General features: G+C 37.6%; 2 protein-coding genes and 4 pseudogenes across 5 annotated transcripts; 4 read left to right on the top strand and 2 right to left on the bottom strand.

The window, feature by feature from the left end:
• Positions 1-16,123: 16,123 nt before the first annotated feature.
• LOC143545721 (receptor protein-tyrosine kinase CEPR1 pseudogene) lies at positions 16,124-18,867 on the top strand (annotated as a pseudogene). Its single transcript, XR_013137482.1, has 3 exons — positions 16,124-16,421; positions 16,484-18,001; positions 18,506-18,867. The product of XR_013137482.1 is annotated as a receptor protein-tyrosine kinase CEPR1 pseudogene (transcript).
• A 10,510-nt stretch (positions 18,868-29,377) lies between these two features.
• On the top strand, positions 29,378-31,373 carry LOC143545737 (UPF0481 protein At3g47200 pseudogene; annotated as a pseudogene).
• Positions 31,374-41,637: 10,264 nt separating this feature from the next.
• LOC143545736 (phenylalanine--tRNA ligase alpha subunit, cytoplasmic-like) lies at positions 41,638-45,724 on the top strand. Its single transcript, XM_077037563.1, has 18 exons — positions 41,638-41,963; positions 42,767-42,889; positions 42,982-43,074; positions 43,173-43,229; positions 43,316-43,371; positions 43,502-43,594; positions 43,680-43,770; positions 43,884-43,921; positions 44,021-44,059; positions 44,143-44,219; positions 44,298-44,382; positions 44,467-44,563; positions 44,640-44,736; positions 44,843-44,914; positions 45,022-45,088; positions 45,163-45,288; positions 45,393-45,447; positions 45,526-45,724. Exons 1-18 carry the CDS (start codon positions 41,817-41,819, stop codon positions 45,574-45,576), a joined length of 1,464 nt encoding a protein of 487 aa, XP_076893678.1. The 5' UTR covers positions 41,638-41,816; the 3' UTR covers positions 45,577-45,724.
• Positions 45,725-49,857: 4,133 nt separating this feature from the next.
• On the top strand, positions 49,858-54,751 carry LOC143545756 (mitochondrial Rho GTPase 1-like; annotated as a pseudogene). The gene is made up of 14 exons (XR_013137487.1): positions 49,858-50,219; positions 51,159-51,291; positions 51,461-51,610; positions 51,702-51,877; positions 51,955-52,206; positions 52,272-52,344; positions 52,684-52,735; positions 52,811-52,892; positions 52,966-53,177; positions 53,345-53,414; positions 53,671-53,783; positions 53,860-54,010; positions 54,084-54,254; positions 54,342-54,751. The product of XR_013137487.1 is annotated as a mitochondrial Rho GTPase 1-like (transcript).
• A 157-nt stretch (positions 54,752-54,908) lies between these two features.
• LOC143545735 (putative serine/threonine-protein kinase PBL7) lies at positions 54,909-57,734 on the bottom strand (annotated as a pseudogene). The gene is made up of 6 exons (XR_013137485.1): positions 57,390-57,734; positions 56,595-56,848; positions 56,102-56,487; positions 55,682-55,814; positions 55,359-55,448; positions 54,909-55,067 (listed from the first exon to the last, which is right to left on the bottom strand). The product of XR_013137485.1 is annotated as a putative serine/threonine-protein kinase PBL7 (transcript).
• A 6,431-nt stretch (positions 57,735-64,165) lies between these two features.
• LOC143545755 (protein NRT1/ PTR FAMILY 3.1-like) lies at positions 64,166-68,280 on the bottom strand. Its single transcript, XM_077037581.1, has 4 exons — positions 68,102-68,280; positions 67,105-67,322; positions 65,635-66,200; positions 64,166-65,253 (listed from the first exon to the last, which is right to left on the bottom strand). The coding sequence occupies exons 1-4, from the start codon at positions 68,199-68,201 to the stop codon at positions 64,359-64,361; spliced, it is 1,779 nt and encodes a 592-aa protein (XP_076893696.1). The 5' UTR covers positions 68,202-68,280; the 3' UTR covers positions 64,166-64,358.
• Positions 68,281-72,089: the final 3,809 nt, after the last annotated feature.

Below are 72,089 nucleotides of genomic sequence, written 5' to 3'. Positions count from 1 at the left end.
GTCAGTCTTCGCGTGGCAACATTCTGATATGACTGGGGTTCCGCGAGACTTGGCGCAGCACTCTCTCAACACATTCAAGTCTGTAGAGCCAATTGCTCAAAAGAAAAGAGTCATGGGAGACGAGAAGGCAAAGGCCATGAATGAGCAAGTAGAAGATCTATTGCGCGCGAATATCATTCGCCCAATACGATACCAAACATGGGTAGCCAATCCTGTGATGGTAAAGAAGAGCAATGGGTCATGGAGAATGTGCATTGATTTCAAGGACCTCAACAAAGCGTGTCCAAAAGATTGTTACCCCCTCCCAAACATTGACGCGAAGGTGGACTCTGTGGCGCCATTTAAGCTCAAATGCTTCCTGGATGCCTATAAGGTCTATCACCAAATTCAAATGGCACCACAGGATGAAGACAAGACTGCTTTCAGAACTGACAAGGGTGTTTTCTGTTACACAAAAATGCCCTTTGGTTTGAAGAATGCAGGAGCCACTTACCAGAGACTCATGGACGCAGTTTTCAACGAGCAAATTGGAAAAAACTTAGAAGTCTACGTGGATGATTTGGTGATTAAAAGCAGGGAGGAAAAACAAATGCTCAGAGACATCGAAGAAACCCTTCGGCGCCTAAAGGAAGTAAACATGAAGCTCAACCCGAGCAAATGCACATTCGGCGTGGAAGAAGGGAAATTTCTCGGCGTAATGGTCACCAAGGATGGTTTCAAGGTGAACCCAGAAAAGGTGGAGGCTATCCTCGGCATGCCCTCACCATCCACCATGAAGGAAGTTCAAAAGTTGAATGGTAGATTGGTATTAATTAACAGGTTTCTAGCAAACCATGCAAGCAAATCTACCCCATTCATTAACACATTGAGAAATTACTTAAAGAAAAGCCAATTCAAGTGGACGCCTGAGGCCGAGCAAGCTTTCAATGAGATAAAGGAATGTCTGATAAATCTGCCTGCGCTCACAGCTCCACTACCTGGTGAAACTTTAACGTTGTACCTGTCAGCAGCAGAGCGCGCCATAGGCGCAGTATTATTGGTGGATCGCAAGGGAATCCAAACACCAATTTATTACGTAAGTCGGGTGCTGACAGATCCTGAGACGCGCTACACCATCATAGAAAAGTTAGTTTTATCACTAACGCATGCGTCGCGCAAGCTTCACAGATATTTCAATGGTCATCCTATTGAAGTCCTGACTGGTTACAACATCCAGCAAGTCTTGCGATGTCCCGCGCTCTCAGGAAGGCTGACAAAATGGGCGCTGGAATTAGGGGAGCACACGATCACCTATAAGCCTCGTCCAGCAATCAAGGGACAAGTCTTAGCTGATTTCATCGCAGAAATCCCTGAAGGAAAAGTCGAAGAGGCTCAGCGCGAAGTAGACCCTCCGCCAGCCAATAATGAAGAAAACGTTTGGAGATTATTCACTGATGGAGCTTCAAACAACGAAGGGTCCGGCGCAGGCCTCAAACTGGTGGATCCAGAAAATCAAAAGTATACTTACGCAATCAGGTTGGATTTCAAGAGCACCAACAATGAAGCTGAGTATGAAGCCCTGCTGGCTGGTTTGCGCATCGCGCGCAAGTTCGGAGTTAAAAAGCTAGAGGCTCATGTAGATTCATACCTGGTAGCAGCACAACTCAATGGCCTTTATGATGCCAAGGAAAACACCATGCCTCTGTATCTAGAGCAGGAGAAAAAACTCACCGAACAATTTGACTCTTTCAGAATCATACACATTCCGCGCAGTGAAAATAAGTCTGCCGACGCGCTGAGCAAGATGGCATCAACCAGCTTCGATCATTTTGGCAAAGATGTCAGGGTGGAAGTAATGAGCAACCCGTCGGTGGGAGCGAAGTCTGTCCTTGTAATTCATACAACACCTTCATCATGGATAACTCCAATAATGGAATTCTTAAGGGAGGGAAAGGTACCAGACGATCGCGCACAGGCGAGGAAGATAAGGCACAAGTCGCATAACTACGAACTGCTTGATGGTACGTTATATCGACGCTCTTATCTTGGACCGCTCATGAAATGCCTAGACGCTGAGGAAGCAAGCTATGTGATCAGAGATACACGAAGGAATCTGTGGAATACATGCTGGCCCGCGCATGGTGGTTGCCAAGGCAATGAACGCAAGTTACTATTGGCCAGGCATGTACTTGGACGCGTTAAAAGAGATCCAAAAATGCAAAGCGTGTCAGAGCTATGCGCCAAACACCATGCGGCCAAAGAACAACTTGATTCCGGTGACCTCTGCATGGCCTTTCCACAAATGGGCAATCGATATTGTGGGTCCCTTACCACAAGCGCCGGGGCGAGTAAAGTTTTTGGTAGTGGCAGTAGACTATTTCACAAAATGGGTTGAAGCCAAGCCACTAGCAAAAATCACAGCCGAGGCAATGAAACAATTTATTTGGAGCCACATCATATGCCGTTTTGGCCTGCCCATGGAAATTGTGAGCGACAATGGCAAGCAATTCACTGACAGAAAGATATCCAGTTGGCTCAAGGAATTGCGCATCAACCAAGTCTTCACTTCAGTATACCACCCTCAAGGGAATGGCCAAGTGGAACGCGCGAACCAAAGCTTGCTGAATGGGCTGAAGAAAAGGTTGGAGGGAGAATCCCATGCATGGGTCGAGGAGTTACCTAATGTCCTGTGGGCGCACAGGACATTAAGCAAAACCAGCAATGGCGAGTCCCCGTTCAGCCTAACCTATGGAACGGAGGCTATGATTCCAGCAGAGATTGGATGCCCATCCTATAGAGTGCTCATGATAAGTAAGACAGATAACGAGCAAGAAAGGAGGTTGGATCTCAACTTACTTGAAGGGCGCAGAGAGGCGGCTATCATCAGTGAAGCCAAATACAAGAAAAAACTAAAAAAATATTACAATCAGCGCGTGAAAGAATGCCACTTCAAGAAGAATGATTTTGTCCTTCGGAACAATGAAGCTAGTCGCGCAATACCCCCGGGAAAGATGTCTCCCAACTGGGAGGGACCTTATCAAGTCTCGGAAGAATTGGGAAAATGCGCATACGCTTTAAAAGATTTAAATGGAAAGAAGATCCCGCACACATGGAACGCAGCACAACTTAGAAAATGTTTCATGTAAAAGTTGTCAAGATTGTAATCAAGGCTTTTTAAGCCATTATGAATAATGATATGCGCTATTTTCTCTTAATATGCTTTCTATTACCTTTTGCATACATGTTTCACACTTCCCTTTATTAATTTTGAGCAATATGACAACATTGTATTGACATCAAACTAAAAATAAAACGAAGTAAAACATACATGCGCGAGCTTCAAGCTCAGACGCGTTAACGAGTTTTAACTCAAACGTCAGGGCCTTAGCCCAATAATATGAGCCTTAGCTCAGGGCCTTAGCCCAATAATATGAGCCTTAGCTCAAATTACTCACAACATCCATCCTATATGCTGCGCAGCTGGACCATAAAAGTACCTAAGCACAACTAAGGCAAAGCACATGCCAAAGCATAGTTGTTAAGGTCTCAGGTCGGGGCCGCGCATGGGATTATAATGGATATCAGAGTAACACATACTGACACGTAAAGGCTAAAAAACTCATTCATAATTCCCTATAATAAATGCGCGATAACGTCGCGCAAAAGAGGAATAATGAAATGCCAAGGCACGTGTCAGCATATTCAAAATATCGCAAAATAACTTGAAATATGACAACTGTTAAGGATTAAGTAAAAATAATTTCCTTACAACCTTGTTCAAGTTTCAATGTGTAAGCATACGTTATATTCAACAAGCACACGCATACAATATAAAGAGATGAATTGGGAATGCGCAAGATGCGAATAAGGGAAAAACAAAATTTTCATTCCAAAACATAGAAGTTTACAAATTTACAAATGATGAGGTAAAAACTACAAACACAAAAAAAAAAAAAACAAGAAGGGCTTTTCAAATCTCTATATCAATATCAACCTCTTCATCGTCCTCATCATTACTTCCTCCCTCAGCATCTGGCGCAGCCCGCTCCTCGTCATCTCCAAACTTTCCATAATCAAGATGTTCGTCTTGAATGGAGTCGTCTTCTATCACGATAGTGTCAGGAGTAAGTCTTTTGGCCACGCCAGAGCCGCTGGCAAAGGTAGCATTGCCCGCGCCATCATCACTGCCACCAGTCCCTTCGCATTCATCAAGTAATTTCTTTAACGCGCCAAGATCGGGATGGTCGGCAAGCGCGGCTATCTGCAAGTCACAAGGAACAATATGAGTACAAAAGATTATAAAAATAAGTCAAGTAAACTCATTAAAGTTAAAATACCTGCTCAACGATGGGAATTAGAGTATTCAAGTACTTCTCCCCCACCTCAGCCATGTCAGCGCAGACAGCGTCGAGCTGCTAAGGGTAGTCGGATGGATTCTTCTTTAGCATGCCATATTCATAACCATCCTTAAACCCTTCAGCCCGACCCACCAAGTGCGACGTTGCATTACAATCCATCACAAGGGTCTGAAACTCGTCTGAGTATTTCATCGGATAAGCGCAACGGGTCACACCCTGTGAAATTAGCCATTGACGGTCCTGCGCGAGGGAAGAAACAGACGTCTCAAGAGAAGGAATCTGAGAGTTTAACAACTCAACAGTTTCCTTGGCTTGTTTTAGCTCTTCTTTGTCAGACGCTGCTGCCGCCAAGGCTTCATTCTTTTCCGCTCGCGCAGCATCGAGCTCTTTCTTCAGGCGCGCAACCTCACTCTCCAATAAAGATTTGTCAGTATTAGCCTGCGCAATAGTTCGGTCACGCGCCTCTGCTTCCAACTCCAAATCACGCGCTCGACGCGCGTACTTGGCCGCATCTGCCTCTGCTGCTTGCAGCTTCTCCCGCGCAGCTTGCAGCTCAAGACCGCGCTTCACAAAAGCAGCGTTGGCACTTGCCCGGTTCTCGCTAAGTTCTGCTTGGAGTTTCTCAGCCCTCTCTCGGGCATCAGAAAGATTTCAAGCAGAAACCTTAGCCTCTTGCTTGGCCTCCACAAGGGCATCACGCACTTTTATATAATCATTGCGAAGCTCTTGGGAGGCAGCAAAGAACGCAGACCCAGCAAAAAGGTGGTCATTAAGCAAGTCCACGCGAGCGCGGTCCTCTTGAAACCTCCTTTCAGCTGGAGGAACAGAATGAGCCCAGAAGTCTTCACATACGTCCATGGATTGGAATGAGCTCTCTTCAGTGATATTTCAGCTCGGGCGGTATATGTGATCGGCTTCCTGCAAACACAAAGCAACACAAAGAAACGTTTTAGTTATCTACACTAATTTGGAAGTCTACACAGCGGAGCAAAACAAACTTATACCTGAGGAGAATCGGCGGAAAGATTAGCGCCAGCTGATGAGCTCCTGCCTGCCCCACGAGAAGAAGGCTGCGCCACGAAATCTCGTGGCGCTATAGGGCTTGCGCGGCCACCATTAGAACCTTCAGAATTAACCTCCTCATCATCCTCTAGAACATGTCTCTTCTCCTGCGACTTGGAAGAATCAAAAATAGTCTCACGAGGAGGGCTGCGCGCAGGAGGAGGTGATGGAGATCTTGACGCTGTTAGAGTAGCGCGAAAAATAGTCTCCTGCTCCTTAGTGATCCCAATGAGGGAAGATTCAGTACTTGTGGGAGCAGGAGCAGAACTAGCGGCGCCAGCGCTAGTGGTACCACCAGCAGCTTGTGTGCCAGCTATAATGCCTATGAAAAAACCAACAAGGAGAAATGATTCATGACTTGAACCAAAGAAAAAAAATCAGACAAATAAAGCGCAATAAATACCTTGGCGCACTGCAGTCCACGAATTAAACATCGCCATGAAGTCCATTTTCCCCCTTTTCGAGGGTAAAACAGGGGACTTCAAAACAACCTTCGGTGTAGCCTCGGCACCTTGCCGCGCCTGAGGTTGAGCCACCAACGTTGCCGGCTCTACAAACATTTGAGTGAACAAAGCTTCATTAATAACTCTATCGGAATCACGCTCATAAAATCACAAAATATAAACAAAGTATACCTGTTGGAGAAGACGGAACAGCAGGCGCAGCGCCGCTTCCCTCGTCCGCCGCGCGAAGAGATGAGGTGGCAGCACCATACCTCGTGTGGACTGGAGGATTGCCCACACCTCGAGGCAAGGAAGACGAGGAAAACTTGGATGTAAAACCCTTGGTTTTCTCAAGTCCCTACGCTTGAGTAGGAGGAAGATTCTGGGCAACAGAGGCATCATCTTTTTTCTGTTTTTTACTGGCCCCTGCGCCAGTTTTGCCATTAGCCTTGCGCTTGAGTTGTGGCGCTTCAGCTTCTTCCTCCTCCACTTCCTCTTCCACAAGCTCCAACTCATAATTAGCGAGCGCATCTACAATACGCGCAACAGAAATGTTAAAACCAAATTTGGTATTCTAAGGACCTAAGCACAAATACAAAGGCTTACCAGGCGCATCGCCGTCAAAACAAAATTCTAAATCGAAAGGGATGAACATATCATCGAAGCGATCAGGGAAGGCAACTTCCCAGCGCTCAGCGCGACAGAGCCACCTTCTGTATGCTCATCATAGGCGGCGTGGATGTATTCCTTGCTTACTGCATAAAACAAGACACGTGATATCAACTAAGTGAATTATACTCACGCAGAATTAATGCAATGAACAAACAACCCACCTAGGCCATCAACTTGGATGACAGGCTCAGTCGCGCTGTCAGTCCACCTCTTGCTCATACCAACCCCCACCAGCGCTTCCTCGCAAATTTTCCTGGCGGGGGGATGGTTCAGCAGATAACTTCTTAACCCATGCGCCCGTTGGGTTCCTAAGGACATTGTCATCCGCGGGCGCAGAAGTGATCGCGCGCATAGTCATGCGAATTGGGATAACACCAACCTTGATATAAAAGAATTTTTCAGCCCAGTCATGAAGGCTTTTGAAAGAAACAGTGCAGCACTTAACCTTTTGACTGCGCGGTGTGAATGAGAACCAAGAATCTTGAATTTTCGGCTTATAAAAATATTGAAAGCGCCGAGGGGTGGGCTCTTCGCGCTCAGCTTTGCACATGAACTCAAAATGAGTCATGCGCACCAATCCACAGGGATGAACTTGGGATATGTGAATCCCATAAAACTGAAGGAGCGCACCTATAAACCTTGTCATCGGAAGACGAAGGTTACAGTGAGTAAAAAAATGAGAATATAGAGAGATATAGCCGGCAGCAGGATCCGCCGCCGTCTACCCGGCTGCCGGGAGCAGACAACCATACTCAGGGAGAAAACCCTGAGAAGCAATGAGACTATCAAGATCAGGTTGTTTCAACTTGCAAGGAATCTCATCCCATCTCTTCACCGTTTTGTTCTTCCCTCCTTCCTCCGACGAGGCCTCGGCAACCCTAGTACCCTTGCCGGTCTTCTTTAAAGTAGACATAACCACAGATTTTACACGGCGTTTACTAGGGGAAATTGTGGTGTCTGGGTTATCAGCCATACAATTGCAAATCGAACAATATGGTCACTGTGAGGACGGAAATCTGGAAGCAAAGATAAAGGCTCTTAATCGGAATGTAAATTGAAGAAGCAAAAGCTCTGAAAATGACAATGGAGATGAAGAAAAAACCGTTCAAAGGGTTTGGTTTTATAGGCCCAGGGAAGAGAAAGAGAAGCAAGTAATAATCAGATCTACGCTCACGCGCCCCCACGCGCAGGCGTAGGACAACATAAGCGCGACACGTGTTCCTGACACTGTATGAGGAGACGTGAAAGGCAACTGTAGCACCTTGAGCACACGAAAGGTCTGACACATAACGTCTCCATCTCTGATGCACCTCGAGCACGCGAAAGGTCTGACACGTAACGTCTCCATCAATGATGCATGTCAGCACCAACCAACCACGTGCATTGACGATTTGTTCTAACCTAAGGGATAGAATTTCGCGCAACGCACATATGAGAAATGAAAAAGAAAAGACAAACCCTATTAAAAAAACAAACTATTAAGTCTAATATCTATCTTACCTCGCTCGCGCGAGACAAGACACACATTAGACTGGGGGGGCTTGAAGGGGTATGCACCCGCCTTAACATCGAGCGGGGCGGGTCAACCCACAAGATATAGACGAGGTTTGAAATCAGGATGTCATGAAGACACAAAGCCAAAACCTATGCGCGTGACGCATATCAAATATGCTCACGCATCACACATGCTCGCGCATCACACATTCTCGCGCATCACTCATGCTCGCGCATCACATATGCTCACGCATATCACATCTGCGCATGGCGCATATCACATATGCTCACGCATATTACATATGCTTACGCATACCACATGCTCATGCATATCACATCTGCGCATGAAACATCTGCGCGTGAGAATAAAGAGAAGACCTTGCGCATTCCCGGGATAGGCGCATAAAGGACAACACAACAAATGAGACAATAGTCTAATCCAAATCAGGATAAGGACAACCATGATTGTACTCATCAGACAACCTTCCAGAAGGTATCTTTTAAGGAATAAAGAATGTGCTGATGTTGACAGCTGCCAATGAAGGGTGGACAACTCAGCAAAACCCATGTGCCACCACGTGATGGCACATGGGTCAGGTAAAATACCTTGGTCAGAGATTAATCAATGAAAAAGCACCAGGTGTCCTAAGTACACGTGGCGCGAAGCAATAGGAGGAGGCCAAAAAGGCCCTAATTGGGTCTAAGCCCAATCATTGGAAACCCTAATACTATAAATACTACACCACCTCCACAGTTGAGGTCAAGCAAGAAAATACATTCTAAGTCCTTATTCATTTTCACATTCTTATCATCTTATCCTGCAATATCTTATTCTCACACCGGAGGGTTACCCCAAAGAGGACCCCTCTGTCCCTTTCTGAGGGGTAAGCTCACGGTGCTGTTCGTTTTGTAGGTGGAAAAACTCGTATCTCGGAAAATCATCGGTGATATAGCACACTTATACCCGAGGAACGTAGATCGAATACAAGTAAGTCGATTCACGCTTCTTCAGTTACGTTAGAGTCCACGTCTTTGATGGGAAGGACGTTGAGATGTGTGGGTCGAAAGATGATAACGTGGAACATTTTATTCTCGGTGACGTTGTTTTCGTTTGGCAACCACTCTTTTTATGATGTGTTTTGGTAATGTCAATAGATTTTGAGATTTTCTTAATGGTGGTTTTGCATAGTTTCACGAAAAAGGCCTTATTCAATAAAAATAAAAGAAAAAAAACAAAATTTTGTCGTTGGTTAATAATGGTTTTCAGAGTTTTTAACAGTTTTCATTTGAACCCATATACTAACAAACTATATATATGTGAAACGAACGCGTCCTTAGTTTCAACAAATACATACAATAATGACCCTTCAACTTTAATAGTTATACATTTACCCATTCATTTAAACCAACTACCCTCACGAATTTTTAACGACCATAACTTTTTTGCACATTAATATATTTTTAAAAATATACATACCATAAAAACAAACATTTATTCTCTTTAATTTTAGTATAGTATTGCTATACTTTTTTTTTGAAAGGCGTCCGATATATATAAAAAGAAAACAAAACCACGACTAGCAAAAAACTAGACGTGGGAAACAAGGAAAGCGTTACACATACATAAGAGGGTTTAAGATTTAAAATGTTAACATATTACGTGATTAAGGCGGGCTCGGGTCATGTGTCAGCCTGGATTAGGGTCGGAACGAGTCGATACAAAAAAGAATTAATTTGGTTTAGGCCGGGTCGGTACAGGTTCGGGTTGATAGGGGCCGGGTTAGAACGGATGTTAGGTCGGAACATGATTTGGGTGAAAACAGGTTGGTTTAAAAAATGATTTAATTGAGATTTTTGTATATTGCAATTTTGCTTAATTGTTGCTAGTGGTTACGCGCATTCAGGCATAAATTAGGCGGATGACGTTGCTTACACGTACTAGGGAGGGACGATAAACACGGGTCACGCAACCGGTTACACGTTCAGGTGCGTAACAAAAACAAATGGACCCCTAAATGTTTTGGGCCAAAACCTATTTTGTTATATTTCTCTGTTGGTGGATTTCCCTCCTTCCTTCCTTCCTTCCTGTTTCATCTTCACCTTCCTCCCTCCCTCTTTCTTCTTCACTAGAAATAATTGTGTCTATACCACAGGATTATATTATATTATATTATATTCTATCATCCTATCAACTGAAATCAAATATTTTAAAATGGTGTTTCACTTGACATGTTTCTCCACCTCAGTTGGACAAGAGATCCAATTGAAACCTCCATTGACACCTTCTACACTGCTTGTTCAGACCCCTCACATTTCCAAACTTTAGCAGAAAAACCAAACAATTTGAGGGTGTTTACAGTCTCCGAGCTCAAATAACTTCTGTACGTCTTAAAAGTTAAAACCCAACCGAAAACCAAAACTTCAGTTTTTAGAGTATTTGAAACCGTTCGTTTTTTTCAGTTTCGGTTTTCATTTTGGTTTCGTTTTTTTTTTTTTTTTTGCAATTTGATCTTGAAAATTTTAGGTCAAAAGAAAGTTTTCAAGAAAAAATTAATTTAGGTATAAATAGTTATAAAATAATAGACTATTAAACATTTTACCAACGATATTTAAGTTGCATGTTTATTAAATTCTTATAAATTACTTAATATAAAATATTTTATAAAATAACAAATAGTTAGGCATTTGGTTCGGTTTTTATTATATGCAAAACCAAAACCGAACCGTCGGTTTTTGTTTCGGTTGGTTTGGTTTATTCGGTTTGTTGCTATAAACTAGAATCTCTATCCAGACGTATGGATCATTGGACTACATGTTACTCGCTTACACTTGGATACAAACATTAAAGAATAAAATGTTATGATTAATTCTTTCAACATTTGCAGGTTGCAGGAACATATGGGTACGGGGATCCCGAGTATGCGCGGACGGGGCATTTAAGAACGGACTGTGACGTATGGAGTTACGGGATGTTTCTGTACGTGCTAATAACAGGCAAACCCCCTATTAATCTGGATCTCCCCAGAAACGAGCAGCATCTTTTGGAATGGGTGAGACCGCTCCTACGACGTGGCAAGTTCGAGCTGATTGTTGACCCCAGAATCATTGGTGAATTTCCTCTGCACACTGTTAAGGAGCTTGCGACTATAGCTGAGACTTGCTTGCTAACAGAGAGAAATAAGAGACCAAACATGAACGATGTTCTGAATGAGCTTAACGAGCTTATAAAGAACTCGTCTTTAGAAGCAAGTCCGCCATCTGTATCAGCTGTTGATCGTGAGCGACTTAGCGGTGGATGGAAAGTCTGCCATGAGGGACAAAGTCAGATGATGAAAGTGAAGGTCAAACGTAAGAGAATGTCCATACGTCTACTTCGTTTAGGCACTTCCAAACAATAAGAGTTGACTTTGTCTAGGAGTAAATAAAGACTTGTACAGAGATAGATAGTATTTAACAAAATATAATGACTATTTAGATTTTAGATACAAAAGATTTTGGTGCCATTTGGTGTATATAGTACCAGTTGATGTCTTTGCCAAAGTTTCTTATTTGTGTGAAGTCAACATGTTTGACATAAGCAACTCTCATCCAACTTACAGAATGATGCATCAATACCTGTGTTAATTTTAATACAGTTGCAAACCATCATCAATCAGCCACCAGTGGGCAAAACAATCATTGGTGAAGATTCAAAGTAATTGGAGTAATTTAACAAGAGCAACTCTCAGTATTTTGTATACAATTATTATAATCATTCTATTGTTTGGATTTTTTGTACTTTGTAATTGTTGATATGAGTGGCTATTGGATTTAATTAAGAAAGCAAGTAGAAATTGACAAATATTCATTGCTTAGTACGTACGTATATGAGGTTTGCTAAAGTAGCCTGTGCAACTTGGTAAATGCTCGGTTCGTTATGATCATCGTTGCGTTTTTGGCGTAACGAGCGGGCTCTCCTAGTCTCCCACTAGTGTTAATGATGCATGGTATACAGCCAACCGATGGTGAGTGCATTTATTTTATAAAATCGGTTATAAAACATATTACCAAACACTTTGAATATTTTATAAAACTAACGACCAAGTATACATGTCAACATGAATCCGGTTCATATACACCTAGAGGTGCCTAAAAAACTCTGAACCCGGAACTGGACTCTGATAAAAAAAAGAAAAAACGAAACCGGGTTTTTCCAATACCTAAAACCGAGTTTTTAAAATTACGCGAAATTATCCAAGAAATACCTGAAAAAAACCCGAATAGTACCCAAAAATTTTAGGGTTTTTTACAATACCCGAAAATAAGGTATTCAAATATCCCGGTTTTTGAACATCCCAGTTTCCACCAAATATGGATACAAGCTACCAATTTCTCTCTCCAATTTTCCGGCCATCTCTTAATTAGCACCTACACTGGTACGTTAAGCTCTGTTAATTTCTAAACCTAGCACAAGTGACGTCAATTGTACTTTGATCTGCTTATCGTTTATATGTTGCGTAATTGATTAAATCTTCAACAATTTAGATTTTCTGGTCTAGGAATTAAATTCTAACGAATAAAAATTAGTGCCATCTTGGTAGTGTCTTTGACTTCGGTTTTGTGCAAATGTATCATCTATATTGAGCATCAGGAGGAAGGTAACAACCATTGGTGTTGGTGTATCATAGACAAATTCATAGCTGCTACAATTTTGCAACTATTTCACTACCACCAAGTGTTGCATGTTTAATTGTTAAATATTTTGCGGACTAACGAAACAATTGGCGAAAATGGTTTTACAGTTATCACACTTACCTGTTTGAGCCCGTTACTCGCATTTTCTCTTGGAAATTATTTATATTCAGTAAACGTTGTTCCATACGTGTTAGGAAGGATGCTACCTGTTAGCGTCCGTGCATTTGGACGAGCGATCATTATTTTCTTGGAGGTTGGATTACTGGCGGCTACCTGTGTCAAGCGGTTAGCCAAGGTTAGACATGTGGTCACGATTGCTTGCTTGGATTCTTAATTTTATTATTTTACTTTTAATAATCATTTTCGGTTGCAGGATGCCATGAAAGACATTGAATAAGGCATACGGCTACTGTTTTTTATTTTCGGTTGTAGGATGGCTCGTTTCAGGCTCCTTTTCTAAAGCTCAGCCTCCGCTCGTGAGCTCTTTTTTCAACCTCGCGCTTGGCTCGTTTGTTAGCATCTGGGTATGCACGTTACTATCAGCAATCCTATTTCAAGACAGGGATATATAGCGGAACAACAAAAGCTATCCCAGCCCTTGCTAGTTTATTGAGGTCAGAGGGTCCCGCCAACAGATATTTTGCTGCACAAGCTATAGCTAGTCTAGTAAGCAATGGAAGTAGAGGAACTCTTCTATCTGTTGCCAACTCAGGGGCTGCAGCTGGGCGTATATCCATGCTCGGGTGTGCTGACGTGGACACACTTGATCTGTTACAGCCGCCAGAAGAGTTTTCTTTGGTTCATTACCCAGATCAAGTTGATCTTGAGAGATTATTCAGGGTTGATGACGTCAGAGTTGGTGCCACTTCTAGAAAGTCAATCCCAGCTCTAGTTGACTTGCTGAAACCAATCCCGGACCGTTTCTTGCACTTGGACTTCTAATTCAGCTTACAGGAGATAGCCCTTCAAATAAGATTGCCATGGTTGAGTCCGGTGCTTTAGAAGCTTTGACTAAATATCTTTCACTTGGCCCCCAAGATGCCACTGAGGAAGCTGCTACTTGGCATCCTATTCAGCACTGCTGAAATAAGAAAACACGACTCAGCATTTGGTGCGGTGAGTCAGCTTGTAGCCGTCTTGCGTATGGGTGGAAGGCGTGCACGTTATAGTGCTGCAAAGGCCCTGGAGAATCTGTTTTCTGCCGATCACATAAAAAATGCAGAATCTTCAAGACAGGCTGTTCAACCATTGGTGGAAATTTTGAACACTGGTTTGGATAAAGAACAACATGCTGCTATTGGTGCACTAGTTAGACTACTCACCGGAAATCCTATTATTGAAACATAATTTTTAGTTTTACTTATAAGAATGAAATCTTATTATACACTCTTAGTTTTACTTGGTAAATTTTAACAAATTATGATTGTTGATTTTATTACAGCATTTGTTTGTTAGTGGTGATTTGAGATCTGTTTTATACCGGTTAAAGCAAAATTACTATTTTACCTTTTTAAGAACATTTGATTTCATTGTACAACCCATATGAACCTTTTTTTAAATGGTAAAAATAAATCATCTAAACTATGGTTAGAAATTAATAACCAAATGCACTTCCACTAATAGTCATATGGTTAGAAATTTAATATGAACCTTTTCGTATTAAATTTGAAGCTAACAACAGGCATGTTTGACTTAAATGGTCAAACAACGTATACTTTTCCTATTGGTTTATTTGTTGAATTTTAAGTTAAGGTAAAGTATGATAGGTTGAAGTTGTAACACCCAAAATGATAATTGTAATAAAATCTTATGAACTTTTGACATAGTCAGAGAATTGTTACTATTGGACCTTTAACTTTTAAGGTCAAGTCTTTGATAATCTGGCCTTGAACAATTATAACGGTAGTTTTGGTTGTAAAATCGATGCTAATTTATCTCGGTTATGAACAACTTTATTCTGCATAATTGAGTTAATTATGAGTGTAGTTTTGCTGATTGTTTGTATGACTGAAGTGGACTTTCTAATGTAATTCGTGTATATCTGTAATGAAACCTTCAACTTCATACCGACTAAATCATAATACAGTTGACATAGGAGCACAACAATGGATGGAGTTAATGTACTATACATACATGCCATACGAACTACTAAGACAATTTTTGGATGAACTGAATAAAATGTTTAAAACGAGAAATGGGTTGACTGGTAAATACACAAAAAACTAAATTCAACACCAGTTGGCATTCAAACAAAATGGTTAAGTTTTTTATTAATCGCTACTAGATGTTGATAATTGTCGTAGTGATCACCGTTTTTATGAATCTAAAATCAGTCCGCAATTATTGCAAACTTACGAGTGTACTCCTTTGAAGATGCAAAGATGATTTAAAAGTCATGTAGTGTAAGTTGATGACATGTGACATCTTTTGAACACTATACTTACTATTTTTTATGCAGGGTAAGTCACGAAAGTTTATCCATTATACAAGAATAATTTTGATTCTATAAAAGAATACCAATACTCTTTCCCTGTATTTCTCAAGTTACTACGACATTTATAATTTTTTAATGACGATTTGCACTTGATGAATAAATAAAGGTCGAAGGTTGAATGGATATATAGGAAAAGGAATATTAGTATTCTTCTTGTATAATGGAAAAAGAATATTAGTATTCTTTTGTAAATCAAAATTTTGTTTGTTGTATGTTGTGACCAGGTAGCCGAGTACGGATAAAAAGGTGACGTAAACATGTGGATTCAATTATTTAGCATTTAACCAACTTCAACTATTTAACCAACCAAAGCATTCCATTTCATTTATTTAAACACACCACCCCTGGTTTACCCTTTCTTCTTCATCTACACAATTTTTTTTTTAATAAAACCAACTATAATATACAGAAACATAGATATTACATCAATATAGCAGGTAGGCGGGCAACAAGCTGAGCCGCCACCCCTTTCTGAATTGCAAACCCTAACCTGCTAAAGACATACCCCTGCCCCTTTGGAGTCGACACATTGCTATGCACAACCTGTTGGACCCTGGTTAGGAAACGGATAGCTTCCGGTGCCAATGAGCCAAATGTATCAAAAGCCAGAGGGACAAAAACATGTTGGTTCTCTTCGCAGGCTTTAGCATGTTTCTCCACCTTCTTCGTTTCAGCCCTTTTCATTGGTTGCCCAGCTACAAACCCATTATCCCTCAAACCAGCTAAGGGAGATACCCCTGTGAGGTCAACACAAGCGTGTTTTCCCCCGGCCCAACCAAAGACGAGCAAATCTGCCGGTCGTAGAGTGGATCTCCCTTCCGAGGGGTCTGTAAGGAAGTTTACGGGGGCTTCATTTTTAGCTGATATCCCAGCTCGCCTTAAAATGTCCCAAAGACCTTTACCAATTTCCTCCTAATTTCTTCTTCATCTTAGAAATCTAATCTACCATGGGTTCTCACCATCTTTTCATCTTCTGTCTTACTCTTCTCGTATCACTTTCAGTTAGCACTGATGAAACCACCACCGCGGTTAATGATCAAGCCAAGTTCTTCAGACTCATCAAGAGTTCACTTTCAGGCGACTTTCAAAGTGTCTGGAATGGCTCAGACACCTGCAACTACACCGGTGTAACCTGTGATGATGAAGGGTACGTCATCAAGGTCAACATTTCATCACAGAATTTATCCGGCGTGTTCCCGGGGAACATGTGCTCCTACCTTCCTCATTTGAAATCCCTGAATACAAGTTTCAACAATATCAGTGGTGAACTCTCAAGCATCATCGCCAACTGTTCATCACTTGAGGAGCTGAGCGCAAAGTACAAATCCCACGAGTGCTCGGGGAGTCAAATAGTTTAACACGTTTATCACTTTATCAAAACTATCTCTCTGGTGAAGTGCCCCGACATTTAGGGAGATGGTCAACGTTGACGCATCTTGAGATATCGAGAAACAATCTGACCGGAGAGTTGCCACCGGCGTTATGCAATGGAGGTAAGTTGGTTTCACTACTAGCACTTGACAGCATGTTTACCAGTGTCGTGCCTGATAGTTATTCCAACTGTACGTCTGTTATTCGTTTTCGGCTTAATGCCAATCGTTTGTCCGGAAACACACCCAAAGGGATTTTCAGTCTCCCGGCGGTGTTTATTCTTGATCTGAGTGACAATTCTCTCACCGGATCAATACCTAAATCTATTAGGAATGCTAGAAACTTATCCGAATTCCTCTTACGAGATAATCGAATATCCGGGGTCATCCCGTCTGAAATCTCACAGCCTTCTAATCTTGTCAAGATTGATCTCAGCAATAATATGATATCCGGGTCAATCCCTTCAGAAATTGGTGATTTAAAAAGGCTCAATCTTTTGTTATTGCAAGGAAACAAGCTGACTGGCAACATCCCAGGATCCCTTTGTGTTTTGATGCTAAGTTCCATGAACTTTCCCAACAATCAACTTTCAGGGCCAATACCTAATCCCTTCATCGAAGGAGGAGAGTTGACAAGCTTTTTAGGTAACCCTAATCTTTGTGTTCCTGAGTATCTGAATCCACCAGATCAAAACTTCTCCTTATGTGCCCATGCTCAATCTTACAATAGGAAGAAAGATAAACACATCTGGGTCATTGTAGTGTTGGCTGGGACTATTATTATCCTTGCGGGTATTATTTTGTTTGTAATTATATGCTTTAGTCAAGAAAGAGATGTTGTGAAGCATGACGTGCCTTCTCACTCTTCTTATAATGTGATTTGCTTCCATCCAATAAGTTTTGATCAGGATGAGATACTTGAAGCCATTGTTGACGAGAATGTTGTGGGTCATGGTGGGTCTGGAACTGTTTACAAGATTGATCTCAGTAATGGTGAAGTGGTTGCGGTTAAGCGGCTTCGGAGTCAAAAAGCGAATGACGATGAACAGCAGATCATGAAACGAGAGTTGAAAGCTGAAGTGGAGACACTAGGGAACATAAGACACAGGAATATTGTTAAATTGTACGGTTATCTTTCAGGTTTTGATTGCGACTTGCTGGTATACGAATACATGCAAAGTGGTAATCTTTGGGATGCACTTCATAGAGGCAATTGTCTTTTGGATTGACCGACTAGGCACCGTATTGCACTTGGTGTGGCACAGGGTTTAGCTTATTTACACCATGATTTAAGGTCACCCATTATTCATAGAGACATAAAGTCCGCAAATATCCTGTTGGATACAGACTTTAACCCAAAAGTGGCAGATTTTGGAATAGCAAAAGTTCTAAGTGCTATAGGCAGAGACTCCACCGCCACTATTGTTGCCGGCACCTATGGTTACATAGCACCAGGTACAAGTATAAACTAACTTTAATTTACAATACTACATGAACTGTTGGCAAGTATTATTTAGACGTGACTCAGGCAATGGAGTCATAAAAGTTACAATGCAGAATAGTGTAATGTCACAAAGAGTGTGACATAGAGTTTATTATTACATGACAAATTAATGCTTTTGAAATGGGGTAAGACCCAAAATTAAAGCCTTTTACCCACTGTTTGAAACAGTTTGTTGATAAAACAAAAGGTCATTTTATTGCTCTTTAGAAAGGGTCACCAAAAGTTAACACATGGTTGACACTTCTCCTAATCATTGGCATGGCCGGGGTTGGTATGACAAAAACACGTTTATTTAAACAGTTAATACATCAGTTTTGATAAAGAAATATACCATCAATAATAATATATTTTTGAGAAATTATCTACAATGTATACAAGGATTTTGCCTTAGAATTAGTATAGTTTTGCCTTTATCTAATTGACGTTTCTTTTCCTAATTAATGTTTGTAATACAGAGTACGCTTATTCTGGTAAGGCAACAACAAAGTGTGACGTCTACAGTTTTGGTGTTGTACTAATGGAGTTGGTAATCGGTAAGAAGCCCATGGAGGAAGAGTTTGGAGAAGGCAAGAACATAGTAGATTGGATTTCAGCAAAGGTGGAGACAACAGAAGGAGCAATTGAGGTTTTGGACAAGACACTTTTGGGTAATTACAACAATGAGATAATTAAGGTTCTTTGCATAGCCATCCGTTGTACAGACAGTACAGCAACCCGGCGTCCTACCATGAACAACGTCGTTCAGTTCCTAATTGAGACAAACCCTCACAGCTTCGGCCATAGTCAAACCGAAGATATTATTAATATTAATGAGTAGCTAGTTCAAATTAAAAAAGTGATAAACTTTAAAAGAAAGGAGGCGATCATTGAAGATCTGCATGAGATGACGGGCCAGGCTCTTCATTATTACAAAGGAGACCTGCTGGATGAACTGCCGGGCCTTGTTGACTTTTCAGTCTTTTTGAAACGCACCCCGAACCAAAAACGAGAGGTTTCAGAGTTAAAGAACATATCCCAAAACAACCAGTTTAAAGAAAGCTGTGATGGGAGATCAATCTATGTGCTCAAATCTATGTCAAAGAACACGGTCTAAAGATGATCAGATTGATGATGAGCTGTTAGAGAAAGTAGACGGGATTGAAGGCGTGAAAGCTAAGTTTTTTATAAACATGCTTCTCCCGTGTGAGTTTGCAGGTGAAAAGCTTTTAGTGTTCAGTCAGTATTTGAATAGTGTTTATGATAATTAGTCATTATGTATGATTGATTGTATATATGCAGGAATGAGTAAAGTGATGTGCATGCCACATAACTGCAAAAGTCACTAAGCAGTCCACTTTCATATATATTTTGTTAAGTAACAATATGACATAAACAGCTTTTGTAAAGTTCAGTATATATAGCTTGATGAAACCAACGGTACAGTTTGTGTATGACTAAACACCAACGTATGTACCATCTCTATAATGAAATATATGGTTAGCTACGATAGTACAGCCAACAAAAATGACAACGCTATGTCTTCTTCCGTCCTCTTTTATCTTCACATAATTTGCTAGCCGACTGGAATATACGGACCCATCTTTCTTCCCGGTGGTCGAATTTAACCAAAACAAAAAATGAAACATATCTTAGAAAAAAAAAGGGCAAGCAATTGACAAGACGATTTCCTGGAATCCTAATAAATCCTTGGAGTTTAATTTCACAAAAATGGGTGTACTTTTTGCGGTCTATGTTGGCAACTTCCTTGGCTTTGTGTGTTAACTGTTAAGGCTGTCTCTAACCTCTTTCTAGTTGCAAGTTTTGCAAATGTTTAGAGTTGCAATGAGATGCTAATAATAGGCTTGTTGCATGTGAAAAAAATAAATAAAGAAAAAAAGAAAACAAATACTGTGTTTGTTTCACCTTTAGTACTTAAATGTTGTTGTTTCAAATAAATCCTTGTATATGTCTTTTAGGTGTTGTGTGCCTTCTAATTTCAAAGCTTTTTGATAATGTAATCTTGTTGGTAATTCTAGAAAACTCCACTATCAATTTCTTACTAATACAAGAAAAGAACAGGTGTATTTCTAACACTTATTTTGGAAAAACTAATAAAACCTAGTTATAAATAATAAAACATGAATTATGTTCATCACACTTGTTCAATTATTCAAAAATCTAATAAAAATGAATGCTCAGATGGCAATAATAGTAAGAGCAACTAATTAGAGTCCTTTTTAAAAGTGCATAAATTCTGAAGCAAAGTTGACAATTAGGTCACAAATAAATTATAAATGCATTCAAACTTTGAGGCTAAAAGCCGGTGTTGGTGTATGTAGGGGTGAGCATCTCACGGGTCGTACCCGCCAAACCCGTCTAACAGACCTGGATTAAAAACCGTGTCCGGGTTTGAAAATCATGACTAAATGGGTTACGGTCCGGGTCGGTTCTGTACCCGCCGGACATGTTATACCCGGCAACCCGCGAAGTTTAAAAGGCAGCCACCTTTTACCACTCCGATTTACACGCACATGTTCTTGTTTGGATAGTTTACATGCATGTTTGTTTTAATTTGCAAATTGCTAGCTTAGATCATGTATAATGCATTTATTGGATGAATGTTTTCTCTTCAAATAAGCCAAAATTAGTGCTCATGTGTTTCCAATTTAAATGGATCATCTGCAATCCGGTTCTCATGAACTCATTTAAACCCCTTTTAAAACCGCTTTAAACCCGTACCGGACCATATATAAACAGTCCGGTTCCGGGTTTGAAAATCTTGTCTAAACGGTTTCGGTCCGGGTCGTGCCCGTTGCACAACCCTAGGTGTATGCATGAGTTGTTTTGGTGTATGCATTATTTGTTTATGGGATTGACATACAACCGAGATTCTATAGTCCACACAACAGAGAGGTAATTAATTTATGAATGGGCTTTGAGATATTGTCAAGAAACGAGATGGGATGCTTTCTTTATTCTTTCTTGTACAAAATATATGGGTGAACGAAAAGGACATGTAAATCCGTAAGGTTTTTCACTTGGTCATGGCTCATCCTATCCCGAACCCAAATTTTTAGGTGGATCCAGACCTGTACTGCTATAAAAGTTAAAACCTGATAAATGTTAAAGTTTGCTTTTTGTAAAACACCATAGAATTCTTTATGCACACACAATGGTTGATTTTAGTAAATGTTTCTTTCTTTTCCTTTATGATGATTAGATGATTGGTGCTAGCGCGCTGCTAGTTAAGATCTCACTCTCCTTTTTGTTAGTGTGTGCATAATGGGGGCGAGTAATGGGACGACTCGGGCTACAAAATGGAGGAACATCCTCCCCCCCCCCCCTGACGACGATAACAGGGGGCGATAGGGGTGTACGTGGGTGGGGGGGTTATTTGTAGCCGGCAAACATTTGATGAATATCTATATCTATATCTATATTACATATAAAACATTTTAGATGTACATAATTGTAATTTGACCTAATTAAGACGCCACTAAAAGACGCCGGTAAAATTAATTTTGGGTACCGGATGAGTTACAAACAATTCATCTCAGGCGAGTCGTTACAATCATCTCCTGTTAACATTCAGTTGCAATCAACGCGGAATTAATCGATTTGAAGCGTTATGTAATCAATTGAATAATAAACTTTATTAGTCATTCCTTTCTCTTTCAATTTACGTTTTTTATTCCTGAACTTTAATTAGGGGGTGTTTGGCCTAGCTTTTATTTTTTGGTTTATGCTTATACGCTTACACAAATAAACTTATTCACATAAGTTAAAAACCATCTTCAAATAAGTTTCTTCAAATTAGCTTATATAAGCTAATGATGCGTGCGTGCGTGTGGTATGAAATATAGAAGGATTGGATATTTGCTTTTGCACAAGATCGTGTTTTAAATTTATAAAAGTGATTTCTACAAAGACTAAACACACACAAAATAGGCAAGTGTACCTATCGTATATGTATAATAGTATTGGTAAGAACCAAGTATCGATCCGTGGACACAAAGGTTTCTAATAATAAATCGTAGCTTTACTTTAATCGGAGGTTTTAATCATTTGGGGTTTAATTTTTTTTGAACTTTTATAAAATATAAATACTTATATATAATATATAGGTGACCAAGAAAAGAGATTCTAAACGAGTTTTTCAATTATGCGAAGGTTACCATCTAAGATCAAGAATCCACTCCATTTTAGCATTGATAATTAATATGTAGACATGTGATAAACTTACCGTAACAATATATGATAGATAACTCCTTAACCCAAAGTGAGCATCTTTGTCACTAAGGAGATGATATGCGTGTTTTAAAGTTCACCCTTTCCTAATGTCATACCATCTCAATGATGTCAATTTAAGTTGGCAAGTAGTTTCGTTAAGTAGAAAGATTAGGATTGACTTCAATTTCTCGAATACCAATTCTAACAACTTCGGGTGGTTGTAGTTCATCACACAACCTCCCCTTGGTTGATTTAAGTAGGTTATGATTACACATTCCGTTAACATATGGTTTCTTTAGCTAATTTGATATCCTACGCAAAGCCATTTTCGGATTACCAAGGTTTAGAAAAATACACCATAACTTATATCTCATCATTTCTAAGTACAATATAAGGATCCATGTTTCGATAATGTATCAAAGTATTTCTATCTTTCAAGAACATGAATCGATCATGAACGATTTCCAATGAGATTTGACAACCACCAACTTTGAATTAGTGATTTAAGATGGTGAAACATTTCTCATCAAAAGATAATTGTAACATAACCATGTACTTAACTAGACTACATCACATGTCTTGATTAATTATCAAGTAAAACAAAGCTTCTTCATAGATTTTAAATGGTAAAAGGAGTTTAGCTCATAATGAGCATTATGATAAACATTAAGATGATTGATAATAACAAATACATGATTAAACTTGGAACAATCTAACCAAATGTAGATAAATCCTTCTTCTTAATGATAGTTGATGATAGTTAATGATGATGATTAGTGGTGATGACCTCCAAACCTTCAAACACTTCACTAGATCTTCAAAGTGAGTGTTAGTGTGTGTTTTTATAAGAGAGAATCGGATAGAAATCTTTTCAAGGCACACTTGATGAATGCAACATGAGCCACTATTTATAGGCAATCTGGATGGTGATGCACAGCCCCGTGCAAGATGAGCACGGTCCCGTGTATTTTTATGACATGTGCCAGATTTGCTTTGTCTTTTGTGTGACGTGGCAACGGCCCCGTGATTGGTAGGCACGGCCCCGTGCTTTTTAGTGACATGTGCTCAATTTTTCTTTGTCTTTTCTGCGTTCCCGTCCACGGCCCCGTGCATGCTGAGCACGGCCCCGTGCCTTTGTTCTCAGATTTTGTCTTTTCTTGTGTCAGAGGCATGGGGGCGTGTTTATTGAGGCATGGGGGCGTGTTTCTTTGTTTTCCAGTGTTTTCTTCTGCTTTTCTTTGTCTTTTTTGCTTGTTTCTTCGTTTGGGGTTTGGTTTCACCTGAAATTATGTTTTATTATGATAAGTAGTCTTTATTGCTATGTTATTAGATTGAAATTGCGGTTTTTAGAGATTCTTTGATGCCGAAAAGATGTATATTTCTATGTACATCAGCTAATAAGCATAAGCTTAAAAAGCTAAACCAAGCACCAACTTAAGCTTATTTTGTAAAAACAAAAAACTAAAAAAGCTATAAGCTTTATTAAAAATGCTAGGCCAAACACCCCTTATTTATCATATGACCCGTAACTATAATAATTATTACTTTTAAATGGTTTACATTTCTATCCATAAACTTTAATAGAGTTATATTTTTCTTTATATTTATTATTCATTTAATTTAAATGGTTATAATTAAAGGTAAACTTTTAAGACTAAAGGTAGTGGGGCGTGGATGACATCACTACCCATGTTGTGTGGACATGGGCGCGGATTGGTCCGCGGGGCTCAAAAGAGCCGTTGGGCATTGGTACTTCCTGATCTCCCTCAACGCCACTGTTCCTGGCCGGAATCTGTGCGGCTTCTTCACGCCGCCGGTCACCGGAGCTGATTTCCGGGCGGCTTTGGTTGCCAGTTGCTTCCTTGGAACCTTGCCGCCGGCGGATTTGCGAGAAGTTTGTGTGTGTGTGTGTGTGCGTGTGTGCGACAGAGAGAGAGAGGCGTTGGCAGGAAGGAGGTTTGGAGAGGGAGGAAGTAGAGTTGGGTGGTTTGGAGAGTAGGAAGGAGATGTTTTTATTTTATATTAGGTGCTGTTTGTATTTTAAGACAAAAATTGTCTGCAATCTGATTTCATCTGATTTAATGTCTGTAACTGAAGATGTGGTCTGAAGGTCTGCAATCTTAAAATATAATGTTGTTTGTTTTATAAACTAGATATCGTCTGTATAAGCTGAAAATTAGTTACCTATCATATATATTACAGTAGATAAAAGTCATTTAACGTTTGTAGACTTCTAAATTAATTGGTAGTGGTGTATGAACTATGGAAGTGGGTGGTGGTAGACGATTGTGGTAGGCGGTAAACGGTGGGTGGTGGTGATGGACGGTTGTGGTGGTGGTGGATGGTGGTGGCGGCAGACGGTGGGTGGTGGTGGCGGATGGTGGTGGTAGTGGACGGTGGTTGTGGCCGACGGGGTGGTGGTGGTGGTGATGGATGGTGGTGGTGAGTGGTTGACGGTGGTGGTGGCGGCGGATGATAGTGGCAACGGACGGTGGGTGGTGGCAACGAATGGTGGGTGGTGGTGGTGGTGGATGGTGGTGGTAGTGGACGGTGGTTGTGGCCGACGGGGGTGGTGGTGGGTGGTTAATGGTGGTGGTGGTGAGTGGTTGACGGTGGTGGTGGCGGCGGATGGTGGTGGCAACAGACGGTGTATGTTGGCAACGGACGGTGGGTGGTGGTGGTGGATGGTAGTGGTAGTGGACGGTGGTTGTGGCCGACGGGAGTGGTGGTGGGTGGTTAATGGTGGTGGTGGTGAGAGGTTGACGGTGGTGGTGGCAACGGACGGTGGGTGGTGGCAACGGACGGCGGGTGGTGGTGGTGGATGGTGGTGGTAGTGGACGATGGTTGTGGCCGACGGGGGTGGTGGTGGTGGTGGGTGGTTAACGGTGGTGGTGGTGAGTGGTTGACGGTGGTGGTGGCGGCAGACGATGGGTAGTGGCGGCAAACGGTGGGTGGTTGCGGCAGACGGTAGGTGGTGGTGGTGGCGGCGGACGGTGGTGGTGGGTGGCCGGGGACGGTGGATGGTGGTGGTGGCGGACGGTGGGTGGTGGTAGTGTTGGACATTGGGTGTTGGTACTTGGTATAATGTTAAGAAGTGTGAAGATGTTGAAAAAAACTTATTTTTTATGACAATAAAAGCAGTTTTCATATATATATATATATATTTTAAAACAAACAGTCTTCAGGAGTTTATGTCTGCGTCCCCGCAAACATAGGCTCCTTGCAGACCTTATAAGCAAAAACAAACACAACTTTAGTATTTTTGTGTTTAACAAAAAAAATCAATTAAGCCTCGGATCACCTGGACACTACACCCTCTAAGGCTTGATAATGGGGCTTGATCATGTGCCACATAAGCGCCTACATGCCGTAAATATGTTGGATCAATTTGGATGGATCAAGCCCCACTACACTTAGCCTAACTACTTAATTTTTAACCCTATACATATTTAGTGTAAAGTTTTTCTTTCCTTTTTACGCATTTTTTTCTTTTATGCTTTTTATACTTATAATTCCATTTCTAAATCTCTTATTTTGTTTGACTTATTGTTCAAATTTTATTAGAATTCGTCGTGTTGCTCACCGCAACCCCTGGTATAATACAAGCTCACAACAATAAAGGAATAATGAAACCCTGAATTGTTTTAATAATCATAAGGCAAGAGAAAAGAAGTTACTAGTAAAACATTACAAATATATAGTTATAACTACGCAAAATAATCCCTAACCTGATACACATAGTCTTAACTTTATTAAGAAAAAATACCGAAGTACATGACGGATGTTGTCTTTGTTGATGGTTATTTTCCTAATTCCCTGCTTAAGTATTTAACTGTCAACAAAATACAAAATAAGTTATGTAATCATTCTTTGTTCCTTATAATACACAATTTCTAATGGTGGAGGTGGAGGGCTGGCAGTACCCGGGCAAAGCGATACCATATTTCCAATTCCGGGTGCAGCTACCCTCTCACGTCAATCATTATTTCAAATTCAATAAACTGGTTAGTGTATTGAAAGGAGTGAGATCTCCCCTTAAGGTAGTCATGTTAGTTTCCCATAAAACCGAGATGACAACGTAGGATTTGCCATATTTTAGAAATTTTTAGGGTTACACCCCCTCCACATAACATTTTGTGAAGTTAGTTGTAACTTGAAGTGTATACATCTATTCCTTTCTTTGTATCAAATAATTGTAATGAGATACACAAACGCTTTTTTTTTTATTTAATTGTCACAAGATTGTTAGATACAAAGATAACAAATAAAAACTAATATCAAATATTATATAACACAATAAATAATTTTCATGTATAGAAAGGACAGAGTGCTAGCGGGGGAGTGGTTTCTCATGGCCGGCCCCCCGGACGTGAATATCATCCCTAAGATACAGTGACTTTTCTTTTTGTACCTTTCTTCTGAAAATTGGGTCGAAACCTGGATGGAGTGGGACGACTCTAACCTCTCTTAGTTCAGTCATGCATCATTGTGACTTTGAACTCAAGAAACAAACCACTAAACATCCTTCCTAACTTCTATTCGACTGTTTTTTTTAATATGATATTAATCTGAACATCACGTGACATGATCAAACTAAGATTGAATGCATGTGAATTATTACTTTCACATGTAGTTTAAGACGTGTGGTCCATGCTATGATTGCTATCTAGCGCAACATGCCCCTCTTCCATAACTTCTAGGGACCATTTTTGTCAAACTCTTTTAGGTGGAAAGGCAATGTACCATGCCACGACTTTATCTATGTATTTTCTTTTTAAAATCATTGCAATTACCTTTTTTTATAATACTTAATGATTCTTTTATAATTTGATAAGGCGTGAAGGAGTATTTCAATTTCAAATCATAAATAGATACGAATCAAGTCTGTTTAAATGTCAAAACTGAACCCAAGATAACATTTTACCAAATCATATTTAAAGGGATGTGACCCTCGTACATCACCCTCACATGTTTATACGGCTCGTATAGGCCTATACGGCCTTATATGGTACGAATGATTGACAAGGGGGCAAAAAAAACATCTTTTACAGCCTATACGACCGTATAGACCTATACGCTCCATATAGGCATTAAATGACCCGTATTGCTCCATGACAAACCATAAAACCTATACGGCCGTATAGGGCTATACGCCCGTATAGAAAACATTTGCAGAAAAATTCAGACTGCCTTTTGACCATTGTTAATCGTTGTCGGAAAACGACTATCGAGCCGTATAGTGCTTTACGACCACATTTGAAACTTGATGTATTTTAGGGTGAACTAATTGCTTTTATGTATGTGGACCATGATTTTGGGATGCACTTTTATTTTAATGTATGTGGACTATATGTTAATCAATATGTTTTGGCTAAATGTTTTCTTGTTTGCTTAATAATTGATTGATTATTGTGTATGAATTATTATAAAGTGTAACATAATATATTCTTAAATTAATAAAGATCTTTTCTTACACATATAAACACAAACCGAGCTACATGTGAATAATGGGTAAGCGAGCAACAAGCTGGATAGACGAATGTTCTTGGGGTACAACTACGAATTACTTAGCTAAACGTGTTATGCAAATATTAAAAGACAATTTATTATATTATAAAATATTATATCATTCAAATTTTCAATATAAAACATAATTCTATATAGGTGAAACAAGACCGAAGAAGGTCGAAAATAAGAACGTTTAAAATTGCTAAAAAATTAAGGAAAATCCTCAATATGTCTATTTCCATGATAGTCAAGCTTTTGTCCACTTATTTATTTCAACCCCAAAATGTCCATCACTACAACGTCGGAGGCGATTTTCTTTGCTGCCAGACGACCTTTTTTAAAGCCAACTACTGATCGCCACGTCACTGTCGGCCTCTCATATATATTCCGGCGGGCTTTTGTATTTTCCGTCGACCTCTCGGAAAATTAAACAACTCTGGCGTCGACAATGTTATATATAGTCGGATGTCCCATCAAACATGACGGTCTGCAGAGATGTCCCTGTCGGGCGACCTTTGTTTATATATGAGTGAATAATGGCGGCCGACATCACCTACCCGACTGTTGCGTTACCGGAGAGTTGCGATATTTAGCCATGGAGGAGCGGAGACTGTGAGGTCTTTGGGCCGGCATCAGGAATGAACACGGCGGTGATATTCACCGGAGAACGTTCGATAGTTTGAAATTTTGAGTTCTTTTGTTTCCGGGTGTTCTTTTGTTAGCAGCTTTAATTACCCTTCTTTTTGTTTGATAATCAAATAACAAACTAGCAATACAGAACTGCTAAGCAAAGATTGAAACACAAAATTAAAATAACTTAAATAATAATACACTAAACAGATTCTTCTTTCCCGGTTCACCGGAAAAAAAAAGCAAATTAAAGAAATAAAGAAGATGATATTATCTAGGTAAGAAAGAGAAAACACTATAGGTGACATTATTTTAAGTACAAAAGCTTTGTTTTGTTGTACAACTAGGATGTAAAGTCTGATAGTAGTGCCAAGTGGGATCCTTTAAATAGCTGAAAAAAAACTCGGTTTTAAATATATCACATATGAGTTAATTTCCAAAATAAATATGTAATTACAATCTGTATCCATATCAGTTTGAACTAAATCAAGAGGATTAAAAATGTAAGGATATAACTCAGAAATTGCATTTGTGATAAATTGGTTGTGGCTTAATGGTAGAGCACTCACTTTATTAGTGAGATATAGGGGGTTCAAACCTCACTACCACCAATTTATATGGGAGATATGAGGGATGACCCTGGCTTGCTAGGGTTCGAGTCCTGATCGCACCCGGTTTTACCGGCTCCTCGCTGTCGTGCCGTTTGGCGGGCGTGGGGTCGGGTTTTATCCGGTGAATCCCTCAATAGGTGGAACGCTAGGGGCTCCGTCCGTCCGGACTAGTGGCCGGCTCGGGTTACCTTTAACCAATAGGGGCCGCGTACAGAGTACCAGTGGCCTTTAAAAAAAAGAAATTGCATTTATGAATTGTTATTATGCAGTCGGACCCCACACGAAAAGTCATATTTAATTATTTATATTATTTTACTCTTCCAGTTGTCCTTCATAAAGACTTGAAGAAACCATGAATCAAATCAAATAAGCTTCTCACACTTGATTGCTCTTTTTATTCACTTCTAAACACCAAATCAAGAATCCAAACCATAAATGCCCAATAACATGGATCAAGACCATGTCATCACAATAGATCGAGTGCAAATCATGAAGACACAAATGAAAAAACCAGCAAAACTACTTAACAAATTCGCCGGCAAAAGTTCTTGTTGCATATTTAGAGTGCCACAAAGTCTAGTTGAAATCAACAAAGAAGCCTATCAACCTCGAATTGTCTCAATCGGCCCATACCATTATGGAAACAAGGCTCTTGAGATGATCCAAGAACATAAATGGAGGTTCCTAGATGACATGCTTACAAGAACCGGTGAGTCGCTTGATGATTTAATGAATATTATACTTTTAAAAGAGAATGAAATTCGAGAAAGCTACTCGGAGTCTCTTGATCTCTCTAGCTACAATGATGGTGTTTTCATGATTGAATTGTTTAGAAAAGTTGGGAAGGTGGTTAACACTCATCAGGATGATCCCATCTTTAAAATGGGTTGGATTTCACCATTTTTTATGAGAGATCTTTTGAGAATAGAGAATCAAATACCGTTTTTCGTTCTAAAAACGTTGTTTGAAAAGTCTAGAACCGGAGACCATACGCTTCAATCTTTAATCCTCGAGTTTTTCAATTACATGGTTGATAGGCCAGAAGAAGCTTTACAGAAATATAAGAATCTTGATGGAAAACATTTACTTGATTTTTTTCCGAAAGAGTTTTATTAATACTAATAGAAGTTCGGTTGATTCTGAAGCAACTGATCAACCCAACCCTTCCCTTAAAGTCATACAACCTGCAACGGAACTTTTAAACGCCGGGGTCAAGTTCAAGGCTAATCCTCAAGCCGATAGCTTCTTAGATGTCAAGTTCAAAAACGGTGTGCTATCAATTCCTCAAATCAATATGGATGATTTTCATAGTTCTTTTTTACTAAATTGTATGGCTTCGAGCAATGTTATTTTCATTGTTCAAAAGACATTACAGCGTGTGTTGTCTTCATGGGTTGTCTCATGAACACCTCGGCGGACGTGCGTTTGCTTTCCCAAAATAAAATTATTGAGAATTATTTTGGTACGGATAAGGAGATTGCAAAATTCTTTAAGGAGGGTGGCAAAGATGTAGCTTTTGACATCAAGAGTAATTGCTTAACAGACTTGTTTGTGAAGTTAAACGAGTATTCTAAGAACGGTTTGCATGTAACTTGGGCCGGGTTTAAGCATACCTATTTTGAGAGTCCATGGGCTTCAATTTCGGCATTTGCGGCTTTTACGTTGCTTTCTCTTGCGGCTCTCCAAACATTTTACACTGTTTTTCCGTATTACCGTAGTGGAGATTGAGATAAGCGAATTCAAAGTGATGACTAGTGGTTGTTGCAGCGGCACTCTGGTGACGATGTGTAAATTCTAGGTTTATCGAATTCTTCCTGTGGATTCCACCTTGTAACTATTTGGTTTTGTTGCAAGTTATTAATAAATTTTGTTTAATAAATTTTGTTTTGTCGTATGGGTCTTTCTAGCTATCTCAAATTTAATAAACATTAATTAAACATAGTATAGTTTGGTTCATTAGTCTCTTACCGCTTTATATTTTTAAACTTAATTAAAAATATAATCACTGCTAAGAATCGTAGATGCTATATTATGGTATTCTTCATTCAAACACCCATTTTGTTTCTTTCTTAAAGGTGCTAGGTGTAACGTTTATTTAAACTTCTGTACTTGCCTCTCAACTTATATAAACTTCAAAATGACCACAATGTTTTCTATCGCTTAGATTTTTGAGAAAATTAATGTTTGCATCCTAATGGTCTGAGGACGGAGTCATGAAATACAATGAAGTTTAAAACGGATGGCATGAAATACATGTATTTCACAAAGATAAAACGTATTAACATTCGTTGTTAAGAACAGAAAGATCAAACGGATGACATGAAATACATGTAGAGACAGATACGGTTAAGTTACATACAAAACTATAAATGTTATATAAGTAGAAATATTTAGAGATTTAAGAATATAAAGATATATATACATATATGTATGCATATATGTATATACACACACACACCATATCGTTTAATATGTAATTATTATACTGTAAACTGCATATTTATATAAACAATTTAACACGTTATTTGTGTTTTACCTTGTGTCGTCGTTGAAATTTATTTATCCTAACCCGTGTTACACACGGGATCTTAACCTAGTTTCCCATAAACAAAACTGAAAGCAAATTACAAAGGTTTAATCAATACAAAACTATATAGACAAATAATTAACGTTACATGTATACAAGCTTTTAAAAACACTTACATGATACGCATAGTCGCATACCAACTTTAAAAGAGACCGGATTGGAATTATAATTTCTTACATGCGGTACACAAAAGTACTAGTATACTAAAGGCTAAAAACTATGCCATTTTCTTATACACCACCTTGTATTTTCTCATCTACGTATACTGGTCTATCGTTCTAACCAATAAACCGTATTCATGACCTATACATTTTGTCATATACTCGTAATCACCAACATTTGGTGATGATACCAATTACCCGTCTTCATTATTTTACGTTTGACGGTTTTTGACTTTTTTAGATATCATCGATCCAATCGCTGATATCGGTTTCATAAAACATCCCATCAACGACTTGGTCAATAAGAGAATCAATAAAGGTATTGCAACGAACCGAAAAGACTCCCCCGACTCTAGTACGGGCACTTGAGAACCAAGCAAAAGCTGCAGCAAAACCTATGGCAGCCAAACATGCCCCTGCACCCTCCTTAATTCCTTGTAAATCCGTCTTTCGAAACAGGGAGTTACCGGTCACAATTTCCATTGTCATTGTCCCTGCAAATACAATCTATGGCAATAATCATAGTTAGGAATGTTATAAATCTTTATTGGGCTAATTGCACTATATGTAATGAATTTATTTTCTTATCAATTATCAATATATATATATACATTTTCTAATTACCCCTTTATGCACTTAGAGAAGTTAGTTTTAAGTTGCATCATGGATTTGTTACTACTAGGAGGTCATATATAGTATGATCTATTCATATATGTGATCATTACACACCATTAGGTTTGTAGCCTAAAGCCTAAAGGCTAAAGGTACTGATTTGTTTATATAAGTGGCTTTTCTTTTCAAATGGTTGATAATTCTAGTTTCATGATGAACAAACATGTATATATAAAAATATAATAAATGGGTTTGTGAGTTAGCCTGTTCAAAAAAATATGTGATCATTAAATTGTCTATAAATACAAAAAAAGAAAAGTTAATATTAGACCACACAAAACATATTACATGATATTAAGTTTTACGGTTTTTTTTTAATGAAATCTTATATTTTATTAAAAAAACAGTGTTTACATCGATACAGAAGACAACAGACAACAAGTTGCGCCGATAGTCCTTTTTGAATAGCAAAATTAAATCGTTTACAAGTTTAAATGAGCTTATAATTATGTATATAAAAATTTATTGTATTAAGTATATAATTTTATAATAAACATTATCTATAAAACTTTGATAAAAATAATTAAATATTATATACCATGTTATATGTATATAAAAACTATTATAAATATATACAAATTAATTACAGGTATATATGTATAATAACTAAATTGGAGCTCAAGTTTGAAACTAAATTTACTCGCAAGCCAAGTAAACTTAAATTTACTCGCAAGCCAAGTAATCACAGATATTATAAGGGTCTGGTCCCTGACATCACAGATATTATAAGGGTCTGGTCCCTGACATCACAGATATTATAAGGGTCTGGTCCCTAACATCACAGATATTATTAGGGTCTGGTCTCTCTTCGTTACCATACAGCCATGCCTTTCCTTCGTTTGTTAACTTTATCGCATTCATACATATAAACAAATACATCATACTTACCTTATACGTAACACTACAACCTGACAGTACGTGCAATATCCGAAGATCGTTCACGTACTAACAAGCAATCATTCATACATTTCACATCATTCATATAAGGCATACACTTATCACTTAGGATAAGTGTATTAACAAACATATCGAGTATGCACACAGCCCCGAAAACATAACACAAAAGTGGGGCTAGAAACTCACCTGAATCCTGTTACGCTATCCGTTAATCGTTATTCCCTTCTTGAGCTGTGCACGGCTAACTGTATAATATTTACATGTATCAATTAACTACTACTACTCATGTTGTATTTCTATCTTTATATAACCCACAACGAACGGGGGTCCGGGGGCAGCGCCCCTGGCAGCGGGGTCTAGGGGCGGCAGCCCCTAGCAGGGTCCAAGGGGCAGAGCCCCTGGCTGGGGTCGAGCTGCCAGGTCAGCTTGGAAAAATTTTATTTCCATTAACTGTCTTAACACATTTTTCATTAGGTTTTTAATTTATCTTCCAATTTGCTAACTCCAGCGAACTTATCATTAAGCGAACTTAACAATAAGCGAACTTAACATTAAGCGAACTTACTGTAAGCGAACTTAGTGTTAAGCGAACTTGACATCAAGCGAACTTAACATTAAGCGAACTTACTGTAGGCGAACTTAGTGTTAAGCGAACTTAACATTAAACGAACTTATCACCAGACGAAGTTAATTGCAGGCGAAGTTAGACATCAGCGAACTTGGGGTCCAGCGAAGTTAATCATAGTTGAACTTGTCAACAAGCGAAGTTATCAGTTAGGCGAACTTGCTTGCAAGCGAAGTTAAGCTTGCAGGCGAAGTTATGGCTGGGCGAACTTAGCTTGCAGGTGAAGTTAAGCTTGCAGGCGAAGTTGCCCAGCTGCGCCTCTGTTCAATCTTAATCCCCCAAAATCATCATCATTTTACTGAGAAATCCATGGGTATGGTATTTGACTAACCCGTGATTATTCGTATGGTCGTTTTTGGATAAGATTTGACCCGAAAACACGTAAAGTTTGGACCTTTAATTTCATGAACGTTCAATACAAGATCTACGGTTTATCTTAAGCGAACCGTACATGTTTATGGGTTTACTAGGTTCGTCCTAGAATCAAGTTCGCTACTTCACGTTTCGTTTAGACCCGATCTATCACCGTTTCAAGCTTCAAGGCTAAACGTTCAATAAAACGTAAACTTTAAAGGTCAAAAACATACCTTTCGTGCTCGTTCGATCTTGGTTAGCTTGTTTAGGAACTCTAGATCTCGTATATATCTTGAATCGCGTGTGCTTGCTCGGACCTCACCTCTCTTTCTCTCGGCCGAAATATGGTGGTGTGTGTTTTTGAGTGTGTAGAGGTTTGGATGGATATAAATGAGGGTTTAGTGTTTTAGGTTGGTTTAAGAGGGTATTTATACCCCTTGAAGCCCATGGACCTAAAGCCCATTACCACTTAGTCCACCTTAATTAATCTAAGTCCATGATCCGTTCTTAACTCGATATTAATTAATTAATAACGCGAAATCACTAAACGTAACTTTCTTTATTCAATATTATAAAATTTAGGATGTTACAACGTATAAGGACCCTAAAGTAAAGACTATACTAGGTCGTTACGTCTAACCACCTATCTTATAGTCTTGTGGCTCTGATACCAATCTGTCACACCCCGACCAAAGGCGGCGAAACATGCCGGGGTGCAACCGATTGCCCAAAAACACAAGACACTATTTAAAGTGACAATATTTATTCAACTCGTTATATTTCAACAAATCAGTAATCAACACATCTCGTTCACACGAACAAATTGAATACAAGTAACAATTATATTATTCGTTTTACTAATACCCTAATAGTCTTGGTAACGTTTTCATCAAGTCCTCAAGTCAACAAAAGGCAAACTTGTAACATTTCATAAAATAAGGTTTATAACAATATTTTTATTAATAATACTAATATTAATAGTTATAGAATAGCAATCTTGTATTAATTATAATGTTGTTGATAAAAATGTTAATAATAATAAATAACATTGATAGTAAATAATAATACTATTCTTGATGTCGGTTCGAGTCTAAACGAGTTCACAAAATAAATATAATAATATTATTGCTAATAATAAATGATAAGAAATATAATTTTAATAAGTAATAATAATATGATCTTTAATAATAATATTAACAACTTTAATATTTATAAGAAAATGATAATAATAATCATAATAGTATTAATGATAAATAAATATAATAGTAAGTTATATGTTCTAATACTAATAATAACATATCATTATGAAAATAATTATAATAATAATAGTTTTATTAAAAGATAATAATAACAATAATAATACTAATAATCTTGTTAATAATAATAATGATAATATTTATAATAAATATCTTCTTGTTAATAAAAGTAGAAATATTAACTTGAGTAATTTGTTAACGAAACAAACCAAAGTTGGTCACGGTGAGAAATCAAACCCGTGACCTCAAGCTTAAACACGCGCACCAACTAACCGCTCTAAACGACCGTGTAATTAGGATTTAGGAAAAAAATAGTCTTAACCCTTGCACTTAACATCATCATTTCCAAAATAACTTTAAACCCAGATCCGATTAGCTCGATAAATTACCAGTTAAACTGAAAGTCACAACCACATTTCAATACCTGAACTCGAAGCCGGAGAGGAGGAACACAAGGGCTCGCCGAAGCCGATTCCGGCCACCTGAGGTGCGCCGGAAAACGAAGCAGCGAGAAAGAGAAGAGAGACGGGGAGATATGACAAGAAAGAGAGAGAGAGCCTAAGAGAGAGTTGGACGGAACAGGGAGAGAGGGTGGGTTGTCGGGCCACCGGAGACGACTCACCAGAAAAACGAGGGTGGCACGTGAGGGGGCTAGGGGCTGCCGAAAAACCGAGAGGAAAGGAGGGTAGTGGTGTGCGGTGAGAGGTGGTGCGAGAAAAAGAGGATGGTGGCCGGCGGCTTCTCGCCGGAAATGGAGGTTCGCCGGAATTCGGGGCCGGAGCAGAAGAGGTGAAGATGAGGGGCGGCTGAATAAAAATGTTAGGGTTAGGGTTATGGTATAATATATATGCATTATATATTTACATAAAATGCCCTCCAAGTTCTAAGTGTTTTACGAAAGGGTATAAAACTAAATAAATGTTAATATAGGTTCGAAAATGGCAATGATTACCCTTTACGATTTATAAACTAATTTTTATGTTAAATGACCAACGATTAGTACACGCCTACTTGACGGGTTCGAAGTATAACTTATTAAAACAAAGCGCGAAAAAGAAACCAAAAACCCGAATTTGACGAATGTCACAAATTTGGTATATGTACTAATTTGATACCTGTCACATACCTGTGAAAGTACCGATACCCGAACTAATTCGGGTTGTTTGTTACTCGTACCGGTACCGGTTTCAAGATCGTCGAAGATTTGGAAATAAAAAAGCAAAGTGGTACAAAAACGAGTACTGTACTACCCGTACCCGTACCCATACCATACCGAAAAATTTGGTACGAGTATTGGTACGTGTTTTTATTGATTTTTGGTACGAGTACAATCGGGTACAGGTACAAGTATAGATACGGGTACTGTCTCACGCTCATCCCTACCGCTAAATGTCTACTAGGCCACTTGGTGGCACTGTTTTAGTCCTTGAATTTGTTTTTTTTTTATTTATTTCTGGTACCGTAACGAACATAACAGATTCCGAATGAATTCGCGTAGACTCACAGTTTCAATGACGGGGATTGACAACGCTTGTGTTTTACCAACGCCTGATTTTACCAACCAACGATGCCACATTGGTCCATCTCATTTCTTAAATTTTTTTTCATTTTTTTACCTCTGGTACCATAAAGAAAGTAACTAAAACCGACCAAACTCATTTTTAATAATTTTAAACCATCTCCAATCAAGGGTAGCTGGGAGCGATGCCACTCGCCAATGACTACTCTCCATGTCGGCCTGAACGGCTTCTCCCTACCTTCCTTCACAGATCTCTCTCTCTCTCTCTCTCTCTCTCTCTCTCTCTCTCTCGTGCGTTTTACATTCTTCGCTCAACCCTATCTGTAACTCCGCAAATACCGTCTCTACCACCTATGTGTCACTCTCTCTTGCACAAAGAAGTCTATGGGCTAAAGTAAGGAAGCATGCTGATTTTGGTGAACAGTTTTGGCATTTTAAATTGACAGTAATGTCGTAACACATAATAGGATACATATGAAGTTAAACAATACGTATGATTATTAGATACCACGTAAATGTCATATAATGCGGGTCATATAAAATAAACTTTTACATCATTTATATTGTATAGATTATTTCACAATAGACATTGCTCACACCATTCAATTGCAATAAAGTTATACAAACGGTGTATAACAACTCCGATGACACTTTTACAGATCTATATATACATTCTCATCATATTAAACAACATGTACTTGATTGCACAACCCGTATGTCTGCGTATGATATGATGAAGTTATTGTTTTCTAAGCGACAATTGCATATTTTCCCTTTTAGACCCTCCTTCATTGCATATTTATCCAAGTATCCAACCTAAAAATTCAACGACATATTTTCTCCTCATAACTTTCTTAATTCACACTTACCTAGTAAAAAAAAGTTACTTGCATATTTCCCTATCTATTATTAAAAGTTTTACAAGCTTACCCATTTCAATTAAATAAGGTTCAAATAATGACTATTTTACAATTACTTTTTCCTAAAACTTAAAAAATTCATATTTGCCCATTTTAACTAGTTTTTGGTGTGTTTTACTTGCTTCTCGTGTTTTTGTTAAGATGCGTGTTCTTTTGCGTTTAGCTAATTAGTTTTTGTTTTTTGTCTGAATTTTTGCGCTTTTACTAAGATAAATACATATTTGTGTTTTTCATAATTTTTTTTTGTCTATCACGAGTTTGAAGAGTAGCAACAATCATAAAGAATACAAGTGACAGTATGATTCCTAGGGGTGAAGCTTATGATTGTTGTTACTCTAAAAGCTCGTGATAGACGAAGAAAAACAATGAAAAGCCCTGAAAAAAGTATATTAGTAAAAACGCCAAAAATGAAGAGAAAAAACTAATTAGCAAAATGCAAACAAAGTTATTTTAGAAAAAAAAAACGAGTAAAAACACACGAAAAACTTAATACAAATAAATACATAATGTTTAAAGTGTTAGAAAAAAGAAGGTGTAAAATAAATCAAAATTGATAAATATCTAAATGTTAGTAAAGGACTGAGAAATATGCAGTTGAATTTGTCATTAAGAAGATTTAAAGAGTGATGTGCTAAAAGTAGTTTAATTATTATCAACTAAATTACGTTAATCTAGACACTAAGTAATACTCTAGACTCTTAAAACTCGACTAAACTACTAACCGGCAAGTGAACCGATCGACTCTAGTAAAGCTAAGTAAGTCCGGATATCGAACCCACGAGACTCTTTAAATTACGTAAATTAACTAATTAGACTCGACAAACTGACACGACTATTTATTTATATATTAAGGGGGTTTATTATAATACTATTAATTAAACTAATATTAAAATCTAATTAATAAAAGACAAGAAAAAACGAAAAGAATATTTTTTATGAGTTTAAATCAGATGACGATGAAAAACCACCTAGGCTAGAATCCCCAAAGTTTCAGTTATCAAACAGTTGGAAAATAATAGTTATGGAACTGGGATCGTAAAATAGACACTTAAAAGAAAACCCGAACAGGACCCTTGACACTTCAAGAAGATGCCTATGGATTTCTAACAAGTTTTAAGACTCACCAGTTTTATGAATTAAACTTCCTTACGATTATTTAATAATTTATGTCTAAGTATCTTTATGACGAAAACCTACCTTGCAGCGCGAAATTCAAAGATAGCAAAGCAGACTCAATTAACTTAATAGACTAAGCTGACAATCAAACCTAGACGGACTCCTTACGAAGAACTAAATCTAGCAATCCTGACCAACAAAGATCTATCAATAGCCTATCACCTTATAGCTTTCTAGGCTGGCAGTTCACTTTTATCTATTTAATTAGTTTTATTGTTTCTATGATCTTAATTGATATCAATCATAAACTAGTCAAGAACACACAGTAAATGACCTAACAAAACCCTATCCTATGAAACAATCAACAAGGGTAATGTGAAACAATAAATCTAAATAAATAAAACCAAGTAATCATACGCATCAATTTTATCAAACTCGACGATTTACTTAAAACATAAAATCCATAACGAAAATAATCCCAATCAAAATCAAACCAAACAAAGGTTCATCACAAGCCTAGGCAGTCTAATAAGTTTAGCCTACCATATTAAAATCAAAGAAACTAAAATAATTAAGTGCAACAACCAAGCTCATGATTAAAATATTAAATTCAAACCGAATAGTAATAATGCTTGGTTGAGTAGATGTTGAACCCGAACGATCTCCACTTAAACCAAAGGCTTTCTTCTTTATTTTATTCTTCTTGTGTCACCTTGAAGCCTCCAATGATTGCCTTCCTCTGATGTCTTGCTGCTGTCCGTCCAACTCCTCAATTCGTAACAGGGGCTGGTCCCCTTTTTATTTGAAGTCTCCAACTCAGCCGATAATTTCCTTCTTCCCCCCTCCTCGTTTCCTATTTTCTTTTTTTTAACATACAACTCTTCTTTGTGTGCAAGTAATGGAACCGACTTAAGCCCAAGACATAATTGTTAAGATGGGCTTTCACATAATTAATCAATTTGATTCACAGCCCAATCACCAATAATAAAAATATTGTGACAATATCACACTCTTTTAAAAATCCATTTGATTGGCACCTAGCCCACTTGATTTGTAGCATCTTTTATTACATGTAATGGAATTTCACAAAAATACAAACAATCATTTTAATGCAACCTACTAACATCAGTTTATGTTTCAAGTTGCTTTATGGCTTTTAATTCTCATTTATAACTTTTCAAATGCATTAAACGTTAGTTTAAAGAAAAAGTTTACAAACACCTCTTATAATATTCTTTACATAATAGTAAACTCCTTTTTTATTATAATCACCATTTATTTGTTTTGACTCGTTATAATAATTAGGAGAATCGATTTACTCGTCATCTCAAATGTAATAAAATCCTCCGTTTTAGCTCATAGTCTGCTTAAAACTTTGAAATCTTACATATGAACCAATAGAAAATAAAATTCAATAAAAACATGGCTAAAAAATATTTAAAAATGTAAGAAATATTTATATAATAATATGTATATTTTAGACCACATCAAAGAGTGAAATATGTCATTTAATTTTTAATAGCTAAATATACAATTAATACAAAATTCTTTTTTGGATTGATTGTTGGGTAGGTGAAAATACTTTAAAAGAGTTTTTTCCTTCACTATTTGCTATGGTGAAACGTATAGAGGTATTTGTCATGGAGCGTTATGGTGAAACACTTCATACAGGTTGTCCACTATGGAGGGGGCTTTAAAGCCCTTCCACAACATATCATCACCATGCAAGTTTGTTGTCCCTCTCCATAACGCCCTTCCAATAGCGCCCCATGCGGTGTTCTCCTCCCAAAACCGCCCAAACCCCACCCATAACGAACAATCTTATTGGCTCAAGTAGATTCCTCTTAAGATCCATTGTTTTATTTGGAGATTAGTAGTTGATTGTGTTGCTACTAAGGGTGCTTTAGCCTTAAGATTTATAATGATTGATGACTTGTGTGTGTTTTGTGGACGTGGTACCGAATTATAACAAGCTAAAATATAAGCAAAGATAAAATAGAGAAATAAGAAGGTGACTTTGTCTCACGTTGGTGAAAGAAGAAAATAAAGTTATCCCACATGGATATAAATAAGAAAATAGAACTTGTCCCACATCGCTAGAAAGAAAAACTTGTATGCTCTTTATAACGAAGAGGGCTCACATGAAAATATTTTTGTATCACTTAATGGTCTTAGCGAGGGGGGCAAAACATCTGATGTGCACGGGCAACATACGATGGAAGCAATGTGACGCTTTGATGACACTCTTTACACCTCGCACGCTTACATCGTTTAAGAGCCATCTTAGTATTTTTGATGGCCGTGCAACAATAGACAAATATACCGTTTATGTCAATTTTTTAATGATAAAAAGTGAAATTTAATAAATATTAATTCTTTCAAAAATATATTTTTTTGTTTTAACAAACATTATCAATCTTCAACTTTCACCAAAAATACCCTTTTGCCTACACTAAACGCCGCCGCCGCCGCCGCCGCCGATCGATTAACCAGGTCAGCTCTGACTTACATAACTTACCTAGTCTAACTCATTCTCTAATATACTTCAGCTCATCAATAAAACTAAGTTGAAACCTAGCTTATTTAATTTCTTATCCTGCTAATTCTATTCATACATTCAAACTCTAAGCTCGTTAGTATCGACTTCTTTTAACCCTAGGTTACTTACTAATCTACTTGTAGTTGTTTTTAATTTACAGTCATGGCGGAGGAAGCAGTGTTAGGGTTCCTGCAGAAGAATGATGAGATAAAAGACTCAGGCGTGTTCGCCGCGGAGAAAGGTTTCGGTCACGATGAGATATTCAATGTCATTAAGAGCCTCAATGGCTTTGAATTTGTTGTTGCTCAGGTTATTAACACCATTCTCATTATTATTGTTATTGTTATTAAGTTTATACATATCCTTTTAGCTATAGAAATGAATTTCTTATGCCACATTTGATGACATTATAGAAGCTTGTTTTATTAACGCGCACTCTTTTTGGAGCATTTTGTCAATAGAATTTGCTATTGGATAAGTGAATAAGTTACTGTATCATTAACTTATACTAGCCAGCCATTGTTATGCATTGGTCTTTGAAGCATAACTAACAATGGTTACTATAAATTAATGGTATTCTACTCTAGTATAACAATTTAGTATGTATTAGGGATCCAATAACAATTTATATTTTCTAAAAAGAAGATGCAGGAATAAAACAAGCTTTGTCTAATGTTACTGAATGTGTTGCTTTGCCTGAGTGCATATTTAACATAAAAATCTTAAATTGTAGCCTAGATTTGCGTAGGTTTCTTTGCAGTTCATTTCTATAGCTAAGATTTGCGTAGGCTTCTTTCCACAAATTAAGCAAATGGAAAAACTAGATTGCAGTAAAATGAGGCGTAACAGATAATAAAATGATGATTAATGTCAAGTATTTTGATTAATATGGGAGAAAAACGATATACCTGACTAACTAAAATGATTATGTAAATACAGGATTGTTGTCGATAATACTATTGTTAGATGTAATTTTGTAAAAACATGTGACATTTTCTTTTTGGCCCAGTAGTACTAAAATATTTGATAGGTTTAGAATTTAGGGATGCTTGTAGTTTTCTATATGGAAACACTTGCAATCGTTTCAATTTTTGTTTGTGTTCTGCATATAGGATATTAAAAAGGAGAGATGGCAACTAACTGATGAAGGCAAAACTTATGCTGCTAATGGATCACCAGAATTCCAACTATTCATGGCGGTCCCACCAGAGGGTATCTCACGTGAAGCACTGCAGGTAGATAAAAACCCAATCTTGTAAACACATGATGGATTATTGAAACTCGGTTTATTTTCATAACTGTAATTTATGTGATCTTTCAAATGCAGAAAAAGTTGGGAGACTCGGTTTTTAAAATAGGTTGCCAGCAAGCGATAAAAAGTAAATGGGTGGAGATGGGGAAGTCACAAGTCTCTAGAAAGGTAAAGTGGAGTATGATTTTTACATTTGAAGTTATTTATTTATTTATTTTTATCAATATCATTCAAACAAATCTTTTCTTATTTATGATTTGATGTAGGTTCCACATGTTAATGACAATGTGAAAGATTTGCTTGTAAAGATAAATAATGGAGAGGTGATGAATTTACCAAGCTCTTCACTTTATTTTGACTCTACTTATTATACTTACATATACTTGACCATTGTGATACATTATTTTAGGCTCTCAACCAAGAGGATATTAATGCTTTGAAGCGAAGAAAACTTATTTCTTCTCAGTAATATTTCTTCTTGACATATTTTTTTATGCTTTTGGTTATACAATGAAGATAAGTTTTGTACAATTGTTCATGATTTTTATTTTATATGCTTTTTGTTCGTGATTTTATGCTTATATTCTTTTTACAGAGTATGGACGGGCTACTCTGTTAAAAAGGGTCCCAAATATGCCCCGACGAGAAAGAAGCCTGCAACTGATTTAACCCGAGAAAATCTGCAAAGGTATTAATATGCCTAATATTACTGGATGCTCTTATCATTATGCTTGAAAACTTATACCTGCATTTTTTTTGTTTTGATTATCAAGTGGCGAGTGGAAGGAATTGGAGTTCAAAGGGTATAATTTTTCTGCAAAAGGTTTCCCCACTGAAGGCGGTTATCTCCATCCCTTACTTAAGGCAAGAACACAATCAAACCCTAATGCTAATAATATGATATGCATTTAACACTATGATTAAGATATGTTGTCTTTCAAAAAGATTGCATAGATGATGCTATTACGTTATTTCAGGTTAGGCGACAAATGCAGATGATTTTTCTTCAAATGGGGTAATGCCAAATTGTCAACTAAAACATTTCGTATGGCATTGGTTTAAATGTTTAATGGACGATAGCTTGTATAATGTATACCTGTTTCTTCGATTGTAGATTTGAGGAGATGCCTACAAATAATTATGTTGAAAGCAGGTGACTGTTATTATATATATTTTTTAATAGTTATTGTTTTATTTGCAACTAATATGAAAAAAAATTGTATATTTTTAATACAGCTTTTGGAATTTCGATGCACTTTTCCAACCACAACAGCACCCTGCCCGTGATTCACACGACACATTTTTTTTAAGAGGTAAACCCAAATTTTATTTTTTTTTGTCTTGTTTTATAAATTTACAATAATGGGTAACATGGTAACAATATCATGTAGAACCTTCTACTACAAGGATGCTTCCAGAAGATTATGTTGAGAGAGTGAAGCAGATTCATGAGTCTGGAGGTCACGGGTCAAGAGGGTATGCCATCATAAGAATGATTTAATATTACACTTTCACTTTTTTTACATCTTTTGTAACAATTATACAACATTTACTTGTTAGGTATGGATATGACTGGAAAAGAGAGGAAGCAAATAAAAACTTATTAAGAACTCATACAACTGCGGTTTCTTCAAGGATGCTATATGCTCTTGCAAAGGTTTTATTATCCATTAACCTTTCATGTGTTTTTGTAATGTTAATCAAATCAAATACTAATCTACTAAAATTTGCAGAAACCTTTTGAAGCCAAAAAGTACTACAGTATTGATCGGGTTTTTAGAAATGAGGCTGTTGACCGGACCCACCTGGCTGAATTTCATCAAATAGAGGGTATCTTTGTTTTGGGTTTTTTTATATATCTGCTACTAATGAAAAATCCATATTTTTTGTTAATACAAGTAAACACATCTATTTTTTATTCTATTTATGGGTTCAGGGTTAATTTGTGACCGTGGATTAAGTCTCGGGGACTTGCAAGGCGTGCTGCATGATTTCTTCTCTCGTTTGGGTAAGTATTAACCTTCTTTTGTTAAGGACAACACTGTAATTTTGCTACAAGTAATTTGAATAAAAACTACAACAAGTATATTTGTCTAATGCAATATTTTGTTCCAGGAATGTCCAATTTGCGTTTCAAGCCTGCTTACAATCCGTACACTGAGCCGAGCATGGAAATATTCGGGTACAATTTCATTATTCTAATTAACAACCGTAATATGTATACAATAAATGTAATGCTTAAATCTGATGTGGCAGTTATCACGAAGGCTTAAAGAAATGGGTTGAGGTAGGAAATTCTGGCATGTTTAGACCTGAAATGTTACTTCCTATGGGACTGCCCGAGGATGTTTCTGTTATTGCTTGGGGTCTTTCTCTTGAACGGTACATGCAACAAAACAATATGTTTTATGGTTTAACAATCACAAACACTTTATTATTACTATAACAATCTGAGATTTTGTATATATTTATTTGGTATATACCAGGCCAACTATGATACTTTATGGCTACAATAACATCAGAGATCTCTTTGGTCACAAGGTATTCGTGATTGCATTAATCCGCTCTAAATCATGCAAAAACACTTCACAAAGTTTTAAACCATTTTTATTTTTGCAGGTGGACCTCGGCCTCATTAAGAAGAACCCGATATGTCGTATTGGTTTATAACACTTAAGGTCGGGATGAATGTTTTGGTTAATATATGTTCTTGTGGACTCTTGATTTTTGTTGGCATAGAATACATGACCAAATTAGTTGTTGAAGACAGTGCTGGATTCACAGTCTAGATTTCTCTAATTACAAGTTGAGTTCTGATCTATTATTCTCTTAATAATTACATAAAGCTAGACCTTTCCGTCCTTTCAATCATAGTCCGCTGTCTTATTCAAGATTTGTAGATTAAAGTAATCCAAAGGTTGAGATATTCTTGTTATGCATTCGTGAATCCTATTGGCAAGAATAACATAGGGGCATGTGTGGTACAAGGTATGTCGTATGTGCGTACTAACTTTTAAGAAAATCAGATTATCAACACGTTATAAATCTTTAAAAAAAGATTCCTAGATGTTTTTTATGTGTTTTGTGCAAATGGATATCAATTTCCTTGGGTGCGGGTTTTTAGAACACCATCTTTCTCACCAGAACCGTGATTAATCATGACTAAGAAAGCGGTAATTAAAATCCATTATTGCACTAAAACCAGCCAACCGTACAAGTGAAGAACTTGATCATGTATGTCATGGTTATTAAATAAGAGCAAAATTTTTATCACCTCTTTTAATATCAAGCCAGTGAGCATGGCATTCAACATTTTTAAACATGTTCATCCAGTGAAATAGCACTAATTTTGACGTTATTTTACTAATCGTGAAAATAACGTTAAAGGTGGCGTTGATAGCAGAAAGACAAGGTATATGCACCACTCGATGGTTGAGTGTTATGTGCCTCATGTCTCACCTCATGTCCGGGTTATCTACATCTTACCCTCCTTAGACCATACCATAACTTTATGTTGGTGGGATATACTGAGTACGATGATGATGATAACGATGATGTTCACCTAGCATAAATATAAAAGATCATTAAAGAATAGAGCATTGTTTAAGTGATACATTTTTAAGTGAGAATAAAGCAGTGTGTTAAAAGTTTTTGCAAAATTAGATGAGAATGAATGTGAGGTAGTAACTTAGAAAGATGGAAACCTTGTGAATGAAACACATAAAGGATAAACTCCCATTACATGCTCGGCATGAAAATTGTAAATACATTGTTCAAAAGATGTCACATACCATCAACTTACACTAAATGACTTTCAAATCATCTTGCATCTTCAAAGGAGTACACTTTTGAGTTTGCAATAGCTGAAAGTATAGAATTCAATCCGTCTATCTCATATGGCGAAGTTCATCTTACGTTGCCGTGTGGCGGAACAAAATAAGGGAATAAGCTTGGATCCAACATTTTAAGATGGCTAATCGAGTCACTACATATGTACACGGCGTCACTTACATGGAATGGGATGTGAGAGATAAACCCATTCCTGCTATCTCAGATGACCGGATACCTTAAATCCATTTAGTCCCTTGTTAAGGATTTAGAAACCAACATTTCTAATAAACTTACTACTTAAAAAAAAATCCATTCTTCAAATCTTGGTGAAATTACGATTATAAATTTTGTCAAGGGAATGATTGTGATTTTTCCCACCCTAGCACCAAGAACTTTGATGTAACCTTACAACCTTTAACACTCAAGTGCGCTTTGTAGTCACAAACAGTAAAAATACTTTGACGAACGTACATTGAACTTTCACACATAGTGTCGAATTTTCGCTTACTTGTGGTTTACCAGATTTGTTAAAATGGAGATGTTTGTGTGTAACAACATCTTTCCATATCTTTGTTTGGGCGTTGAGAACAGAGAAACCGATTACGTATGCATACAGGCGGATCCAAGTCATCAAACTACAAAATCGGTAGTTCCCATGAACCACCCGAGTTTCAAAATAATAGTGTATTGGTATAAAAAAAATAACAGAGTGTGACACTTTATAAATTAGAAAGGAACAATCCTAATTAGAATATAAGTTGTTGGTATGGTGGATAAGTCTTTGAGTTGGTTAATTGAAGGTTGAAGGTCACAGACGTTTCACACTACTTTTTGTAATTTTTTTATCGATGCATCCTTCCTTTTAGAGTTCAAATCCGTTTCACTAATTTTTTTAATTTTTTTCCTACGCTACTTTTTAGGGTTTCATAAACAAAAAGTTTTAAACAAGGATACAATTACACGCCGCTCTCTGCCTCTCTCCACTCTCCACCATGATTACGCAGGCGCCACACCTCCTTCTTGTGGTAGTCTGGGCATCCGGCCGAACAATTGTATTTGTATTTTGTAACGATTTCAAAAGACGAAAGACTCTTAGGGAGCAACTAAACTTTTTTTTAATTCGTAAAGACCGTTGTATTTATATTATGTGTTTTTTTAATTTCGAATGACGGTGTCTTTTTTTATTATTTTATTGTATTTTTTATAAAATGAACCGACCTAAACTATCGAACCGACCCAAAATATTTATATCCGCTTCCATGATACTAAAGCATCTAAAAGTAGTGCACCACCTGAAAACATACTTGAATCCGTCACTAGCATACTAATCGTATAATCTAACATTGGAAGTTGTTAAAGATACTTCCTAAAACAGGCTTGGAATCATAAACGACAACTGGGCACCATGTTTTTTTTCCTATTTGGGGATACAATTACAAAACCATTAACACATCTTTTGGAATCGTTATAAAAAATACTAATAAAAACGTAAAACTTGAAAAGGCAAGTAACAACTACATATTTGTGTAAAACATGGGTAACACTCCGTAACAACATGGTTTTTTTTTTCTTTTAATGTTTTTTGTTGTGTAAAACATGCGTAATATTCGTGTAATTCACTGACCATGTATCTTAGTCAGTATGGTCTCAACACATTCTTATATGACAATACGTTCATATTCATAAGGAAAAAAAATCCCTAAGTTACAACTTGATTTTAAAGTTATCAGATTGCGCGTTAAGGGGTGTTTCAAGTGTTATACGAATATACGTGCATATAAAACATAAAAGAGAGATTGTTTTTTTGGTAAATAAAATTTATAAAAACTATTTAAAAAAAACACTTAATTTTCACCATTCTATAATCTAGGAGTGTGCAAATGGTTAGACCCGATTGTAAATAATCAGGTCTCTAGTCTTGCGGTTCTTACCCGATTTATGTCAAGAGTGAATGGTCAGATCCGCGAGACCTGACTTGGACCCGTTTAATGGTATTCTTAGATTTAAAGAACCGACCATGTTGTAAATAACCAAGTCTGATCCATGTCAGGTCTCACGTGTCTCGGGATCGGTACTGTACTGGTATCGATACCGAAAACCACAAATTCTCCGTACCGATACCGAAACTCAAAACTTTGATACCAATTTCGGTACTGATATCAAATTTACTACTCATCTCTACGTCTCATAGATCTCACGAATCTTAGCTGGTTTAAGCTTACCCATGCCCTTAAAAATAAACTCTCCTAAACACTTTTGGATCCAAGAAAACAGATCCTACCTCATTTATTTATTTTCAACGAGACAAATCATATTAATTTAATTTAACCATATAGTTTGGTAAATGCTATTCATGGAAAGAAATAAAATAAAATAAAAAAATAAAAACATGGTTGAAAGATAATAAACCCTAAGGCTGAGGGGTGTGGAGCGCTAGGAAGGGCGCAAGAGGCCGGACCCTCGCGCCCCGGGGCGCGAGAACCACACCACCGAGGCGTGAGAGGGGCGCGAGAGGGGCGCGAGAGCGGAAAACGAGGCAGGCGCCAAGGGGGTAGCGGCTGGAATGGGCGTGAATGATGTGTGGAAATGCGTGAAAAGAGCCGTTGGCTCGGTTTTTATTAAAAAAAAAAAGTTTGTGCGCCTGCCGGAGCTTCGCCGGAAATCCAGATGGCCGGAAAATCGTTGAGGGGGAGGGGGCTGCAGGGATTATTTTATTTTAATATAATTTGAAATATTTACAGCTTTAACCCTTGGACTTTCATATAATATTAAATCATAAATTAAAGTATAATTGTTAAATAAACCTTGAACTTTGGAAAGTTTTAATGATCCTATAAAAGTTTAATTTCTTGGATACTCTACATATTATACCCGTTTTTTTTAATAATACGTTTTTTTAATACATTTATAAAAAAATAAAAAAATAAACCGCTCGCGCCCCCTCTCGCGCCCCTCCACACCATGCCCCGGGGCGCTATTACCACTACCAACACCCATCTTATCAAGTTTCTCTCTCTGCCACACGTCACAATATTATTGGATGGCGCCCCCCCTCACGCCCCCTCTCGCGCCCCCCACACCCCTCAGCCTAATAAAGCAGAGCAAGGGGGGGCGGCATAACACAAGACAAGACAATCTTGAACATTCTTCTATCTATCAACAAAACCCTTTCTTAATATATAGTTTCTTACAGCAGCTTGTGCAATAAGAAATCATCATATCCATCCTTCATTCACTAGCCACAACAATCAATCAATCGATCCATCAATGGCTGGAGGTGCTGCCAAATCTTCTAGCTCCAGTACCGGCGGCGTTCGGATCGTTGTCGCCGGTGACCGTGGCACCGGCAAATCCAGCTTGATTATCACCGCCGCTGCAGAGTCTTTTCCCACCAATGTTCCTCCTGTCTTGCCGCCTACCAGATTGCCCGAAGATATGTTCCCGGAACATGTTCCTGTTACTGTCATTGATACTTCTTTTAGGTATTATTATTATTATTATGATGATGATGCTGTTCAATTGAATAGTATTAGGTTATTGGTTATTGATAAAGTTTGGTTTTTTATTATTAGGTGTAATTAATGGTGCATTTGTTGTAGCCAGTAAGTATTATTAAATTGATTATTGAGTTTTAGATAAGTGATGTTCACTAGTCCAACTCTAAATTTTAAAGCAACCCTTTTTCTTTTAATTTTTTGAAGTTAAGATATACTTATTTGGAATGATGGATGTAAAAAAGACTTGATTTTTATGTGGGAATTTGTAAAGTTTGAATGACGTGTTGTTTGATTGATATGTTTGGTGTTTTAACAAAGTAATGGTTAATTAGGTGAAATTAATGGTGTGTTTGTTGTAACTAGTATTGAATTGAGTAAAGATAGTTGGTTATTATGTCTTAGATAAATGATATTCATGAGCAAAAGCATGCAGTTTTATAGAACTCTCTAGGCGCTATCAGCCGGCGGGGTATGGACTAGGATTAATCCGGATTGGATTTTATATGTAAATTTTCAACTTTACATGTATATGAAATTTTCAATTTTGACCAATTTTGGACAAATAGGGATTAACCGGTTACAAGTCGGTGGGGGTACCGACTAGCGATTAATCAGTGCCTAGTCGGGAATTTTTACAACCATGGAAGCATGTTAACCAAACAATAGAAACTTACTAGCACATAGTGTCATAATAACTTTCAAAATGCATATTTAAACTGAGTACTCGTCACTTTTTATGAGGTTATAGTAGTTTTCTTGTCAAAGATCCAAAATATGCTCCTAACTTTAAATTTGAAAGCAACCATTTTTTTATCTTTTGAAGTTAAAATATACTTGTTTGGAATGATGGATGTGAAAAGAGTTGTTATTTTATGTGGAAATTTGTAAAGTTTGAATGATGAGTAATGTGTTGTTTCATTACAGTTTGGAGAACAGAGGAAAGCTTGCTGATGAACTGAAGAGAGCGGATGCAGTTGTTCTTACGTATGCGTGTGATGAGCCATCTACACTTGACCGGTTGAGTACTTTCTGGTTTCCTGAACTCAGACGATTAGAGGTATTCCTCATCGGCTGTTTAGTATAGTTATCACATTATTGATTTCTGTGAGAGCCTTACTCTTAACATTTCATCAATTGCTTGAAATAATCTTTATATAATATTATTAGTTCTTTTTTGTTTTTTGTTTGGTGCCTTGCACTAAAATGATATGTGTACACTTGTACAGGTAAAGGTCCCTGTTATAGTGGCGGGGTGTAAGTTGGATTTAAGGGATGAGCAACAAGCAGTTAGTTTGGAGCTGGTGATGTCACCCATAATGCAACAGTTTAGGGAGATTGAAACTTGTATTGAATGCTCAGCATACAAACATATTCAGGTAATACTTAATCTTCTAAGTTGAGCTTTTGTTTATAGTTGACTGTTGTCATGTTCACTTCTGAGTCTTATATTTTTTGTTATAATTTCAGATCCCTGAGGTATTTTACTATTCTCAAAAAGCTGTACTTCATCCAACAGCCCCGCTATTTGACCAAGAGGCACAACTTTGAAACCTAGATGTGTGAGTGCTTTAAAGAGGATATTTATTCTCTGCGATCATGATAGAGATGGTGCCTTAAGTGATGCTGAGTTGAATGACTTTCAGGTTTCTATTTCTGATTTTTTTTATTTTTTTAAATGATTAGTGAAGAAATATTTATATTATTGTGTGATTTTAAACAGGTCAAATGCTTTAATGCTCCATTGCAACCTTCAGAAATCGTGGGTGTGAAAAGAGTTGTGCAAGAGAAACTGCCTGAAGGAGTCAATGAAAATGGTCTAACATTGACGGGATTTCTTTTTCTTCACGCGTTGTTTATTGAAAAAGGCCGTTTGGAGACAACATGGACTGTTTTAAGAAGATATGGTTACAATAATGATATAAGACTTGGTGATGATCAGTTGCTGGCTCCAATTAAAAGAACTCCTGATCAGGTAAATGACTATTTTTTCATATTTATTTTGGTAAATGGTATAATGTTTTTTTTTTACTTTTGTAGAGTGTGGAGCTGACAAGCGAAGCATTGGAATTTCTGAGAGGGGTTTTTACCTTGTTTGACAGTGATGGTGTAAGTTCTATTGTCCTTTTTTTCAGATATGATTTAAGATTTTATTTCTTATATGCTCTTCTAAGAATTCAAAATTCCGTGTTATCCTTTTATATTTATGATATAAAGCATTATAATTAACCATTCTGTAATAAGAAAATCAGTTACTTATAACAGTCTGTTTCACTAAATAATCAAATAGTACAACTGATATTGTTTGATTACACTATGAGCTTGTGTTTTTGAAAGGTTAAATATGATATTATGAGATTTGTAAGGGTATATATATGAAGTTTTTTATGCTTGAAATCGACTCGTTAAATCATTCAATATTTTGACAAATATATCTATTTTTGATAACCAGGATGGGGCAATGCGCATGAGCTTGAGGATCTTTTTTCTACTGCACCAGAAAGGTATCGTAGTTTCTTAAAAAATAACATGATTCTTTCATTATTGTTATTGTAATTATTTTTGTGGTTACGCTACAGTCCTTGGAGTGAAGCTCCGTATGCAAATGCTGCAGAAAAAAATGCATTGGGAGGACTATCGCTTGATGGATTTTTGTCAGAGGTATGCTAATATCTCTGCTTAACTAATACTAATCTGTTTTTTCATATTTATTAATTGTTTTGGTGGGATGCAGTGGGCTTTTATGACACTTTTAGATCCAGTACTAAGTGTTGAGAACCTCATATACATCGGGTATGCTGGTGATCCTTCATCTGCAGTAAGAGTTACCCGAAAAAGACGTGTTGACCGTAAGAAGCAAAGCTCCGATCAAAATGTCTTTCAGTGTTTTGTTTTTGGGCCTAAAGAGGCCGGAAAATCTTCACTGTTGCATTCTTTTATTGGAAGGTATTTTGTTTAAACTACATACTTGTTTTAGAAAACGGGTCAAAACGGACAAAATGATTCAAGAGGTTTTATGCATTGAAATTACAATTTGAGTGGCTTTTGAGTTTTGACCTTTTTCATTTTAAGCTATCTTTTCTTGACATTCTTTTTTTATGGTTTGACATCAGGCAGTTTTCTGAGGTTTATATACCAACAACTGAGGAGCGATATGCAGTTAATACTGTTGATCAGCCTGATGTAAGTACATTTTTCCAACTTTTTTTCAGCCAATTTTTCTTATGTACTTAAATTAATGCTTGTTTAATCATATTTTGTATTAGCTTTTTGTAAAATTTTAATAATTTTGGATAAATATGATTAAACAAACTGTTTTGACCCGCTATCCTACATTATTAGTAAAAATCAATTCGTCTTGCGGTCTTGCCACTTTTACATTTTTTGTTTGTTATTTTGTGCTTTAATTGGACTTTATTTCTCATTAATTTGGTGTCAGGGAACAAAGAAAACTTTGATTTTGAGGGAGATACCCGAAGATGCTATTGGAAAATTGCTCGTCAATAATGATGCTTTGGCAGCCTGTGACATTGCAGTTTTTGTCCATGACAGGTAACTAACTGTTGTCACTATCCTTTAAATATGGTAGTTTCAGGTTTATTGATTTATTTTTATCTTAAATTTGTAGCTCAAACGCATCTTCATGGACAAGAGCAACAGAGTTACTTGTTCAAGTTGCTAGTCACGGGGAGTCTACTGGATATGAGGTTCCTTGCCTTATCGTTGCAGCTAAAGATGACCTCGAACCTTATCCAACTGCAATACAAGATTCAACAAGGGTATTCAGCTCGTCTTTGTGATTTCATATCAAATTAATAAATTATTTAATGAGCTAAATATTTGTTTTTGCAGGTGAGCCAAGATATGGGGATAGAGGCTCCAATACCTATAAGCACAAAATTGGGAGACTTTAATAATGTATTTAGAAGAATTGTGAGAGCAGCAGAGCACCCTCATTTAAGCATACCTGGAGTCGAAAACAGTATCATAGGGTTCTTAACCGTTCCCTAATGGTTGTTTCAGGTATTTATTAGTTGCATTTATAGATAAATAAATAAATACCCTTTAAATGATGATATACTAAATTTGTTGGCCTATGTGTGTTTGCAGTGGGCGCTGCAGTTGCAATTGTTGGACTAGCTGCATACCGTGTGTATGCGACAAGGAAGAACACTTCATCTTAAAATCGTCCCCATAAACATTGGTTTACGGTTTCGTTTGTTGGATTCTGATATATTTCTTATCAACAGTATGTGTAAAGAACATGTTCCTGACTCGTTGAGACGGTCTTTGCTTTTTAGAGGTCATTTTATTTTAAATCAAATTGGTACCTTCTCATCACATAAAAGGATGTAACAACTTTGTTTTCAATTTCAAAATTTTCATTGCTTGTTGTAATCCAGGTTTAGAATTGTTTGTTTTTGACAATGGTGTTATTAGAATCGAGTACTGGACCACCTGATTTTATTTTGTACAAATCCGACTTTTATCGTTTTGTGATTCTATAACAAACTTAACATGGTTCTTGACTGTACTCTTTTGTGTAGAAAGAGTTGGTGTGCAAAACATGAGTTGATATTGGTACTATTAATACTCTAGTATATTAATGCTCTATAGGAATGGTATGGGTGAACTTAGTATGAGTTACCATACAGATTAACAACATACATACAACCTCTATGATCTTGGACTGACTCGTTTATTGAACCTAAAAGTACTAGTGGAGCTCCCAGAAGACAGGTTGTGCACTATAGGAATCAGCGACTGCACTACATCCGTCATCAAAGGCCGATAATCAGCTTCCGTTTGCACACACATGGCGGCAATAGCCGCTATCTGCATATAAAAACCTCAATTTAATCATCTACATGATTAGTTTCAGATAGATGTATAATCAAGCTGTCAAATGTATAGGATTTGAAAACTTGGCCGAAACATAAACTAGTTAATGGAGGCAGTTAAGTATAAAGTCACCCAAAGTCTTATTTGATTAATATAGATGACATTTAGACCTGATGTGATCAATGTTAAAAATTACTCGTTTTGATATGTAACCAAAACATTATTTATCCCCCGGTGTGATCATCTCTAATAGTCATGATTATACACATCTCAAACCAAACTAACCTGGATTAGATCCTTTCTCGAAAACTGACCACGCAGATTTGGATCAACCATCTCCTCAACTGCGGCTCTATTTGTTAATCTCGGAAGAGCCTAAGGAGTTAAGTGGGATCGAACAAGCTTAGTTAAACCACGCACATAAAGTGAAATAAACCAACCATGTACAATTTTATGCTTTTTAAGATATTTACACATTTGTTATTGTTCAGAGGTGGATCCATCTCTTTTCGATTGTTGGACCCACCTCTGTATATAAACAATATTGTCATTATATCACTAAGATGTTGGTTGTGCACCCACATGCACTGACAAATGAGCATACTTACCCATGAGACCAGGACATGTTCTCCAGGTGGGCGGTTAGTGTCAATAGGTACGCGTCCTGTTAAAAGCTCTAGCAAAACAACACCATAGCTATAGACATCTGACTTGGTTGTAAGTTTTCCAGTCGAAGCGTACCTGATATTGGGCAAGAAAGATATGATTATTGGTTACTTCAAATGAGGTAATTGGATCATAACAAAAAAATATAAGACTAAAATGTATTTGTAATGTATAAAACCTCTTATGACTGAATTTCAAAAGTTAGATTATTTAAAAATATAGTTATACTAACCATATATGATTTACTACTTTATTTCATTCCATTTTGACCAATGACCAACCCGTTAAGCCTATTTTGTCACCGTAAAGTGTTTCAACTCAACCCAACTGGAAATATGTAAATAAAGAGATGAATAACTCACTCGGGTGCCAAATATCCGGTAGTTCCCAAAACACGAGTAGAAATCATGCCATTTGGCTTGTCCGATCCAATCTTGGCCAACCCAAAATCCGACACTTTTCCACGTAAGTTTTCGTCCAACAAAATATTGCTAGATTTAAAATCTCGGTGTATAACCGATGGGACAGTCAGCTCATGGAGAAACTCAAGGGCCCGTGCACAATCAAGCGGGATTCTCAATCAGATTCCCCAATTCAACACCTGTGATTGACCGTCATGAAGGTGCAAATGGTCATGAAGTGTACCATTTGGCATGTACTCAAATACAAGCAGCCTGTGTTGATTATCAACACAATATCCAAGTAGATCCACCAAGTACGGACAATGCAAATGACTTAATAAATCCACCTTCATATATAGCCGTCTTATTTATCACACTTAAAACAAAATTAATATTTTATACTGTTTTACTGTCCTGCATTCGTTATTTAAAATTGATTATGTATAGTAAATACCTCGGACCGAAATGCACGCTCTCCTTGCTTGCCTTCCTTAAGAAGCATTTTAATGGCGGAAAGGGTGCCATCACGCAGCGTACCACGATAGACATTCCCGAAACCGCCCTTGCCCGCAAGGTTAGCTTCGTTGAAGTCGTCGGTAGCTGATTGCAACTCTTTATATGTGAATACTTGTACCCCTTTAGATGTTGCTGATGGCATGTTGCATGGGCTTCCTCCATTAATACATCCACTCTTCATATCCAACCTCCCTACAACAAATTAAATAAAAATACTAATTACATAATAATTGTATATAAAGATTCAGCTAGTTAATTGAATATGATTTCATTAGTATATTATAATTATTTTGTCGTAATCATTCTTGTATAAAAACATTTTTATACCTTATTTAATGGATTAACTTCACGTACAAGTAATCAAGTTTCTTAAATTCATGTCACACTGAATTCATCAAAAAAAAAAAATCTTTAAAATGTTCTGATTTTATGGAATTATTTTAAAATGTTAAAAGATTTGAAATTAAGTGAGGGATACTATTTAGTGATATTATTTTAATTCTCTAGCTAGCTGTCCTGTCAGTTCACAGTTGAGTTTTTTCTAATGACGTTAGTCTGGCTGACAGGTGTCCGAAAGGGAGTTACTCGAGTTTGAATCCTTTTAAAGTGTTGTTCTCGTCCGTAAGAGACATACACTTGTAAGAATCAAACCCGGGACCCTAGGAAACCTTATGGGAAACACCTGGCCATCCGAGCAAGCTCGTGATGGCTCTATTCTATTAGTTTAGTTTACCTGAGGCACCATTGAATGATATGATTCTATGAGCAACAAACATGCAACTTTTGTTGCTGTTATTGTTTCCATTTGGATTGGAAGACTTTACACGACGGAGTAATGCTACGATTATAGTAATTGCAATGAGTAAAATGATGATGACAACGAGAGCTGCCACCACAGGGATGGTTGTTTCCGGTAGAATATGGTGGTGGACTAAATGTTTCCGGTGGGTGTTGGTGAGTGTTGTTGGAGGTGACTCCGTCGTGCTTGTGTCCATAATTACGAGTCACGAAATTCAAAGATGATAGGATAGAGAGATAAAAGGGAGTTGAATGTCATATTTATGTTTTATATGGGTACAACTTTAATGAATATAATATAACTATATGTTTTTCTTTTAAGTTATAAACATCTATGTATCTTATAGTTATTGTTTTAAGTTCAAAATAAAAAATAAAACAAAATAAAATAAACATGTGAAATTGAACACTATCCAACGAAGACAAAAACACGAACATGTCTAACTAGATCATACAGTTTATGTCAACTATATGTCAGTGTTTTCATCTTAAAGAATGGAAACCCTTCTGATTACTAACCTACAAAAAGCCCAAGGCTTTAACCTCTTTCGCCAGCTTGGCCAAAGAGTTCAGTCCGTGATCACGTATTAGGACATAATAAATGAAATGCAAGTCTATTAGAACTAGATCACGACACATGAACTTTTTAAACGAAAATTATGGTGACTCATTGAACGAGAATTACACATTGCGTCTACATTATGTGTAATTTCGACCAAGAGTTATCATATTCACTCAGTTAGTTATATTTATCATGGCCAAGTTATCCCTTGTTCCTAAGTGACATGCATAGTTGTTTTATTTTTGAAAAAACACAATCAATGTTAGATGAAAACAACACGCATTTGTTAGTTAGTTTGTTTTTCTTTCCATAGTTTTTTCAATCATATGGTACTAAAAAGATTTATCATTGTTGTACATAAAACGGTTTTGGCTTTAGTTTTTATTCCCTCAAAATTCAAGCATTACATGGGTAACTTTTGCTACACCTTTTATAGATAAAACGATTTACATTATTATAAAACTTTCAAAATAAACATGAAATATTTTGGTATTCCCTACATGGGAGGTCATGACCTGTCAGGCACATGATCCTTGCAAGTATATGCGTGTTTCATTTTGTCTCTTGCTTTGTTTCAGTATCATGTAATGTCTTGGTCGTGCTTGTAAGTTTACTCCACTAATATTGCTATGAATGTACTTTAAACATTAAAACTTGTACATATTTAATTATTTGTTGTGTCCTCATGTCCCACTATATCATACTATATATAAAATGTGTTTTATCCAATGGATCTATCAAATTGCTGTGTGTTGTCTCAAAAGGAAATGGCATACCTTGGTATTATAGTATTCAAATTCATATAGCATATTATTTAATCATTACTAACTTAATGGGAAAAATATAATCTATGGCGTTAATATTATCATAACACGCATCCAATGCATTAGACTGAAACAAAGAAAAATTGGACAATTAACCGAATTGAATCAAAACCGATAGTTAACCGACATACAATTAACTGACCAGTTAGTTATGGTTATGGTTAATCAATCTTCCATAATTAAAGCTCGATTATGATTATGGTTAATCTTGATAAGCAAACTGAACTGACTTTGCATACCCCTGGTTGTAAGTTATGTAGGAATTATATTAAATTTTATGACAAGTTTTATCTCAAAATGGTTACTAACATCTCATGAAATCTGTCATTGTTGATAGAATTTTGACTTTCAGGACTATGGATGTAAAAGTTGCGGCGGTGGGGGTACCCTATATTCCTTGGATCCAATGAATTCCTTTGCAAATGGATGTAGTCTAAGACTCTAAGGTCCATATAATTTTTATGGCCACCACAATATCATAGTGCAACTTATTAAATGGAATCACATATGGTGTAATTAATGAAAAACCGGTCTAGTGGTTAGTGAAAAGGATATTGTTAAGTTGGTACATGTATCGGGTATGGGTACATATATGGTATATATACTTGTATGTGTATAAGTACGGGTACTTGTATGTGTGCAAAAAAAGGGATATATAATTAATTATGTATGCCCCTAAATCAAAACTGTATATTTGAAATCACCAAAATCACAGTTTTGTTTAGACTATTTGTCATTTTTCAATCCATAATTGTAACATCCTAACTCTCGTGTGGAGAAGTGTTGCTACTTGATCATAGATACATTAGCTTAAATTGATGACACATTAAATGGGTGAACGTATTAGGGTTGTTCAAAAAGCTCGTGGCTCGTGGCTCGCTTGAAAATTGCTCGAAAATAGCTCGGCTCGAAAAAGCTCGATTCTAAATGAGCTCGACTCGACTCGGCTCATCTGATTTCAATATTTTCTCAAAAACCTCACTTTTTTCCCACAACAACAAACCTCTACAAACCAATTAAAAAAAAATATTAAAATATATATATTGTGTGTGTGTATATATATGTATGTGAGAGAAAGAGAGAAAGTGGGCCACATTTTGAAGTCCTTTACAAGTTTGCAGAATAGGACTTCATTCACAACGTTAATTGCTACAATGGTGAAGTTACTATTCTATTAGTTTGCAGTGGTGCCATGTAGATTCAGGTGCTGTTTGTTTTTCCTTAGAAGCACTTCTCCACCTCTTTTGTCTGCACTGAGAAGAGGGCGCGCAGACGTTGGGCTCTGCAGTGTGTTTGTTTTTTCGAAGACGTTTCATTAAAAAACGTCTGCGCGCCCTCTTCTCCCAGAAGTGTTGGGATTATTACTTCTAACCTCTTCTACCATTTTATTTCATCGATCATCATCTCCTCCTAACCCTAAACTCCTCTCCACTGCCCCATCCGGGAGCTCCACACGCCACGCCGGCTTCCTCCACACCGCCGGCTTCCTCCACACGCCACGCCGGCTTCATCCACGCCCCATCCGGCTTCCTCCACACCGCCGCTCCATTCACCACGCTGCCGCCGCTGCTTCGGGATCTGTTAATCTGTTAATCACACATTCACATTCGAATCTAGGGTTCATAATCATGATTGTGAGAACACCTTTACCGAAGAAACGACGGCCTGAAGCCACCGACAGCCCTAACTCCGATGGCCGTCTGCTCATCTTCGAGGACCTGCCGGAGCCTGAACCTTCTCATCAACACTCCGATCAGATGCTTTGCACTTACCAATGCCGTCAGCTGGTAATTAATTATTAATTACTAATTACACCGTTCGATTCGTATTTATGGCGCTTTTATTATGTCATACTCCTGTTTCCGAATTAAGATAGAGATTTTAGAAATTAAACATAATAGTTTATAAATTTATACAAGATATGGAGTAGTTGTTTTTGTTTTGGTGTTTATTAGTAACCTAGGGCTTAATTTGTTCTCTTCCGCAGGGATTTGGATCGTTTTGCTAAGTACATCCATAGTAGAATTAGGTGAATGCTTGTTATAAGCTTTTTATATTGGTTGTCAGTTGTTAATTGCAAAGCTGAAATGGAATTTGTTTTTAGAATCCTAAACTGAAACTAATTTACTGATGGATAACTACTGTTTTTTGTGTTTACCTATTTTTTATTTATATTTCAGTTTATTTAAATTTCAGCTTATTTTAGCAGTCTGCAGATGTTAAAAAACAAACAGTCTTCTTGTTGCAGACTGCAGAGTTTTGGTCCACCTCTTCTGCTACAGATGTTGGCAGATGTGGTTTCGCAGTCTTCTGACATTTTACCTCTGAAAAACAAACAGCACCTCAGACATGGGGGTTTTCCCTTTGTTGTAGATGCTCTAAGCTCCATAATCCGAATTCCTTTATACAACACTAAACAATTTTAGCATTCTTAATATCATGATGTTTGTGCATAATTATCGTTTACATATATTAAGACGAGATCACAAAATTTTCAACTAATATATAGATCACAAATTCACAATAGATAAACTTCTTTATTACATTCACCTTGACTACATTAATAGCATATTTACGCTTTTGATCAATAAACCAGAAAGATTATTCATGTAAATTACTCAAATAATGAAAATCAGCGTAAAGACCCAACCCGCAATGATTATTGAAATACTCTTTCTATCTTGATGTCGAAAGATGCCTGATAAACAAGAAGTTCTAAGCAACTGGGAGTATTTTCTTTCTATTTTGATGTTGAAATATTCACTTTCAATGAGACTTTTCAAATAATAATATCTATATATTGTGTATGATGTATGAGTAGGCTGATTTTGTCCTTATTCACTTCACTTAATAGCATGGTGGTAGTGAGATAGATAACTATAATCTTGATTAACCTGTGTGATTTTTCTTCTTGTTTATAATTATCTAAAAATAATAATTTTCCAAAAAAATCATTTTCCAACTTTTATAAAAAATAAATCATAGTGACAAAATAAAGGTGCTGCGTAAACAGGCTAAAAGCCCAAGTCCAGTCCTAGGCCTGGTTTGGATGGCTTTTATCACCGGCTCAGTTGGCACATTTTAAAGTTTAAACTAGAGGAGCACAAAACCCTTTTTTTTCTCAAACGAACTGGTTTTTAAACTAAACCAGCTTGGTCAAACCATGGTCAAAACCGGTTTGACTCAAACCGGTTTAAGAGCGTGAAAGGTCGAACTGGTCCAAATCAATTCGGTTTAGAATTGGTTTTTTTCTCAAGCTGGTCCGGTTTTAAAACCGGTTTGGTAGTTCAAAAGGGGAACCGGTGATAGAACCAACGGGTTAGGTTGGGTCGGTTTAGTTGAAACCGGTTTTTTTGTACATGTCTACTTTAAACAACTGATGAAATAAGCATCAGGCTATGTATTTAACCGGGTTCGACCGGAAACCGTTTTCCAGGTTGAACCATATTTCTTTTTTGTTTAGATATTTTTTTTGTCGACTGGCATATTTATAGAGGGGTGAAGGTGAGTTGAGATACGTTTTATTTATTTGGGAATTGTGGGACTACTGCTTTTATACAAAAAAAAAAGTGATAAGTTGAGTTTCTCAAGTTGAACGATGACGGACTCATACTCATGATGTGATATATTGAAAATGAATTAGAAATATTAATTTTGTTTAACATAGGTATAACTTGTAAACTGAAAATGAACGTGTAAAATATACATATGATACATACATTTATCCCTTTCCACCAAACCAAAGTGCATCACATGTACGATTGGACAACATGGGTACTCTAGTTAGTGGAAAGGAGTGGGATGAACGTAACATATGTTCATTCAAACAAGCGACACAATCTGGTTGGTGGAAAGTGACAACATTGTCAGAGTGTAACCAATTAGACACATAACACAAGATTGGTACAAATCGCATGAACCATCTAAAAACATGACCAATCATGCATTATTCATCAACATGTTGAGCTTGACTTGTAGACCTTTTTACCCAATGTGCCACGCATTATGATGCTATTAACGTATATATGAAAGTAGTTGTAAACTTGTAATCAATGTTAATTTAGGTAACTCGTTTAGCATAATGTTTATCTCGTTATATATCTATATAATAGTCATCAACATTATTTAGGTAACTCGCCACAACTTTCTTTCCATGTTAAGTTCCTTGCATGCCGAACTTGGGTGTGAAATTCCAACATCTACATACCGCATTTAATAACCCCCCCCCCCCCTCCATCTTTTTTATTTGAGCGGAAAATTTCTTGCAACCCATGCATATCTCAACAATATTTTGGTTCTTGATCACGACAAATTCCTACATTACAACTTTCTTCATTATTATGATTTCGATCGATGTAAAACACATGTCGATACAGTGGCGGAGCCAGAAACTTTTTCCTATGGATTCGGAAATTTCGATGCTTGATTTTCTTTTCCGGTGTCAAAGTTTTCGCGCCCGAATGGGTCGGGTCGGGTCGGGTAGCGTTGATCATTCGATTAGATAAGTAAAATGCAATATCACTATCATAACAAAATATATTGTTAGCATTCAATAAAATACAAATTCATTAAATATAAAGATATTGCATATTATAATTTTTCCTTACGTGTTTTCATGTTTTGAAAAGTATCTTCAATCGCGACTTTGAAAAAGAACTCATTTTCAATACAACAAATACAAGCATCATTTATATAATCGTCACCCAAATAATTATGCAAATCCGACTTCACATGCTTCATTGAAGAAGAACCTTGAGGCGAACGGTGAAGAAAAAAGTTGATCGGTTGCCGAGTCGATGGCCGATGCGTTTATTTGTTTATTAACTAAACTTTCTATAATAAATGGGTTTGAATATACTTTTCTAAAACGATAATGGGTTTGCTCGTCGAAAAAGAATGGGTTCGCTCGTTAATTCAACACCATAGGTTATATATAAAACCGAAAAAGGACCGGGTTCGGCCGAACCCGGTGGTTATAGAGTGGCTCCGCCACTGGTTTTAGGCTCATCATATAATGCCCCCAAAATAATACTCCGTAATAGTTAAAACTAGTGTCAGGGAAGCCTTTTTCTATCATTCTTTTTAAACCTTAGAAAAATAGTGTTTATATCGAACCACTAGTCTTACTTTGGATAGCAAGATTAAATTTTTCAAAAACTACATTCAAAATTCATGACCTATTCGACACAACTAAGAATCATTGCGCTACTTTCTTCATTTAAGATGGGAAGTCTTTTTATAACATCCGAAAAATTAGTAGAAAATATTATAATTTAGATTGAAAAAGATACTAAAATAAGAAATGCATATGTATTTCATTAAGACCAAGTTTTAAATCACGACCAAGTATACATATGATTAAGAAAAAGGACTTAATTTGTATCAAATGTACTACACACATTTATTCGATATATTGCAATGTGGTCAGTAGCTATCTAACCAAGTTGCTCGATCACCTTCTCTTCTCCTTACACTATCGGTCCGGGTTTTTGTCACTATCCCGGTTTTGACCATTCGGTTACGAAGTTGCTAAGGGTGTTTTCTCGGTCGCTAACTCCAAATCGCCTTCATTTTCACTATCTTTAATCACTTCAAGTGGTTTCCATGTATAGAAATAAGCACAAGTTACATAATACACTAAATTTATTACTTGCACACCACTCATTATCCAATAATAGTAATCAAGTTTTCCCTTGTTTAGATTTCGGTCCGGTAGCCAATTGTGTTCCTTTCCGGTGTGGTCATGGATCATCGACACCACGAATGTGCCAAGATAGCTCCCTATGGACGCCGTGAGCGAGTTCAATGCCATGCAAGTGCTTCTCATACTTTCGGGTGATTGATCATAAAGAAACTCCAAATGTCCGACTGACATAAACGCCTCGGCTACACCATGTAGACAAAATTGCGGTACAAGCCAAAAAACAGATATGGGAATTACGGCGTTTGGTTTGTCGATTAGGTTATGAGCAGAAGCGACTTGTTTACGCTTTATTTCAACTAGTCCGGACACTAATGTTGCGAGTATGTTAATCATGAAACCGATTCCCATTCGTTGTAAACATGTGACGCCTATAGGGTTTTTTGTGAAACGACGTGCGAATGGAACGAAGAACCGTTTGTAGGCCGAGAGACAAATGAGCATGGTGAGGACACCGAAGATTGATAGGCTTGCGGGTGGTATTTCAAAGGAAGGGGACATGTGGCGATCCATAGTTCCGGCTTGTATGATAATGAAGCTATGTTGATGAGATTGCGAGGTGACCATGAGAATCGCGGAGGCCCAAATGGGTACCATTCTTATGACAGATTTTATCTCCTCGACCCTATGGACTGTCGCCACTCGCCACAGGTTCGGGGAGGTAGAATCTTTCATGTCATCTTCAGTAATTATTGCAGCTCGATCAAACCACCTAAGACATTATTAATTAATATAATTCCAATTTATATAATAAATCAGGATAAAAAGATTGATATCTTCACTTTTTTTGTAAATATTTGAAGATGAAAATGCTTGAGGTTTTAAAGTAAAATGTACTTTTTTGTTTGTTGTGATTCTAAGTGAATATAAAAAATATTATAATAAAACTATAGGCAGCTGAGTCACTAGATGGTGTCCAACTATTCGTGTTAATCCATAAATATATGTGTTGTGTTTAGACATGTATGTCTAATACACTATTTATGTTCGTAGTCATGTGGTTCATTTCAAGTTGAACCCGATAACCACAAACACGAATAATTAAACAACTTTGATATTTGTTTGACTTTAAAAGTTAGAGGTATAGTATTACTTTAAACTATCAGTATGTAAAAGCCTTCCATCACCAGAAATGCTGGCATCCAATTTCTTATTTTCATACAAAAGTGTCGGGTCTTCCGGCACGACAAGTTTCCTCTTCTTAAAACTAGCCACCACCACTTGAGCTACTCGAACTAATGGGCTCCCTTCGGGCTTTACCCTTTTATAAAGATGAGCCGCCACCACAAACGCAATAAACGATAACACCATTGCAATGGTTGGGATTCCAAGCCCCAGGCCCCAACCAACGCGGTCTTGGATATAAACCACTACAGTTAGAGCCGTTAGGGTTGCAAGTCCCATACAAAAATAGTACCAATTGAAGAAGTTACGACCCACACTACTAGGGTTTGATTTCCCCGTGGACATGTCAAACTGATCGGCTGCAAACGTGACCACATTAGGGCGTATCGCGCCAGACCCAAGGGAGGTGAGGAGGAGGCAAAGGTATAGAATCCATAATTGTGATGATGAAGCTTCTATGCAGTTTTCTTTGGTGGGGCAGGATGGTGGTCGGAATTGTGGTAGTATTGAAGATGTGGTGATACAAACCATTCCCTAAAAAAATAAAATTCAAGTGTTACAAAATTATAACATTTTATAAAATTTTGTATTGTGACGTGATTGAAATTACTGGATACATGATTAGTGCAATATCAATTATTTTAAGAAATAATTAAGAAACAAACACCAGCGAGTCCGTGACCTTATTCCTGGCAAAATATATTAGCTTATTTGATAAGATAAACAATTGTTTGTTATTTTTAAAGCAAAAGAAAAAAAAGTTACATTTATAAAGCCATTAGTATTTAATACGAATAAAACCATATAAACTAGCTAGCTAGAATAGATTTAAAATACATGATATTTATCGCATCATATTTTTCTTTGTACTATTCTAATTTTATGGAGGGATTAACAAGTACACAAAGACACAACTATGAACTAACACAAAAAATACGTAGCATATTAATTTATTAATATTAGTTATTTGTATGTTGAGAAATTAAGTCCGAAGGATATTTATTTTTATTTTATTCGTTTATAGGGTCATATTCAAATTATATCTATTTAATTCATGTGTCGATAATAAATAGATTATTATTATTTAATAATGTACAACCATCGCTCCTTTATTTTTACCTTTTCTTTTATTTTCTTTTAAAAAACAATTAGGATGGAGGTGTGTGTGCTTATACACGACGTTTATCTGTCTTATTTTTTTTAAAACAAGTAGTTAAGAAATGTGTGTTAGAAGACATTTTTCCACTTATACACGAATTCAAATTAAATAATGAGTATATATGTAAAATTTATCCTTGCATTAAATTATTATAAAAGAAAAGTATAATTATACACCTAAAGCTATCATTCTCATTATTTCCTGTTATATATATATATATATAAGTGATATTAACATAAAATAAAATGTTGGAATAGAAAAAAAAGAAAGAAAACATACCAGTAAATAAACAAGTAGACCAACAAAAATTGTATAAAATCGGCCAGCAAAAGAATCAGCTATAAGAGCACCAATAAGAGGCATGAAGCTTGATGTGCCTCCAAAATTCGTTAGTATGTTTGAAGCCTTAACCATCGGAAGGTTCAATTGTTGTGTCAAATATGTTATCAAATTTGCATGAAAACCGGTTCCCGCAAACCTGTCGCATACCTCGTTTGCTGCCAATTTTAAACCGAACCACCCATCATATGTTCGTATAAATTACACATGAACAAAATAGTTCGTGATACTATATAGCGCGATAACACGTAGAAAAAAAAATAAAACAAATTATTCATTTTTCCAATATTAAAGGTTTTACATATAAAAAGTATGAGAGATTGAATTGAAAATTTAAATATTTTATTTCGTTATCTATACCACGTGAAAAAGGCCAGTGATGTCGTAACATTGAATTTTGATAAACTATTATTTTAATATAATAATGGTATTCAAATATTTTAATCTTTTTAGATCAGGAGATTTATTGAAAGTAGTTCGTGAGGTGTAAACTATATTCTATAGAATGGACACCAATTGATATGATATAACATATACTAAATCTCACTAATTGATTGTGGAATGTTTGATGCATAATTTTAATGTATTCATAATTTATATGAGGATTCAAATATTCCAATGGGGCTTCGAGTCGTGATGACGCTCAACAACCACAAAATTCGTAGAATTTTCTTAGTAAATTAAAGACAATATATATTTTTTTGAATGACCAACAAAATATCACTCATAACAAAAACTTTACAAACCACCTCTAACAAGAAGTTAGAGATGAGAAACAATGAAAACACCGGTACAAGTCATAGAGAAAGAGACATTCTAATCGACGGATATAAAACCCTAATACTGGCCATTCTCCGACCAAAATGTTTAAATTCCACTGGTGAAATTAATGATTTGACACACACACACTTATAAATGCATATAGAAAGAGATATACCTAGGATAAATGGCATGGTTTTGATGCCTCCAAGGGTTTTCTTGTCCTTGGTATCTTCATAGTTAGTTTCACCATTATCATCCTCTTTGTTTGAAGACATGATTTTGCTGTGAATGAATGACTGAGTGAGTGAATCATTTATAGTAATTGATGGGTGGACTCAATCATTCACATGGCGATAGATAGTGGTGAAGAAGAGTCATGACAAAAATGGTTATGGAACTTGTCTAGTTCATATTTCAATTTCAATACGTCACTCTCACACTTATGTTAAATATAACAATGAAGAGGTAGGTCCCAGCAGAGCCCAGTTGGACCCGCAAGACTCACCTTAAACAGGGACGTCTGCGCAGAAACCAACTGGATCCGCAGGACCAACCATGCTCAGAGACGTGACGTCCTTACGCGCAGTACGCAAGCTGGTCCCGCAGGAAATGCCTCCCAATGGTGAAGGACTCCGCCTGTCCCCGCAGCCTCGGATACAAGCCATTAGGGAAGGCCACCCGCGCAGCAAGGCTACACGCACAAGGCACTTAGCTCTCAATCATTCAGTGTCACCTGAAGGAATGAGCGAAGCCGGGAACAATCCCGCACAAGGGCGGGAGGGGGAATCCTCCCGCCCAAATAAGCCAGTCCGTACGATACGGGAAGATCTTCTGTACTGTACCTGACGAGGTATGGGAAAAAGATCTGACTAAAGATACGACAGCTTATGGACAACAGTATGGCGAGCAGCATGCTCCTACGCTGTACGTCACTATTAGCCGCTGCCTACTCACCAACTCTTGTCATACCACGTGCGTAGCCGGCAGTTGGTGGAAAAGGAATAGTATACAGCAGGCCTGATCGCTATCAGCCGCTACCTACCCACCAACTACCAGCAGGGCACGTGCGTAGGCTACTGTTGGTGGAACAGGAACACTGTTGCAGCCGGCCACACCTCCTTGGAAACCTACCTTCGGCTATAAATACCACAAATGGTATGACCATCTCATCTTATCATATCTTATCTTGTATCATCATATTATACCTGATATCTGCTCTAGCAATCTCTTAATATACTTTTATATTTAAAGAGCAATCTAGTCTGATTCTCACGCCGGAGGGTGGTCACAAGGAGGAACCCCCCCCCCCCTTCTCAGTGACAAGCTCACGGTGTCTGTTTTGCAGGTTGTCAGAAGAACCATCTTCTCAGGGTCTAACCCCTCGTGGGAAACATCTACCTAACCCCCAGGTTACCAATAATCCGCCCGGGGTCCGGTTAGTGTTTCTTCATTGGCGCCATCCGTGCATAAAGCTAGAACTACATTTTTCTCCAGTTTTTTCAAACTTCTACAAAGATGGTTAGAGAAATTCCGGTAACCACAACCCCAGCTACTGGGGGGAATACCGGCAGCACAGTTTTTACAAACACTACCCCGGTTACCCAAGCCGGGGCAAGTGAAGTAAATTTTACGAACACTACCCCAGTTACTCAAGCTGGGGCAAGTGCAGTAAATGATCGCCTACTGGGATTCACGGATACCCAGTTAGAGAAACGAAGACTCCCCCGCCAAACTCTCGATGAAGTTAAGGCATGGGCGGAGGCACGACAAAAGGAATTCCAAGCTGAGTTGGACGAACGCTTGCGTTCCGTCCAACAGGCAGACGAATTCGAAGAATACTTAGATGACTCGGAGGAATCCGACTCCGACGCGAACCCTCGCCATAGGGCAAAAGGGAAGCGTAAGGAAACGGAATCCCAACCGAAAAGGCATTTTGGACAAGCCTTCAAACCAAAAAGCACAGGAGGAAGTCCACGTGACTTCTCCAAAGCATTCAGACCAAACGTTGCAAATGCGGGAACGTCCAAATTTGCAAGGGACATTGCGGAAGCAATCGCCCCAAAAAGTGCCAAACAAATGTCAAGCATAGGCACATATGACGGTATATCTGACCCCGATGATCATTTGAATAGATTCATAGCGGGGGCAACCGTCAGTAGTTGGACGGAGCCTACTTGGTGTTACATGTTCCAAATGACACTGGTCGGGGCTGCTAGAGCGTGGTTCGATCGTCTACCGGTCAACCACATCTTCGACTGGGCAGACTTCCAACAGAAGTTTAGCCAGCACTTCAGCCAGCAAAGAAAGTATATAGAGGAGCAATGGACAATCCTCAAATGCGTTCGAGAGACAGATGAATCTTTGCTGGACTTCATCACTCGCTTCAACTCAAAGAAGCTTAGTCTGGGTAACATTAGCGAAGATCTTGTTCGCGCTGCTTTCATACAGGGCGCGAACGACCCAGAGCTCATCCGCACCTTAACAGGTAAAGATGGCATGCCATCCACATGGGATGCCATCATGACAGCAGCTAAACGCTTTGCGAAAACGGAGAAGCAACTGGGTAGAGATCTCCCACAGAGCACAAACCTCTACACCCAGAAAACAAGAGAGGACAACGTTCTCACCGCCCGATTAAACAAAAAGCGGAAGCTAGGCATTTGGCAGTCAAGGGTAAACTTTGACACCTCATCCGGCTTGCAGCATCGGTTAGGCGGAAGGGATAACGTACAGTCCAACAAGAACTCCAGATGGACGCCGCTCACCAAAAGCGTCACTGAGATATTCGCCACCGAGGCGCTCCCATGGCCAAAGCCTCAAATAATCCGACATCGTCACAATGCTGATCGGAGCAAGTACTGTGACTTTCACAGGACAAAAGGCCACACCACCGAAGAATGCATAGACGTGAAGGACATGGTCGAAGCATTCGTCAGAGATGGGACGCTTGCGCACCTCGTGGCGCAATAAACGCTGAGCAGGCTGATGCGTGTAGAACCCCAGCTGGGGGAAACGAATAAAATTCCAGCTTCAAGGTGGAGACCACATGCTGCGTAAAGAACGAGATTTCGAACCAGGTGCGTATCGGCTCGATGGCACTCCCATCCCAACAACATGGAAGGGAGCTCATTTACACAGTTTGCATGTAAATCAATTCCAAATTTGTAAAGAAAAGGCCAAGAGCCACTTCTAATGGAAATGATTCTCCTTAAAACATTGACGCTGATGATTTTACATTTACATTTTTATGAACTATCAACACTAATATGCCGGTTCTCATTGCATAATTACGTGAAAAGTCGTTGCATGGGGAAGGCGGCAAAACCCGCATAAACCCAAAAAACGACAAACCTTCACGCATGTCAGTTGAAGGGGAAAAGTTCAGTTTTCCACTAAATGAAAGTGCTGGTTTATCCGCATGAATCATGAAAGGAAACTGAACACTAACCTATCAACAACCAAGCGTCGAACGGTTAATTTTATCAACACTAATATGCCAGTTTTTACCGCATAATTACGTGAAAAGACGTTGGCTGGGGAAGGCGGCAAAACCCGCATAAACCCAAAAAACGACAAACCTTCACGCAGGTCAGTTGGGGAAAAGTTCAGTTATCCCATCAAATGAAAGTGCCGGTCTACCCTCATGAATCATGAAAGGAAACTGAACACTAACCTATTGACAACCGCGCGTCGAACGATTCAAAACAAAATTCTTAAAAGGATAAGGAAAACCTACACGCAGGTCAGATATGGGTAAAGTTTAGCCATCCTACTAAGTGCAAGTGACGGTCCTACCCGCACAATCACTAAGGAGGAAGCAAAACTTCACACCTATTATCAACCACGTTCAAAGGTTAACTTATCCTCAAAAGATGAGGAAAACCTACACGCAGGTTAGATATGGGTAAAGTTTAGCCATCCTACTAAGTGCAAGTGACGGTCCTACCCGCACAATCACTAAGGAGGAAGCAAAACTTCACACCTATTATCTACCACGTTCAAAGGTTAACTTATTCTAAACACTTGGAAAATTGCTAATTTAAACTAAAGTATGCAAGTCATAACGTTTATAAAGCAAGGAATCCAATAAAAGAAACGGTCTTACCCGCACAAAAGATTTATATTTCATAAATATTCGTTACAAGAATGGCCGGGTAACTACC

Source organism: Bidens hawaiensis, unplaced genomic scaffold (genome assembly GCF_021521415.1).
Source record: "Bidens hawaiensis isolate Kalapana, Puna unplaced genomic scaffold, B.hawaiensis_p1.1 tig00014033_1, whole genome shotgun sequence".
Lineage (NCBI taxonomy): Eukaryota > Viridiplantae > Streptophyta > Magnoliopsida > Asterales > Asteraceae > Bidens > Bidens hawaiensis.
The sequence above is the reverse complement of the archived record's forward strand: the minus strand, read 5'-3'. Positions and strand labels throughout refer to the sequence as shown.

Bases quoted from the DNA above. Each gene is read 5' to 3' on its own strand.
- LOC143545755 (XM_077037581.1), bottom strand. From the start codon at position 68,201: ATGTCTTCAAACAAAGAGGATGATAATGGTGAAACTAACTATGAAGAT. The intron at 67,323-68,101 runs GTATATCTCTTT...TAAAATTGGCAG, and splicing joins AACCATGCCATTTATCCTAG to CAAACGAGGTATGCGACAGG. The intron at 66,201-67,104 runs GTATGTTTTCTT...TTATTTTTTTAG, and splicing joins GTCTACTTGTTTATTTACTG to GGAATGGTTTGTATCACCAC.
- LOC143545736 (XM_077037563.1), top strand. From the start codon at position 41,817: ATGGCGGAGGAAGCAGTGTTAGGGTTCCTGCAGAAGAATGATGAGATA. The intron at 41,964-42,766 runs GTTATTAACACC...TTCTGCATATAG, and splicing joins TTGAATTTGTTGTTGCTCAG to GATATTAAAAAGGAGAGATG. The intron at 44,383-44,466 runs GTATGCCATCAT...TTTACTTGTTAG, and splicing joins GGAGGTCACGGGTCAAGAGG to GTATGGATATGACTGGAAAA.